The sequence below is a fragment of the Procambarus clarkii genome, chromosome 62 (genome assembly GCF_040958095.1).
Source record: "Procambarus clarkii isolate CNS0578487 chromosome 62, FALCON_Pclarkii_2.0, whole genome shotgun sequence".
NCBI classification, from domain to species: domain Eukaryota; kingdom Metazoa; phylum Arthropoda; class Malacostraca; order Decapoda; family Cambaridae; genus Procambarus; species Procambarus clarkii.
In genome coordinates this window covers 23,942,214-24,014,302 of record NC_091211.1, presented here as the reverse complement: position 1 = coordinate 24,014,302, position 72,089 = coordinate 23,942,214, and the positions used below count along the sequence as shown (strand labels likewise).

The 72,089-nt window shown below is 42.4% G+C and overlaps 2 protein-coding genes across 2 annotated transcripts; one reads left to right on the top strand and one right to left on the bottom strand.

Annotated features, from left to right (window-relative positions):
- The first annotated feature begins 44,411 nt into the window (after positions 1-44,411).
- LOC138354362 (antifreeze protein Maxi-like) lies at positions 44,412-49,083 on the top strand. Its single transcript, XM_069308527.1, has 3 exons — positions 44,412-44,418; positions 45,869-46,374; positions 49,030-49,083. Exons 1-3 carry the CDS (start codon positions 44,412-44,414, stop codon positions 49,081-49,083), a joined length of 567 nt encoding a protein of 188 aa, XP_069164628.1.
- A 1,989-nt stretch (positions 49,084-51,072) lies between these two features.
- Positions 51,073-69,829, bottom strand: LOC138354361 (autotransporter adhesin BpaC-like). Its single transcript, XM_069308526.1, has 7 exons — positions 69,788-69,829; positions 69,041-69,196; positions 68,311-68,431; positions 64,712-67,819; positions 63,980-64,076; positions 62,466-62,576; positions 51,073-51,313 (listed from the first exon to the last, which is right to left on the bottom strand). Exons 1-7 carry the CDS (start codon positions 69,827-69,829, stop codon positions 51,073-51,075), a joined length of 3,876 nt encoding a protein of 1,291 aa, XP_069164627.1.
- Between the last annotated feature and the right edge of the window lie 2,260 nt (positions 69,830-72,089).

Here is a 72,089-nt window from a genome sequence, read left to right as displayed (position 1 = left end):
ACTTCCTTCACTGATTCCGAAGATGATGACAGCCTTAACGAGATGCATCTCCTAGCGTCTGGCAATATTATACTGCAAAATGAAGTTTGGTGAATATGTTGTTCAACTTTCTTCCCAAGTGACGAAGAACATAATATATATATAGAATAGATTCGTGGTAGAATAATTGATCTAATTATTCCTGACAAACTCACACACACACACACACACACACACACACACACACACACACACACCACACACACACACACACACACACACACACACACACACACACACACACACACACACAAATTAGGTGTGTACATGCCTCTTTGTTGATATATATATATATATATATAATATCAACAACGAGACATGCTTCTTCACTAGGCGTTCGGACGTATTTGCTCAAGCGTCTCTCAATAACGTATCGGCAATTCCATTTGTATCTGCGAAGTTGATTGTCGTATGTCCAATTCTGTCCTCTAAGTTTGGAAGTAACGTGTGTGCAGTGCGTCGCCCCTGACTCCTCGCTGGTGCCCGGGAACACATTACGGTTACACAGTAACGACGTGCTTGGAGGCGGAATGGTGAGTCTCCAGGAGCAGAAGCACAAGTTTTCGGGAGAATAATAATCGACCAGAAAAAGGGAGAGCGAATTATCAACGAAAGCGCCAAGCAGTTACGACTATATGGCACTGATCGACTAGAAAAGTTATCGTTAAGTGTCCATAATAGTCAAATAAAGTTTACAGGACCACTAGAGTTTATCGATATTTCCAAACGCTTCCGCCAGCCTTCACGAACCATCCATATAGTCTCCCTGCAAAGGTACTCAGCTGTCACCTGAACGACCTCCACTGACACCTATGGACCTCCACTGACACCTAGTGACCTCTACTGACAACTAAGGACTTCCACTGACAGCTGAGGACTTCTGGTGGCAGTGGTTATCCATCAGTTCATTACGTCTAGCCTTGCTTGAATTAGATTATATAGTTACAATTGGAGTATAATTCCAAGTATATGTTAGGAGTACCAAGTATGCTAGCAACACCAGTTTTGCTAGGAATATCACATGTGCTACCACTGACAGATGAGCTACTAAGGCCAAGAGTGCCAGGTGTGCTTAAGTATGAAAGGAGAGTCAGCTGTGTCACCATAGTCAGTTGTATCAAGTGTACTAAAAGCATCAGGGGAGAGAGGACCATCAGATATGCCACAAAACACACAAAAAAAATATATGAAATCAAGACTTCTCAAATCAGCTTCAATCAACAAGTAATTTATATATGACCCTATCGATATGGTGCGCTGGATAGCCGACTGGAAAAAGAAAAAAATACCAAATTTAAAAAGATGGAAAAAAAAGAAAACGGGAATCATTTTTCGCGAGCAATGGGCTAGTCGTAAAAGGAAGATTGGCGAGAAGAACTTGGCCAAATGCTTTAAAGATATCGTGAGCGATAGGGAAAGATTCCACAGACTTGTCGGGAACTGGAGCTGAAAGTTTTGATTGAGGGGGAAAGACGACTTCGCGAAAAGACCCGCAATGAACCTTTTCTGACGTGTCGTGGAGGACCTGACTCTTGAGGCTCCTTCCGGAGGCGTTGCTGGCCGCGTTATGAAGTGCAGGGAGGGTGGGAGGAAGCATACGTCACACAGAGCTTCAGAAAAGGATACGATAGAACCTATTAGGCTCTAGAACCTGTACACTAGCCGATTAAGAGTCGAGAGAGGGGTGTTAAGAGCCGTAGCTCAACTTAAGCAAGTACTGGCTAAGTAAAAATGAGAATGACAAAAACTGACACACTGACAAAGAGAAAGAGCCACAGATAGACATACAAAGAGAAAGAGAGACTAGCAGGCGGACAGACAAAGATCAAAGAGAAAAGTGGTTGCAAATAGGTGATAGAAACAGGGTAATTAGCAGGCTCAATTACCTGCCTCGTCTTCAGGTGTTGGTCTAGATGACTGTCCACTCAAGCAAGTGGTAAGTAGAGTTAATTGAAAGTAGAATAAGGGTAGAGTTAGGGGGAATCATCGAGGCGTAGAGCGGGTGGGGGGGAGAGTGAGAGGGAAAGAGTGAGGAAAGAGCCGGAGTAAGTAAGGTGATGAATGTTCAAAATGATGATAAAGTGCTGGGAACTGTGACTGAGGGGAGAATGTCAGGAAATTGATGATGGACAGGATAGATGAGTGAGTAAAGAGGGAGGAGGGACTGAGTGAGGGGGCGGGAGTGCAAGCGGAAAAAGAAGGATTGGTGAGAGAGTCTTTGGAAATTGTACGAAATAAATATTAGAATGATAGAGTGCGAAAAAAAAGAATATAAGAGAGTGCGAGAGAGAGGATATAAAGAGAGAAAGAGCGAGGTAGTGAAGCAAGGAAAAAGGGAGGGAACGCGAGGGAATATTTTTAAGTGAAGATGGGTTAGGGAAAAATTAAGGAACGTGGAACGGAAAGTAACGGGAGCTGAGCATGTGAGGGAAGAGGAGAGAAGGATGGGAAATGGAAGATAAATATATGAGAGTGGTAAGTGAGAGAGAAGAGTAGAAAGAGAGAGAGAAGGCAAGAGCTAGAAGCGATGGTGAAGGAGGGTCATAATGAAAGTGAGTGATAGGAGACGTGAAACTGACAGGGAAGAGACGTAAGAGGGGAAAATGAAGAGAGGGGGGGAGGAGTAAAAAGAGATTAGAGAAGGGAGAGAGGATACGAAATGAAAGAGTTGTTGAATGAAAGTGGGAGTTCAAGGGCGACAAAAGCGACAGGTCATAGAGAAAGGAGAGAAAGAAAAGAGAGAGAGAGACAGGGAGAGAGAGAGAGAGAGGAGAAGGGCCGGAAACAGTGACAGTGAGAAAGGGGAAAACGTCCAAAAGGGAATTAAAACTCAACGCCCTCATAACACCTTTAATTGCATAACATTTGGAAAAATGTTCCATTGTTGCCAAAACTGCATAAGCTGCTGATTCTCAGTGAAGCGTTGATGCCATCCTGGTGATATAATCTGGCCATAGTGCATGGTGATGTATCTGGCCATAGTGCATGATGATGTATCTGGCCATAGTACATCATGATGTGTCTGGCCATAGTACATCATGATGTATCCTGGCCATAGTACATCATGATGTGTCGGCCATAGTACATCATGATGTGTCTTATCATAGGGTCCAGTAACTGATAAAATGTCTCGCGCGAGATAATGACACCTTTAATAATAGAAAAAATTAAGAGACAAAATTACTGACTTTAGGTGTTGGAGAGCTAGTCTGGGTGCTGCAGTGACTGACACTGATAAACTGAAGATAAGAAAATATTTTGTCTATAATAATAATAATTATAATAATAATAATAATAATAGTAAGAATGAAAAATAATTGTATATAATATTCAAAGAATTTATTAGATAACATTGAGAATGATTACAGTATAAGTTTTATGTATAAGTTTTTATATATGTTACAAAGTCATTATTAACTCAATGTTTCGGGTGTGAAAGCGTTACCGCCAGGCAAGAATTTTTGTCATCAAAGAGCTAGCAGTTATGCACGCAATAGCTTCTCCTAAAAACAATGCTGCTCTTGCTTTATCCAATAACTCTCAGGCTATAAGCAAGGGCGGTTAGTTCGTCGGTCACTAACTGTCGTTACGTCAGACGTAACCGGCGATTTATTACGTCAGATTGCAGTCTGTTATAATGACCGACACACATGCAGTCATTACTTCAGACGTAGACAGTCGGTCATCAGGTCCGATACAGCGCGCTGTTGTTGTTGTTGTTGAAGATTCAGCTACTCGGAACAAAGTTTCCAAGTCGCAAGGGCTATGGTGAGCCCGTCGTGGCCCTCACAGCACGCTATAGCCCTTACGTCAAACGTAGACAGCCTGTCATAACGTCAGCCCCAGACAGACAGACAGCCGGTCTCCAGCCGAGCCGGACAGCCATTCCCCGCAGTAAATCTCACCCGGTGACCACAAACCCTCAGGCTTCAACTCACGGTATGAATACGACCTCCTTGAGCGCCATCACCTTCCCCTATCTAGCCACGATTTACATGTCCACCGAGACTTCAGCCACGATAAAAAACATAATGAGATCTTCCTGGCAAAAAATGCCTTTATATGACGCTAATCTGCTGCAAATCTTGACGAAGGTGGTGCTTCTGGGTTACGGACGCTCTGGCACGTCTTTACATCACATATTACTTGAGGTAAAGTGTATATTTTAACAGTGAAATTGATAGTGAAACTACTACAAGAGAGAAACATGTATACTAAACAAGAGCCACGAGAAGCACTAGCTTATATAATAAACGGGAAACATGGTATATATATATATATATATATATATATATATATATTATATATATATATATATATATATATATATATATATTATATATATATATATATATATATATTGGTGTATACTGGCAGCATGTTTTCATTTATAAATGTTTCATTGAATATGACTGTATATTCCGTGTTGATTATTTTTCTTGTTTAGGGCTTCTATCCATCTGACAAGCCCTCTTGAATAATGTTTAATTAGAAGAGGATTTCTCAAAACTTCATATTTGTTTGAGTTTGACTGAAATAAAAGTAAACTGTAGAATGTATTACACTTAAATGTTGTTAATATCAATTTTACACAACGTTTCGAACCTACAGGTTCATTCTCAGTAATGGGACAGGAGAGGGGGTGTTCGATTTATAGCACTTTATTAAGTGGTATTAATTATACAATTATCCGAATTCAGTAATACAAAAGTCAACTTCCTGGTGGTCCCATCACTGCATATTGGTACTTTCGACCAAATAGTTACTATAAGCATTTTTATTTTAAGAGGATGGGGCTGATATATATCAATAGTGACTATTTTTCAGCAATACCAACACTTCGCAATCGTACTCAGTCATGTAATCCCAGAACAGCTACAAAACAATTCATTCTAACATAACACATTATGAGACACCTGACACCCAAAATGCCAGGAGTGTGAAGGGGAGGGAAAGCGTTGCTGAGGGAGATGACAGAGGGAAATGACAGGCGGAGGGAGGAGAGAGAGAGTGGGCTGACAGAGACCCGAAGGGGAGAACAGAAGCCCGAAGAAGAAGAAGTAGAAAAAGAAGCAAGCCTGAAGCGCATCAGTTCACCATTCTTTAACACCGGAGAGATGTCGGTGCTCGTATTGTTAAGATCAAACACAATGCTCTCACGGTCCCTCACATGACCGAACTTCGCGAGCAAAAACAAAATGTGTATTATAACATAAGTATATACTTAACCTATACCGTTGATAGGTTAAGTAATAATTGTAAATAAGAAGCAATAAGATGCTTATCTTAACATACTAAGAAGGTTAGGTGAGGTCGGTGTTTTCTATGAAGCTTTTCAAGGTAAACAAAAATATTCACAATCAATTAGTATGTCACATATGCACTTATTAAATAAGCCAATATTGACAGTAAGTAAGAGCGAGAACGGGTTGCGTAAGACTCTCAGCCCGGAGCAGTTTCTCTGGTAATAACATGGAACATTTTCTCATAGATAAAGTTTCGATAAATCAGATCAATAATTACACAACACTACAAATCCATAATGACAAACAAATTGCGAGAAAAAAAATTGTACTCTATTATAAATCCATAACTGTCCAGTGTAAAATATTGATCACTTATCAAAATGTTAATCAAAGCATCTGATTTCCCTCACGCTAATAAACACGACAATCACCTCATTAATGCTCAGTAATGTAATTGGTCGCTGTAGGCGCACATATAATGACTGGCGCAGATTTTTCGTGAATTATATTTGAGGATGAAAGAGAGAGAGACAGACGGGATGCAAAGCAGGGAATGACGGCTTGAGAGGCCTCCCAGAGCGGCCGTGGTCCACAGAGGTAATGTGATTCCGAGTCTGAATCCGTTTAGGCTACTGAACCCGTCTGGACTACTCCGGAATATAATGGTATTAGAGCGAGACAGATTGCAAGAGGTTACGGAACAGGAAGAGGACAGAAGCTGAGGAGGAATAGAAGGATGAGGAATAGGGAGAGAGGAGGAAGAAGAGCGTCATTGGATGGAAGAAAACCGGAAGGAGAATTCGGAAGAGAGGAATGAGAAGGTGATAGGGAATACGAAAATACACCAGTGTGATGGGGAAGAGATGTGGTTATGAATGATTATTATAACTGAGGCGTCTGAGAACCCAACGGATATAATTCTGGCATTATGGCATTCTTTGATAGATAAAAGCCACAGTGAAACTCTCACTAGAGTGTGAGACAGGCTCCGCGCGCTCAGAATATATAATTTTCCTTTTGTTTCGCGGACGCGAACTAATTTCACGGTCGGTCAGTCAATGCGACAATATGTGATGACTGGCCATTCGCCGTCCACATCCCCCACGGTGAGACAGATGCAAAAGATCCCAATATTTCTCGCGAGATTTCCATTATTATCCGCTGGTTTTGCTTTGTAATGAGTGGTTTCGTCAGAGGTGTCGCTCGATCCCAGCAGCCTTTTGGTCAGTATGTCCTCATCAACAAAAGCTAAATGCTCATAAATCCAGCCGCTAAACCCCCTGTTTATGAATGAAAACTGGTTTGCACACGACTCACAATTAATAACGTTCGAACATTCCTTAAACCAGAGCTTCGTTGATGACCTCTGTTCGAATCTCAACTCTATAAATGCCTCACCCTCGTACTTCATATATATAAATAATTACCAATAGAACTTATACACCTAACCTGCCCTAACCCTGTTTAACGGCTTTGCGTCTCATTTAAGACGTGCAACTGAGAAATAAACTTAACAGTATACTTACTAAGATTATTATAAACTTATAACCAAAATGAATTACAGAAAGGACATAATCCAGCGACGCGACTTTTATGTAAATATGTAAATCAAATATTTTCCAGTAAGAATCCTGCTTGAATTCAAGCACACAGTCAGCGAATATTGATAGAAGAAATAGTCAATATTCCCCAATTAACTCGTAATTACTTTACATTGAACTCAACTAACCCGGTGTTAATTTTTAACTGCCACCATTTTACTTCCTTGGTACCATAATTATAAAATAACTAGCAAATAAAATACATCTATTTACCGGATCCCCATTCATGATGGGAGCCCATTAACTACCCTCAGAGGATCGTAATTATCTCCTCTAAACGTCGTTATTCATTACAGAGTCTGAATTAATTGGAGAAATTAATCTAGTTATGATTACCTACATTATCTGATAATAACCCTGTCAGGGGTCAGTGACTAACAGGTTAATCGCTCAGTAATTGGTATTTCGTGGATGTCATCGTTAGAACAGTATATAGTCCAGGATAGTGGTAAATATTTGTATAATCCAGGATGATAGTTTAACAGTGTATAACCCCAGGATGATGATGTAGTAACAGAATATAATCCAGGATGATGATTTAGTAACAGTGTATAATCCAGAATGATGATTTAGTAACAGTGTATAATCCAGAATGATGATGAAGTAAAAGTGTATAATCCAAGATGATGAAGATGTAGTAACAGTGTATAATCCAGAATGATGATGAAGTAACAGTGTATAATCCAGAATGATAGCGTAGGCTCAGGCTGGAAGATCCTTAGGACTATACAGCAATGTTAATAAGAAACTAATCTCCTTTTGGCTTTCATTAGAAAGCCATGTCGACCATGTCGTAGCTCAGTCCATGAAGGCAGCGTCTGGGAAGATCTCGAACGAAGGTTCGAATCCTCGTCACGGCCCTTTTTTATTTTTTCATTAGAAAGGAATCGACCTTTCTCTTGCCCTAATATTAATGAGTGACGTTCCCATTTGTTATGCAAAAGTTCATATATAAACCAAATCAGTAACAAATACAGCTAATGAGCACCGGTAATCATGAATAAGGGCGTTAGTTGTAACAACGCAATCACAGCTTTTATCCACGAGAACGTAAGACAAAAAACAAACTTGTTTTTACTTTAAGTTAATCAAGAGCTTGCGTGTTATTCAGTAATGCATTGGCTAAAGAGAAGCAAGATCTTCTGGATTTAGTTCCACCTTGAGCAGTAGCAGTGACCTTTAGAACTGGCTACTTTTGGTAATATCTAATACTTTCTAATATCTAAAATATCTAATATCTAAAACAGATTCGTAGGTTCCTTCAGTATTTCGTTGATAAATCATTTTGCTTCGTGTTATTGACATTAATTTAGATTTTTCCCATTGAGAAATTTTGAAAACTGTTTAACAATTATCACTTAAGCTGGTTGACGAGGGGTTGATTCGCCTTGTTACTCTGTCTGCAGCTTCACCCAGCTGGTCCAGAGTCACACCACCTGCAGCTTCACCCAGCTGGTCCAAGAGTCACACCACCTGCAGCTTCACCCAGCTGGTCCAAGAGTCACGCCACCTGCAGCTTCACCCAGCTGGTCCAGAGTCACGCCACCTGCAGCTTCACCCAGCTCGTCCAGAGTCACACGACCTGTAGCTTCAACCAACTGGTCCAGAGTCACACCACCTGCAGCTTCACACAGCTGGTCCAGAGTCACACCACCTGCAGCTTCACCCAGCTGGTCCAGAGTTACACCACCTGCAGCTTCACACAGCTGGTCCAGAGTCACACCACCTGCAGCTTCACCCAGCTGGTCCAGAGTCACACCACCTGCAGCTTCACCCAGCTGGTCCAGAGTCACACCACCTGCAGCTTCACCCAGCTGGTCCAAGAGTCACACCACCTGCAGCTTCACCCAGCTGGTCCAGAGTCACACCACCTGCAGCTTCACCCAGCTGGTCCAGAGTCACACCACCTGCAGCTTCACCCAGCTGGTCCAAGAGTCACACCACCTGCAGCTTCACCCAGCTGGTCCAGGAAATCAAAGTTGCCAGATGATCGAGAATCTTATAGAGCCTCTTGACGAGGCATAATCTGCTTAATTCCCACTTAATTAAATCTCATTTTTATAACAGTGGAGCATGGAAAACCTTCCTATTGCGTGCCTCATATTCCGTCTCCGGCTTCATGGAGAGACAGAAACAAGAAATATAAAATGAACACGCTCAAATGAAATAAACTAATAAGCAAGTAAAATAGCAAACCGTAAAACAGGAACAAGAAAATGAAGTGAGAATAATTATTAAAATACCTTCATTGCATTAGGTAATCTTAGGGGGTAAACTGAACAGGTTGAGACGTTAATTGAAACACAGGAAAATATGTCCATAGGTACACTCGTACGCACACGCACTCATGTGCATTCCACTAACCATAGACACAAGAACACACAGCAACTCGTTGCGCATTTATTACGACTTTTAGCATTTCTACACACACAGTTTGGAGCATAAGAAGGCGTCTTCTGACTCCTGTTAGTAGGTTCAGAACTTTATCCTCTTCACAGTTCATAGTAAACTTAACGCTACATGTTTTCCCCAATTGGTTTACAACCAGGTCCTGCATTGTTACTGAGTGAACAGTGGTGAGTAATTAATTATTGAATGGTGCCCAGTTAATCCTTCCACGGCCAGGGCTCGAACACGAACAAAATTGCTCACAAGGCACAGGGCTATTACTTCTTCACCAGTGGCGTTGCGAACCATAAACTAACGCTTAAATGAAGAGGACGCAGCTACGAGTAAGGGACAAAGGTAACTCAGTCTCGCAACTTTATAAATGAGAAGGAACAGACGAGATATGACCACCGTCTACAAAATACTAAGACAATAAACAAAGTGAACAAGCACAGTTTAAAGGAATATTTTCGTACTTTATACAGGCGGTCAATAAGATTTTAATGTACAGAAGGTAAAGCTTGCAGAAGTCACCTTCATCTGCAGATTCAACAATGCATTGTGAGCACAAATTTAATTATAAAGTAATAGGCACCAGAGGGCTTTTTTAGGAGGGTGAATAGAGAGCTAGAGTTTACACCTCCGGAGCCACAGTCAGGTAGGCACTACTAGGTGGTGGTTACACACACACACTCAATATATCCACCAACAAGTAATTTACTCTTGAGTCATTTATCTTCAGAGTTATCCGTCTTTCCTTGTGTGTGTGTGCGTGGGTGTGTGTGTACTCACCTAGTTGTACTCACCTAGTTGTGCTTGCGGGGGTTGAGCTCTGGCTCTTTGGTCCCGTCTCTCAACCGTCAATCAACTGGTGTACAGATTCCTGAGCCTACTGGGCTCTATCATATCTACACTTGAAACTGTGTATGGAGTCAGCCTCCACCACATTGCTTCCTAATGCATTCCATTTGTCAACCACTCTGACACTAAAAACGTTCTTTCTAATATCTCTGTGGCTCATTTGGGCACTCAGTTTCCACCTGTGTGTTTGTGTGTGTGTGTGTGTGTGTGTGTGTGTGTGTGTGTGTGTGTGTGTGTGTGTGTGTGTGTGTGTGTGTGTGTGTGTGTGTGTGTGTGTGTGTGTGTGTGTGTGTGTGTGTGTGTGTGTGTGTGTGTGTGTGTGTGTGTGTGTGTGTGTGTGTGAAGTTACAGGATGAGAGCTAAGCTCGTGGTGTCCCGTCTTCCCAGTACTATTCGTTGTATAGCACTTTGAAACTACCGACGGGTTTGGCCTCCACCACCTCCTCACTTAACTTGTTCCAACCGTCTGCCACTCTGTTTGCAGAAGAAAACTTTCTAATGTTTTTTCCACCCCTGTGTTTCCTTAGCGTGAAAACCGTGCCCTCTTGTTCGTGATGTTCCTGGTTTCAGGAATTCCTCCTTGTCAGTTTGGTCAATTCCTGTTAGAATTTTTAATTGTGTTACGTGTGTGTGTGTGTGTGTGTGTGTTGTGTGTGTGTGTGTGTGTGTGTGTGTGTGTGTGTGTGTGTGTGTGTGTGTGTGTGTGTGTGTGTTTGTTTGTGTTTGTGTCTGTGTGTGTTTATTCAATATTTCTATATTTCGGCCTGCAGGATCGAGCTGTTAGCTTTTTAACCCCTCCCCTTCCCCTCTCTTTGAGCGTCGAATGTCTATCTATCTTCCTCTATCCTGTTCCTTATCCTTTTATCCTCTATTTTCCTCTATATATTTCTTTCTAACACACTAAAGCGCGCGTACACACACACACACACACACACACACACACACACACACACACACACACACACACACACACACACACACACACACACACTCAAAGCCCAATAGGCTCAGGAATATGTACACCAGTTGATTGACAGTTGAGAGGCGGGATCAAAGAGCCAGAGCTCACCCCCCGCAAACACAACTAGGTGAGTACACACAATGCCGGGAATTGAACCCTGGGCCCCTTAAGGCTACAACCTGCGAGCGCTGTCCACTCAGCCGCGAGACCCTTGTGAGCTCCATGACTGAACAGTCCCCGGCATCACTCGTGATAGAATTTGGGCACACTTTTTCATCAATTCCTGGTGCATACTTGGGCTCCGCTGAGACTGCAAATTTGATAGAAAACTGGAAATGCAGGTTCGACCCCTGGTCTTTTTATAGAGTTCTTAGTAACATATATATATATATATATATATATATATATATATATATATATATATATATATATATATATATATATATATATATATATATATATATTATTAAATATGACCGAAAAAGTAAGATTAATAATTCTAACACGAATTTTCTCAATCCTTCGTACATTATGCTTCACTGTTGGAGGTAAATCAAAAATCACTTCTCCAAAATTCATTTTTATTTCTAGTCTGACGCGACACGGGCGCGTTTCGTAAAACTTATTACATTTTCAAAGACTTCACAAATACACAACTGATTAGAACTTGCGTTTCCCTGATTTTATATCTACATTTGAGTGAGGTGGGAAGGGTGATGTGGCATTACATTTGAGTGAGGTGGGAAGGATGATGTGGCATTAACACAAGACAGAACACTAGAGGATATTAATAGGGTATTAAAAGTATCAACACAAGACAGAACACGAAAAAATGGGTATTGAATAGAAGTGTTTGTAGAAAGCCTATTGGTCCATATTTCTTGATGCTTCTATATTGGAGCGGAGTCTTGAGGTGGGTAGAATATAGTGGTGCAATAATTGGCTGTTGATTGCTGGTGTTGACTTCTTGATGTGTAGTGCCTCGCAAACGTCAAGCCGCCTGCTGTCGCTGTATCTATCGATGATTTCTGTGTTGTTTACTAGGATTTCTCTGGCGATGGTTTGGTTATGGGAAGAGATTATATGTTCCTTAATGGAGCCCTGTTGTTTATGCATCGTTAAACGCCTAGAAAGAGATGTTGTTGTCTTGCCTATATACTGGGTTTTTTGGAGCTTACAGTCCCCAAGTGGGCATTTGAAGGCATAGACGACGTTAGTCTCTTTTAAAGCGTTCTGTTTCGTGTCTGGAGAGTTTCTCATGAGTAGGCTGGCCGTTTTTCTGGTTTTATAGTAAATCGTCAGTTGTATCCTCTGATTTTTGTCTGTAGGGATAACGTTTCTATTAACAATATCTTTCAGGACCCTTTCCTCTGTTTTATGAGCTGTGGAAAAGAAGTTCCTGTAAAATAGTCTAATAGGGGGTATAGGTGTTGTGTTAGTTGTCTCTTCGGAGGTTGCATGGCTTTTCACTTTCCTTCTTATGATAAGAAGGAAAGTGAAAAGCCATGCAACCTCCGAAGAGACAACTAACACAACACCTATACCCCCTATTAGACTATTTTACAGGAACTTCTTTTCCACAGCTCATAAAACAGAGGAAAGGGTCCTGAAAGATATTGTTAATAGAAACGTTATCCCTACAGACAAAAATCAGAGGATACAACTGACGATTTACTATAAAACCAGAAAAACGGCCAGCCTACTCATGAGAAACTCTCCAGACACGAAACAGAACGCTTTAAAAGAGACTAACGTCGTCTATGCCTTCAAATGCCCACTTGGGGACTGTAAGCTCCAAAAAACCCAGTATATAGGCAAGACAACAACATCTCTTTCTAGGCGTTTAACGATGCATAAACAACAGGGCTCCATTAAGGAACATATAATCTCTTCCCATAACCAAACCATCGCCAGAGAAATCCTAGTAAACAACACAGAAATCATCGATAGATACAGCGACAGCAGGCGGCTTGACGTTTGCGAGGCACTACACATCAAGAAGTCAACACCAGCAATCAACAGCCAATTATTGCACCACTATATTCTACCCACCTCAAGACTCCGCTCCAATATAGAAGCATCAAGAAATATGGACCAATAGGCTTTCTACAAACACTTCTATTCAATACCCATTTTTTCGTGTTCTGTCTTGTGTTGATACTTTTAATACCCTATTAATATCCTCTAGTGTTCTGTCTTGTGTTAATGCCACATCATCCTTCCCACCTCACTCAAATGTAATGCCACATCACCCTTCCCACCTCACTCAAATGTAGATATAAAATCAGGGAAACGCAAGTTCTAATCAGTTGTGTATTTGTGAAGTCTTTGAAAATGTAATAAGTTTTACGAAACGCGCCCGTGTCGCGTCAGACTAGAAATAAAAATGAATTTTGGAGAAGTGATTTTTGATTTACCTCCAACAGTGAAGCATAATGTACGAAGGATTGAGAAAATTCGTGTTAGAATTATTAATCTTACTTTTTCGGTCATATTTAATAATATATGTCTACAGGAAAGACTGCTACCAAAATATACTAATATATATATATATATATATATATATATATATATATATATATATATATATATATATATATATATATATATATATATATAGAGGTGGTACCCCTTCTAGGTTTAAAAAAAAAAAATATATATATATATATATATATATATATATATATATATATATATATATATATATATATATATATATATATATATATATATATATATGTTTCATTGAATATGACCGCATATTCTGTATTTATTATTTTCTGGTTTAGGGCTTCTATCCCTCTAACTATTTTCTTAGCATCAGGGCTTATTTGAAATAGGAGTTCTCCAAAACTCATTTTCGTACTTTTAAGGTGAAGAAAAGAAGTGATTTACTATAGAGTGTATTACACTTATTTGTATAATTTGCACGACGTTTCGAACCTCCATGGTTCATTCTCAAGTGAGCAGATCTTACAATACTAGTTGATTTTATACCCGCATTTTATACCTGACCTAATGCGGGTATAAAATCAACTAGTATTGTAAGATCTGTTCACTTGAGAATGAACCATGGAGGTTCGAAACGTCGTGCAAATTATACAAATAAGTGTAATACACTCTATAGTAAATCACTTCTTTTCTTCACCTTAAAAGTACGAAAATGAGTTTTGGAGAACTCCTATTTCAAATAAGCCCTGATGCTAAGAAAATAGTTAGAGGGATAGAAGCCCTAAACCAGAAAATAATAAATACAGAATATGCGGTCATATTCAATGAAACATGTTTGAAAGAAAACCTGCTGCCAGTATACACCAATATATATATATATATATATATATATGTCGTACATAATAGCCAGAACGCACTTCTCAGCCTACTATTCAAGGCCCGATTTGCCTAATAAGCCAAGTTTTCCTGAATTTATATATTTTACTAATTTTTTTCTTATGAAATGATAAAGCTATCCATTCCATTATGTATGAGTTTATTTTTTTCAAATTTGAGTTAAAACTAACGTAGATATATGACCGAACCTAACCAACCCTACCTAACCTAACCTAACCTATCTTAACCTTACCTAAACTAACACAACTAAGTCAATAATGTATGTTCTTAATATAATATAATAATAATAATTCAAATAAACTAATTGGAAACAATTTATTGAAAATAAAGGAACTCACTCGGCCTATTAGGCAAATCGAGCCTTGTATAGTAGGCCGAGAAGTGCTTTCTGGCTACTAGGTACGACATTATATATATATATATATATATATATATATATATATATATATATATATATATATATATATATATATATATATATATATATATATATATATATATATATGGCACTATAGCTGGCACCGTAGACCACCTCTTGGCAGATATCAGGAAAATAAGGGAGCAAGAAGTAATCCTGGGTCTCGTCCTGAACCCTTCCAAGTGTGAAGTAGTCTCCTCCAACCCAGACATCGTAGCTAGAATAAGGTCTGCCTTGCCTGGAGCCCATGTCATTAGGGCCGAGAACAGCACCCTCCTTGGAGCTCCCCTCGGATCTAACGCCATTGAGGAGATCCTCGACAAGAAAATCGCAGACCTTAGGAGGATGGAAGACAGAATAGGTGACATCGATGCCCACGATGCTTTTTATCTCCTCACCAAATGCCTATCCCTTCCGAGGCTAACCTACTTTCTGAGGTGCGCCCCATCTTACAACAACCCAAAGCTTGACGAGTATGACCTCCTACTGAAGACCATGCTGGAAAAAGTTGTTAACCTCTCCCTCAACGAATGCCAGTGGAAACAAGCCACTCTTCCTGTCAGGCTCGGTGGCTTGGGTGTCCGCACCGCCACCCAAATTGCTGTCCCAGCCTTCCTGTCTTCCTCCTCAGCATCAGATGACCTGGTTAAGGAAATTCTACCTGACACCCTGAGTGATGTAGCGGGGATACAGGACCCCCACTACACGGAATGCGACACGAAATGGGGTGCCATGACAGACCCAGCACTCAGACCAGCCATGCCGAAAGCCAAGAAACAATCCAGTTGAGACAGCCCCATTGTAGACAAAGAAGCCACAGCTTTGCTGGAGGCAGCAACAACCCCCAGTGATCGTGCACGCCTCACAGCTGTGCAGGCTCCCCATGCAGGGGACTTCCTTCTGGCAGTCCCTATGTCTGCGACAGGCACACGTCTTGATCCGCAGGAGCTCCGTATTGCAGTCGCTCTCCGCCTTGCTGCCCCTATCCACACTGTTCACAGGTGTATTTGCGGCGAGGCAGATGCTGACGAATATGGATTGCATGGCCTGCACTGTGGAAAATCGGGTGGTTGGCACACTAGACACGACGAAGTCAACGACATCATTAAAAGAAGCCTTGCCTCTGCTCAGTGTCCAGCGGAGAGAGAGCCCCGCAACCTACTGAACCGTGACTCTGTTAGCTTTGCCGGCCGACCAGACGGAATCACACTGCGTCCGTGGAAGGGTGGCAGGCAGTTAGCATGGGACTATACTTGCGTATCCACCCTGGCAACGACATACATCACCCTCTCTGCCGGCACGGCGGGAGCCGCAGCGACACACAGAGAAAAACAAAAGTCAGTCAAGTACAGGCAATTAGATCAAAGGTACAATTTCGTTCCAATAGGGTCTGAGACCCTAGGCCCATGGGGTGAGAGTGCAAGAAGGTTTCTTAAGGATCTTGGTTCCAAGCTCATTGACACCACAAGAGACCCTAGAGCAGCAAGTTTTCTCTTTCAGCGCCTCAGTGTCGCGATCCAGAGGGGAAATGCCCGCTGCATCCTCGGTTCCTGCCCGGCGTCGGAGGAGTTCGAGGAAATCTACAGCCTCTAGGAAGCGAACTTTTTCTTGTGTCCTCTTAATGTTCATTTTTTGTATAAAATCAGATATGTAACTGTATAACCTTGCATAATAAAGTGTACATCATAATAAATAAAAAAAAGGGGGTGGTAGGAGAAGTGAACACTCTTTCGTATTCAGAGTTAAATGTCAAGTTTTTCCCTGAGTGCTCTGTGTTCCCTTCTCTGAGGCTGTGGGTCCCTATAATTGCACCAGTGGTGGTACCCCCCTATATATATTAAAAAAAAAAATATATATATATATATATATATATATATATATATATATATATATATATATATTATTTCTGGTCTGATCACAATCAGACCAGAAATAGACTTTAAATTGTGTGTTTTTCTCTTGATGTTCTTGGTCGGAAGCCAAAAATTCCGCTTCTGGTTCAAGAAGACTGTACAAAGCACAAATATAGCTTTCATGATTACAAGGAAGGAGTTTGCTAAATAATAAGCTTTCTGTAAACAAATCAATAATTGCCGACAAGGGTGCCATAAGCCTATCTCGGGAACAATTAGAATGATAATTATAGTTGTGGTCAAGGAATATTGGTCCATTCTGTCTGCAAATATCTGACTAATTTTAATGAAAAACAGAAGAAACAAATTCAAAATTAACCTTTTTAATATATTCTACAAAATTAGAATATGTTTGCATGCATGTTTCAGACCCATGACCACACACCTGTAAATACTCATGTGTGTATTCACCTAGTTGTATTCATCTAGTTGTATTCACCTAGTTGTATTCACCTAGTTGTGCTTGTGGGGGTTGAGCTCTGGCTCTATGGTCCCGCCTCTCAACTGTCAATCCACAACAGATATCTAGTTATCAAATGCTTATTTACTTCTAGTTGAACAAAGGCATCAGAAGAAAAAACATTGCCAAAATCATCCCGTCCAGCCGTAGGCATCAAGGCCGCAATCCTCGATTGCTAATCATTGACGTAGTCCACTGCGCCTCAGAGGACCTTCAACTGGCACGTTGCATTTAAAAACGTTCCCCCTTACTATTCAGTTCTTTCTCTTGATTTGCCACAACGTACAAAAAAAACTGAGCAACCCACCTAACCTATCCTACCCATGGATAGAAAATGTGAATGCTTGTGCGCCGCTATACTTTTCATAGTACAATATATTTTGTACGTTGGGGACCATAACGTGCAAAATAGGACGTATTAGTTGAGAGGACTAATTGAGACGTATTAGTTGAGAGGACTAATTGAAACGTATTAGTTGAGAGGGGAGGGACTGAAACACACGAAACGTAATATTATTTATAAAATGCATTCGTCTAATTCGCAGCTTCGTGTGGCTTGTTTTGTTCGTGCGGAGTGAGTGTATTCGTAGATACCTCTCTCTCTCTCTCTCTCTCTCTCTCTCTCTCTCTCTCTCTCTCTCTCTCTCTCTCTCTCTCTCTCCCTCCCATTCTCTTTCCTTCTATCCCATTCTCGCAACTCACTGGCATTCTCCCTCCCTCCCTCTCTCCCGTTCTCTCTCCATTCATTCCTCCTTGTTCTCTCTCCCAGCGGGCAAAATATGTTCGAGTAAATTTGAATCAACGTTATCGGCGTTCAGTTAACTTTATCGGCGTTCAGTCAACGTTATCGGCGTCCAGACAACTTAATCGGCGTTTAGTCAACGTTATCAGCGTTCAGTCAACGTTATCGGCGTCCAGACAACTTAATCGGCGTTTAGTCAACGTTATCAGCGTTCAGTCAACGTTATCGGCGTCCAGACAACTTAATCGGTGTTTAGTCAACGTTATCAGCGTTCAGTCAACGTTATCGGCGTTTAGCCAACGTTATTGGCAATTAATCAAAGTCACGGCGATGAATCAAGGTTGAATTAACGTTGTTGACGTTGAACCGACGGTAATAACAGCCGATAAACACGTTTGAAAACAATGTCTGGACAATCAAGCCCCATTTCCGACTTTACAGGAGGCATTAGTCGTTTAGAGGAGCCAGTCTAGTTAAATACCGCCATTGGGAGTCGACCCTAACCACCCTATAACACGCTAAACAATCAAATTTAACTATGGAGGCGATGAGTCACAATAACGTGGCTGAAGTATGTTGACCAGACCACACACTAGAAGTTGAAGGGACGAAGACGTTTCGGTCCGTCCTGGACCATTCTCAAGTCGATTGTCACAATCCTATATCTCATCCATTCTCACAATCGACTTGAGAATGGTCCAGGACGGACCGAAACGTCGTCGTCCCTTCAACTTCTACTGTGTGGTCTGGTCAACAAATTTAACTATGGGAAGTGGCGTGAGGCTACCTACAGCCGTCTGGCCTCCACACAGCCAAACAGACAAGCTGTCTCGTTATCTTGAGGTTATCTTGAGATGATTTCGGGGCTTTTTAGTGTCCCCGCGGCCCGGTACTCGACCAGGCCTCCACCCCCAGGAAGCAACCCGTGACAGCTGACTAACACCCAGATACCTATTTTACTGCTAGGTAACAGGGGCATAGGGTGAAAGAAACTTTGCCCATTGTTTCTTGCCGGCGCCTGGGATCGAACCCAGGACCACAGGATCACAAGTCCAGCGTGCTGTCCGCTCGGCCAACCGGCTCCTCGTGGCAATAGATATGATAGAGAAACGTAGGTTTGGGTGTAAGTACATTATACTACCGACGGTTAAATAGACGGGGGTCCAAGAGCTAAAGAAGCTCGATCCAGCAGGTACAAATAGTGAGTTTTCAATTTATAAATTCCCTGTAAGTGACGTGGCATACCAGTGTGTTTATCCGCATTGTGGCGCGCTAGTTTCCACCAACAGATGGCGTGTATGTAGCCAAGAGACTTGGCGTTTTACCCTCGAAGGGAACGCCGGAGCGCCTCCGACACAAGCGCCGTCGCGACCCCAACGTCCAACAACACTGTGTGTCGTTGTCTGGTTCGGTAGCGACGCTCTGTAGTTGTGGCTTGTGCGGGAATGTTATCCAAGTCGTCACGCAACGAGTAAGTGGTATCGAGTGTTCTTGTGCGGAAAGTTAAGAGGGAAAGTGTAATAGTGCTTTTTCTAGGAATTTAAGTGGACTCTAACGAGCGAGTGAACTAGTTCGCGCCTGACTGGCTGACCCTTTGAGTGGGGGGGGGGGGGAGGTGGAATGAGAAACGTAGCTGCCAGACGCAGGAGGAAATACTAATTACTACCTCTAGTAAGCTACAGGAAACCTCATCAGAGATAATCAGCCATTAGGAATTCACTCATTGCTGTGTATGGTAAGTGGCGACGAATTTACCCACTGGTGTGTAAGGTAAGTGACGACGAATTTACCCACTGGTGTGTAAGGTAAGTGGCGACGAATTTACCCACTGGTGTGTAAGGTAGGTAGAAGAAGCAAACAGCAACAAAGACGACGGTTATGGGGAATGGAGCTCAAAACATGGCTCATGAAGGGAAAGCGAGCTCCAAACATTTTCACACACACACGTTATGGTGTGTGTATGTGAAGGGTTAGGATGTGAAAAGCGGGGAGAGAGAGAGAGAGAACATCCTATGGGTGCAGAGAATCCAAAAAACTTGAACGAAAAATTAAAACAAAAAAAAAGAGGCGAATTCTTGGGAAAATTTTCCGATGAAAAAACAGGTAAACGAAATGGCAACTTGACAAGAATCGTGAACAAATTGGAGAGGCAAATTGTTGGACCAAATTGGAGGGAGGGAAGAGTTAATTTAGTAAAAAGACATATATATATATATATATATATATATATATATATATATATATATATATATAATATATATATATATATATATATATATGTCGTACCTAGTAGCCAGAACGCACTTCTCAGCCTACTATGCAAGGCTCGATTTGCCTAATAAGCCAAGTTTTCCTGAGTTAATATATTTTCTCTATTTTTTTTCTTATGAAACGATAAAGCTACCCATTTCATTATGTATGAGGTCAATTTTTTTTTTATTGGAGTTAAAATTAACGTAGATATATGACCGAACCTAACCAACCCTACCTAACCTAACCTAACCTATCTTTATAGGTTAGATTGGGTTAGGTAGCCGAAAAAGTTAGGTTAGGTTAGGTTAGGTAGGTTAGGTAGTCGAAAAACAATTAATTCATGAAAACTTGCCTTATTAGGCAAAAAGGACCTTGCATAGTAGGCCGAGAAGTGCGTTCTGGCTACTAGGTACGACATATATATATATATATATATATATATATATATATATATATATATATATATATATATATATATATATATATATATTGAATAGAAGTTTCTTGGTATCACAGTGAACTTAGGTGACCTCATAAGATATTTGTACAAAAACACTCACACACGAAACAAAAAATATTTGACATACACTTTCTAGTAGATGGATTTCATGAGACACACACACACACACACACACACAGACATATGCACACACATACAGACATACACACATACATAAAGACACACACACACACACACACACACACACACTGCTAATCATAATTTTTGGGTAAATCCGACAATACCAGTCATTCGGACACTCCGAAGTGATTTAAATATCATCGCTCACATTGTACTGAGATTTAATACCTTTTTCTGTTTACCGTGAAACCAGATACTGCGCTTTGTCCACATTTGATAACTTTATAAACATTCAGCTTATAAACTCCCGAACAACATCGACGAAGCCCTTGCAAACCAGACTAAAACCCAAATGTTTATTCTTTTCTTTAAAGTGTCCTTTGGGAAGAGAACATCTGGGGAAATGTTTGTTGTCCAGATATTTCCGTGGACATCATATGTTGGGGTAATGGCCTCCACCTCAGGGCTGGTATTGTGTAACCAACCGGAATGGGACGGGGTGAGGTGAAGGGCGATGGGAAGCGAGATTGTGCTTGGTAAGGGGGTGGGGGGAAGCGGGATGCCGAGGTTTTAAGAAGAAGGTGGTAAACGGAATGTTGTGAACGGGAGACATCTCTTGCCACGCAGGGTGCAGTCGCACCTCCACAGATCTCCAGTATCATCTACTGATACTGGTAATGGCTCAAAAGGGCCACCACTTACGGGCTATTCATGCCCGTGCCACCTCTTGGGTGGCTTAATCTTTATCAATCAATCAATCGGAATGTTGTGATATGATGGGAAGAACGTAGTAAACTGGATGCTGAGGGAAGTTGATAGGAAGAGGGGGATTTAGGGGGGAGAGTAGAGAAAGCTTATCTTCGATGCATCAGTAGTGTTGAACACACTAGAAAGTCACGCACGCGAATCCTGCAGAGACCGGCCATACAGTGATTCGGTAGAGGCCGGAAAAATATAGGTCCGGTAGAGACCCGGCATATACAGATCTGGCAAATGAAAACGGAGACTCATATTCGCAGAACAACGTACATTCAATCAGATTCCACAGCGAAAAAGAAAACTGTGAATGTGTGTGTGTGTGTACTCACCTATTTGTGCTTGCGGAGGTTGAGCTTTGGCTCTTTGGTCCCGCCTCTCAATTGTCAATCAACTGGTGTACAGATTCCTGAGCCTACTGGGCTCTATCATATCTACATTTGAAACTGTGTATGGAGTCAGCCTCCACTACATCACTGCCTAATGCATTCCATCCGTTAACTACTCTGACACTGTAAAAGGACTTTCTAACGTCCCTGTGGCTCATGTGGGTACTCAGTTTCCACCTGTGTCCCCTTGTTCGCGTCCCTCCAGTGTTGAATAGTTTATCCTTGTTTACCCGGTCGATTCAGAATCTATCTGAAATATTCTGGAAAATAGGTAAATTATAAAATACTTAAAATCCTGGTCACAAGAGCAAAGTTTGTTGTGGAAAAATAGTTATTTTTCTAGATTTTGGAGAAATTAGCAATTAGTAAACAGCACTTCACAAGAACAAAAGCATATAAAATTGTTATGCAGTTTTAATCGTTCTCTCCAGGATCTTGCATGGAAGAATTTTTAGTTATATCAGTCTGTACTTCAGCGCTTCTCATATTTCTTGTTTCTTATATATAGTGGCACCAAATACGCCGCTTTCCAACTCTCTGGTAGCTCCCCCCTTACATTCGAGGACCTAAACACAATATTAAGCGTTACAAATGCTTCAGCTGCCTCTTTTTAGTATCAATAGTAAGATCTTGTCTGGGGCCTGCGTGGATATGTGTGTGTGTACTATTTGACTGATTTCGCTTCAGCTCCTGCGCCCGCCTCTAATTCGTAGTAATGTGAGGAGGGGACTGTAATCTCTGGGGGCCCACTGGGATTAGATGTGCCTCAAGAAGTGTCGCTCCCTGCTCGATAATGACACGTTCTTGGCTAGATAATAAAAAATACATATTCTAATTAGTCTGTTAGCTGCACCGGAGCTGTGGAAGTGGTGGTGGCGGATGGGGAGGGCTTGAAAAGGAGAGGCTAGGTCGGGGGAATAAAAAAAGAGAGGGACTTCAGTCTTTACGTGCAGAGAGAGAGCGAGAGAGAGAGAGAGAGAGATTGTAACTTAATGTGACTCTCAAATTATTCTCGTGCAAATTGGCCTTTGTTCATTATATAGGATATATTTTTTACCGTGAACGTAAACGGTACAAACGCTCCTGGATTTCCATAAAGACAACAACGACCATTCCCACCGGCAAACGACCAGTCGCTCATGCTACCATCGGGCAGTTATGACCAAATAAACATCATAAAATATTCACAGTAAATGAACACCAATATTGGAATTTGGCGTGAGGTGAAAATCTCATTTTGCATTTGTATTAAAGAGACTTCAACATTGGAACAATCAAGCGATGTTAAGACTTCACTTGGTTTATATTAGTTGATGATTACATCATTATTATTTGTGTAAAGAAACACTGGGGTGTAAACACTGGTGAGTTTACGTCACTGGTGAGTTTACGCCACTGGTGAGTTTACGTCACTGGTGGGTTTACGTCACTGGTGAGTTTACGTCACTGGTGAGTTTACGTCACTGGTGAGTTTACGTCACTGGTGAGTTTACGTCACTGGTGAGTTTACGTCACTGGTGAGTTTACGTCACTGGTGAGTTTACGTCACTGGTGAGTTTACGTCACTGGTGAGTTTACGTCACTGATGAGTTTACGTCACTGGTGGGTTTACGTCACTGGTTGGTTTATGTCACTGGTGGGTTTACGTCACTGGTGAGTTTACGTCACTGGTGGATTTACGTCACTGGTGGGTGGACAAAAGGTTGAGCTGTATACAAAAATAGGGTGAAGAGCGAATCGCTGCCGTTCACGTTCGGGATATTGGTGTTTTCTCTTCATGAATGTACATGAAACCTGGGCATTGATCCTCAGATTACTGTGTTGCTGGGAACTGTGGGAGTGAGGGAGCTGGGAGGTGGAGAGAGCTGGGAGGTGGAGAGAGCTGGGAGGTGGAGAGAGCTGGGAGAGGGAGGGAGTGTGAGGGGGGGGAGAGAAGGGAACTAGTAGGGGAAAACGCCAAGCCATTACGACTATATAGCAATGGAAAGGGATTAGAATAAGGATTTGAGATGGGACGGGGGTAAGGAATGGTGCCCAACCACTTGGAGAGTAGGGGGATTGAACACCGATCTGCAGGAAGCGATACCGTTGCTCTGCCGTCCAGCCTAAGTGGTTGTGCAGGGAAGGGTGGGAAAAAAAGGTCGAAAGTTCCATTAAGGTGAAGTAAAATTAGTATGAACCACAAGTCACGTATTAAATGGTAGTGCGAACTCTATACCACTGAGGAAGGTCTCTGATTAACCGTCGGCACTTCAGGAAGGCATCTTGTAATGCCATAAAATACTTTCATATATAACTTACATACAGATCTGAGTCAGGAATATGGCCGAGGAAAATATCGCGACAGCTGGGCGATCGGAAGGTAATGAAAGGCCACACCTGGTCAAGGGGTCATGTTTGAGGTCAATATTTAATGGTCAACTCTGATGATCTGCCACCTACTAATCCCATAATCGTGGAAGGTCACATGTACGAGCGGAGTTTCGGAAGGTATGTTTTATCTGCCCATATACTGGACATGTTATCGCTAGCCACACTCAAGTTCGAAGTCAGAGGAGCCTAGCTTCAGAAAAAATACTCGAGCAGTTAAGAGATGCAGGACATTCAGATTCACAGTAAACTTGCCCGACTAAATTTACATCAATTAAAAAAATATAAATGGTATCCCTGCGTATATACATGCTTGTATCCCTATATATGTATGTACACGGAACGCTCATACGTAAGGCTCTTCCGGAACGCGTCCGAGGATAGAGGCGTGCTCCTGGCCTTGGCCAAATTCGCCGACCCTGCCTAGAGAACGCGCCCCAATAATGTGGGCTGAAAAAAAAAACGAAATAGCTACTCCCGACTCCATTGAAATTTTGCCGCAGTATGACGCCTAGACTGGGATTCTTCCCACCTTCCCTCCCACTCTCTCTCTCTCTCTCTCTCTCTCTCTCTCTCTCTCTCTCTCTCTCTCTCTCTCTCTCTCTCTCTCTCTCTCTCTCTCTCTCTCTCTCTCTCTCTCTCTCTCTCTCTCTCTTATATTAACAATGCACCGGTACGTTAGCTCAGCACCCGCCCGTTGTCTTAGCACTGGGACGTTGGCTGAACGCCATGGCATTAGCTTAGGACTCGAGCGTTAGCAAGGTCCCCGGAAACTGGGCTTGGCTCCCAGGCATTAGCGTGACACCGGGACGTTTGCGTGGCAACAGACTTCAGGGGTTGAAGGTTTCTTTCTTCAGTGGTTGAGGGGGTTTGTTTCCTTCGAGTGTCTCAGGGTTTCTTTCCCTGTGCGCCTGTGAGTTTCTTGTCTTCTGTCTTTGATGGTGTCTTTCCTTCAGTGGTTGAGGGGGTTTCCTTCCTTCGAGTGTCTCAGGGTTTCGTTCCCTGTGCGCCTGTGAGTTTCTTGTCTTCTGTCTTTGATGGTGTCTTTCCTTCAGTGGTTGAGGGGGTTTCCTTCCTTCGAGTGTCTCAGGGTTTCTTTCCCTGTGCGCCTGTGAGTTTCTTGTCTTCTGTCTTTGATGGTGTCTTTCCTTCAGTGGTTGAGGGGGTTTCCTTCCCTCTGCAGTTGGGGATTTCTTTTTGTACTTGAGGGTTTCTTTTCTCCTGGGGAAAGAAACCCCTTAAGATCTTAGTGTGCTAAACATAGGGCTGTTAAGGAGTAGAGCTCGTAGCCTGTCGATGTAGAGCTAGGTTGAGTAAGGTCCTATAGACCACATGCTATATTAACTCTATGCGGGAGAATTCCCGGGCGAATTCTCGGGCAACAAACAGGCATCAGAAGACTGCTTCACCTTTGCTCTGTAAAAAAAGTAAAAACAAAACGCAACTGAAGCGGACGCAGGAAATCTGGCTACAGCGATAAATGTAGCAAATGTAATTTTGATTTAAGGGCACTGTACTGGGGGGAAAGACTAAGGGACTTGTAAGAAAAGAGTGTTATTGAAAGTATCAGTGATCTTCACCATACCAGGAGTTTCCACTGTACCTGTCAGACCGAAGTCAGTAAACACCATACCAGGAGCCTCCAGTCAGTTACCACTAATATACCAGGAGCCTTCAGTATACCTGTCACACTATAGTCAGTAACTATCACCACACCAAGAGCCTCCAGTGAACCTGTCACACCATAGTCAGTAACCACTATACCAGGAGCCTCCAGTCAGTTACCCTACCTATACCAGAAGCCTTCAGTATACCTGACACACTATAGTCAGTAACTATCACCACACCAAGAGCCTCCAGTGAACCTGTCACACCATAGTCAGTAACCACTATACCAGGAGCCTCCAGTCAGTTACCCTGCCTATACCAGATCCTTCAGTTTACCTGCTACATTACAGTCAGTGACCTCCACTATATCAATAGCCTCCAGTAATGCTGCCCATATTAGTGGTAACCACGACAGAGACAAGCAGCGGTACCGTTCCTCGTCCTGCCACAGTCTCGTTCTTATAGGCCCAATTTAAACTCCAAATTGGCACAGGAGAGTTCATGACGGAGGAAAAAGGAGTTGGATTGCTCTCACGCAAAGTTAAATTGCGGATTCTTGTCCAGAAACGCGATAAGAATTACCAGGTAGTGTCCCCATTCCTTGTGAGGGAGAGAGACCTCTGTACCTTGTGAGGTACAGTGAGAGAGAGAGAGAGAGAGACCCCTCAGTACCTTGTGAGGGAGAGAGAGAGAGAGTCCCTCTGTTCCTTATGAGGGAGAGAGAGACCCTATGTTCCTTGTGAAGGAGAGAGAGAGTGTCACTCTGTACCTTAGAGAGAGAGAAAGAGAGAGAGAGAGAGAGAGAGAGAGAGAGAGAGAGAGAGAGAGAGAGAGAGAGAGAGAGAGAGAGAGAGAGAGAGAGAGACTCTATATCTTATGAGAGAGAGAAAGAGAGAGAGCGACCCCCTGAATCTTCTGAGAGAGAGACACTCTGTCCCTCGAAAATGTCCTCCTTGCCTCGTGCATTCCATTCCATTCCATGGAATTAGATGGAATGGAATGCACTCCTCTTCACACTAAAGGGATGGAACTCCCGCATCGAAATCAGCGTTCCGTTGTTCATATCTGAACTTGCAAGAATTGTTTATAGATTTTATTTGTGTTTAACGACGAAGATGGTCTATTAAAGCTGGTAGAAGCGCTGCTTTTATTGAATCTGTTTCATCAATATCACAAGTTGTCAAACTCGGTCTTTCTCGTCCCATTTCCTTCTTTATTCCCAGAGGAATAAAAGAGGCAATACAGGAGATAAAGATAGAGAAGATCAAGGAGAATGTCAACATTCCTTTACACACAGAGGTGAATCCGATGAGAGATCGAACCCGCCCCCCCCCCTCTCTCTCTCTCTCTCTCTCTCTCTCTCTCTCTCTCTCTCTCTCTCTCTCTCTCTCTCTCTCTCTCTCTCTCTCTCTCTCTCTCGTGTAAGTTTGATTAAAGTTTCTGGTGTGCTCATCATTGTGTTGTTGGGCAGACGTTTCCCGGAGTGGGAGGAATTCACGGCGTGATGAGTTTTGTGTACTGAGCAGATGCGCCTGTGCTAGAGCATTGGGAATATCTAGTTTGGGACTATTCCGGTAGGGAATCGTCTTGTTAGTGTGGCTGATTGGTGGAATAATTATCTGGTTGGCTTGCTGGCTATTTGGATGGCTCGTTGGGCTGTTTGGATGGCTGGTTAGATGATTGACTGGTTTCAAATGTAGATATGATAGGGCCTAATAGACTCAGGAACCTGTACACAATTTGATTGATAGTTCTGAGGTGGAACCAAAGAGCCGAAGCTCATCCCCCCGCAAGCACAGCTAAAGAAATACAACTAGGTAAGTACACACACAGACACAGAATCAAACAAACCTACACACACACACTGAAAGACAATACAGGGACCCAGACACACACACACACACACCCACACTACTAGACTAGTCCCAGAACTAAGAGGCATGAGTTATGAGGAAAGGCTGCGGGAAATGCACCTCACGACACTGGAAGACAGAAGAGTAAGGGGGGACATCATCACAACCTACAAAATCCTCAGGGGAATCGACCGGGTAAACAAGGATGAACTATTCAACACTGGTGGGACGCGAACAAGGGGACACAGGTGGAAGCTGAGTACCCAAATGAGCCACAGAGACGTTAGAAAGAACTTTTTCAGTGTCAGAGTAGTTAGTAAATGGAATGCATTAGGAAGTGATGTGGTGGAGGCTGACTCCATACACAGTTTCAAATGTAGATATGATAGAGCCCAATAGGCTCAGGAATCTGTACACCAGTTGATTGACGGTTGAGAGGCGGGACCAAAGAGCCAGAGCTCAACCCCCGCAAGCACAATTAGGTGAGTACAATTAGGTGAGTACACACACACACACACACACACACACACACACACACACACACACACACACACACACACACACACACACACACAAACGCTAAGACGTGGCATTCCATCCAGATTACCTCTTACTGGGGCTTGGCTCGGGGTCCTGGCACCATTATTCATGCAAGTGTTGGTACTAATTAGCAAGGTGGGAAGGACCCACTCGCTAACCATATTCAAATTTCGGTGCAAATGACTAAATGGTGGAGTCAGGAGGGGCACCTGTATTCCATCGTGGCCTCTCTGATGGCGAATCTATATTGCATATTTGTACTGAAATGTAAGCCACATATATAACAAAAAAATGTTGATGTATAGCGAGCGGTAAATAACAAGCTCTCGGCCATACATTAGAATGATCGAAACTTTCAACATTCAATGTTTTGGTTAGTTCTCTCACGGTTTTCTCATGGCTCTCTCACGGTCAAAGGAGGGAATGTAAAGGTCTCCCAAAACGGAATGACCAGAGTTAATTTAATTCCCCCCCAGGACGTAATGGGACTTGCTCAGAGGAGAAACACAGAGGCTTTAACACGCACAGAGGCTTTGTGTTAAGGTATAAATGGTTTAGGGAAGATTACCCTGTTGACGGCAGTTACATTTCCTGACAATTACTCTCACGTTCCTGTTGAGAAATGTAGGTGTGAGGGGGGGGGCCACTATGTGGAATCTTCGGGGTGCTCTTTAATAATCTTGCCCCTATCTTCTCTAACCCCTTCCCCCTCTTCCTCCACCTCTCATATAACCTCCTCCCGCCCCCCCCCCCCCCCAACTCATCCTCTTATCAGCACGCCTTGGCACTCACGGGTATTGAATGGTGAGGAAGAGGGGTCAGGCCAAGTATGGTGTAATGGTGAGAAACACCATTGGTGAGGGGGAAGGGGGGTGGATCAGGCCAAGTATGGTGTACTGGTGATAAATCAAATTGGGCGTCAGCCCTAGTACGCTTTTCTGGTTATAAATATTACCGGGATATCAACCCCAGTATTATGTATTGGTGAGAAACACTATTTGTGTTTAGGAGATCAACCCCAGTATTGTGTACTGGTGAGAAACACTACTGGGAGTCAGCCTCAGTAGTGTGTACTGGTGAGAAACACTACTGGGAGTCAGCCTCAGTAGTGTGTACTGGTGAGAAACACTACTAAGAGTCAGCCTCAGTAGTGTGTACTGGTGAGAAACAATACTGGCAGGTCATATCAGCCCAATAAGTGTGAGAAAATGTATCTGGACACATATTACGCTATAAATGACGTGATCGTGTACATAGAGATGACAACTGCTTATCATAAGTGATATAATCTCTTAAACGGAGAAGACAACTGCATGTCGTCATAGATGACATGATCTCGTACATAGAGAAAGCAACTGCATGTGATGTAGCATAGGGAGTTGTGGTGTAACATAGAGAGTCGAATGTGGAAAGATGTTCAATAAAACAGAGAAGCATGTTACTCCTCTTGGATGCTGGCTCCGACTGTGCCTCAGAGTGGCTTTGCCCCCGTTGATCTAGGTTGCCAAATATTGCATTTTACATCTGAAGTGCTGCCGAAATAGTAACTTTCATATCGTTTTTTTTATAATACATCGTTTATTATACATTTACAAAAAATTGTTTATAGTACTTATTTTTTTTCATGCAGGTTGTGTAATGTAGATATATTTTCTTTATTCTACACCAAAGTTGTTGAAATTGTAGATTTCCCTACTTGGACTGGTGTTGGGCTTTAGGCCTATCAACTATGGTTGGGTTAGAGAGTCCAAGCTTATTAATCTACCAGCAAAAATATACCTTTGTCTTGAACGTTTTCCTTGACTAAAATATATCCTAAATGTATATATACACCAGGAGATAGGGGTACACCAACCAGCTTATGTATGTATCTCTGTGTTGCCCCGCTCAGTATACGTAAAAGTATAATTAAGTATATTAGCATATCATACAAGAAGAGGTAAGTTTAAGATATCCGTTTTCAACAATTTTCTTAAGAATTACGCGTCTCTTTCGCAGACAGTATTTTCTTTCAATATCAGCAATTGTTTTGAAAGAAAATTGCAAAGATTCCGTTTTCTATTTATTTACAGGTATACTTTAGTGTTTTTTGTTATGTCAGACGATCACAAGGCGCGAGTTTCGGTGTAGCAAGGGGTGAGGATGGGCTTTACAGGCGTTAGATTACCTTAGGATAAGTTAGGATAGGCGTGGTTAGAATAGGTATGGTTACATTAGGATTGGTAAGGTTAGAATAAGCTAGATTTAAAGCATAGCATTAACGTAGCATAACTACTCTTCATTTATTTTAAATCCAGTCTGTATAGAAAGCCATTAATACATTTTCATGTTGATTATGAGAACGGATGGCAATCATCCCCCTCGTGAAGTGGCTCTCCTGGAGTTAATTGTTAGTGGGGACGGTTTCCCCTTATATTTAAACATATTTTTGTTAATGAATATATATGAACTAAATTATCTATACCCTGAATAGACGCTGTACCAAGACGTGGGAGTTCATGCCCTCGAGGGACTTGATTATTTTACATCTGTTGAACTTTCTTGTTCTCTTGAGTACCTTAATGCAAAAGTTTCGTGAAAAATACACAGAGCAGTCACTAGGTCTTATTAGAGCCAGTAAAAATACAGCGTTGCCACTAGATCTTGTTTCAACCAACACAAATACAGAGAGCAGCCACTAGGTCTGTTTACAATCACCAAAAATACAGAGAGCAGCCACTAGGTCTGTTTACAGTCAACAAAAATGCACAGGGCAGTACTAGGTCTTGTTACGACCTGCAAAATTATACGCATCTAATTTGTGTATTTTTTTAACTTTATGTAATAGACCCATGGTTATACAAGCAATTACAGCATTAAATAACCTAAGTCACATATCCGAAAGTAAAGTAAATTGCCTCTTTTCTTCACCTGCCCTGCTCCTCTCTTGCCTTATGATGGATAGAAAGCAACTTGGTAAGGGTCCAAGACAGACGGAAACGCTGAAATTTTTTACCTTTAACTATGTGTGAGTGTTTGGCTATATATTTTCATCTACGTTATTGTGATTCTTTGATTATGTGTCATTAAGGAACGGATTATGTTTAGGATCTGGCTCCTCGCGAGCACGGAATGTTTAACTCTATCGTGGAGGGTACAGAAATGTTTAAATTGTACAAGTGAACATTAGTTTGTTTTGAATGTTTATAAAACTTGTAGTTATGTTCAAGTTTATAAATCAAGACGTGTAAAAATGGTAGATAATTATTTTGTCCAGTTGTTATAGTAACTTAAATAAAAGGGGCAGAATTATTTCAATTCAATAAAAGCCTGTTTAGATTCATATCCTAGGCTTTAAACAAATATAAAAATTTATTATGTTGGCTACATCAAGAATATATATATATATATATATATATATATATATATATATATATATATATATATATATATATATATATATATATATATATATATATATATATATATATATATATATATATATATACACTGAGAGGTATACCCCACTTCTCAATGTATAAACACTAAGTTTACTTTAGTGCTGAATTGGGTTCAGGACTAAAGTATACTTGTTGGTGTATCATTAAGCTCTTGTGGCGGCCTTAATGAATAAATTACTGAAGAAAAACAGTTGCCCATTACCCTTGTTAGAATAATAAGCATTATTAAAAATATAATTGTATTAAGCAAAACACAATTTAATCTACTTTTATTGTGATTCAATGAATCACCACTAGAAGTGTCTCCCGTCAAACTTCTAGTTGGGATTGACGACCTTCTAGTTGGGATTGACGACCTTCTAGTTGGGATTGACGACCTTCTAGTTGGGATTGACGACCTTCTAGTTGGGATTGACGACCTTCCGTCGTCAATCTTCGCCTTAAAAACCTAAATCTCCTGTAACATCTCTTCTCGCCTTTGACTACCATCGTTTTGTGAAGGTTTGAAGATTACAGATGGCGTTTGGGTAATGTGTTTAACTCCTTCACACTAGACTGTTTCTTTTAATAAACTATCACAGTCAAGCCACATTTTTATTCCCCCGTATACAGTCCGGAGTGCACAACTCAGCGCGCCAACTAGTCATTTTGACCTCCAACTCCAATTGAATTGATTCGGTTTTCTGCCGGTAACCAATAACGAACGCTCACGTGTTATGGAGGACGTGCTCTGCCTGGTCGATGCCTTCACCTCGTCTCTAGACGGTTCAAATGCAGTTTATCAGTAAAGGATGTTAGTCTCGTAACTTCTTCCGGGGCGCTGGAGAGTTACATTGACTCCAATAACCTTCTATTGTGACAACACTGAAACACAGTATCCTCGTGATACGCACGGTCACGTGACCTTAACTATGTTAGACTATTGAGACTATGGCTCTCAAAACAGTAAGAACACACAAGGCTTGTGAGGAAATGTACTGTCCTCCTTGTTCCTGAAGCAACCGTTCAGTCCTCCAGTTTTACCGGTATGTTTTTTAACTCTAAGATGACGCGACTTGATAATGGTTCAGGACGGACCGAAACATCGCCGTTTTTCATTTTCAGATGTGTGGGATGGGTGTCAGATGTTTGAGATTGGGGTCAGATGTGTGGGGTTGGGGATCAGATGTGTGGGTTTGCTATCAGCTCTACAGCTACGTTATTGTGGCTCGTCTGCATCCTTAATTCCTAGACCATAGCTGAACCGATAAAACAATGACGACTACAATACTGTATTCATCGGTGTAGGAGACGGGGAAAAAACGAGAGAGTATATGTTAAAACACAAAATACAAAATAGTATTGTGTTTTGTGTTTGAACACAAAACCAATCAGAATGGGTTTTGTGTTAAGCTTAAGGCCCATTAACCTCCGGAGAAGGGCGGGGGGGAGGGGTATTAAGCCCACCACAATTGCCAACTATCCACCAAACAAGTATACCTTAATCTCATACTTCAGGACCAACCAGCAAGTATACTTTAGTCCCATACATAGTCCAGGACTAAAGTAAACTCAACGTATATACACCGAGAAGCAGAGTATCCCTCTAAGTGAGCACATCCGTTAATCAGAATTAAATACACCAAACAAATGAAAACCCCGACTGCAGTCCGTCTGTTGGTACGAGGAAAAAAATCGCAGAGCCTATACAAAATAATTGGATATGAAATTGGCTTTTAAACTGACAAAGTACCTCCCGGACAGCAAATGAATTGGCTCTCGAGTTTCCCTAAGAGGAAAATTTCTTTACAATTTCAACTTATTACCTCATCAAAATAAATTAGAAAAGTGAATAGCTCTTACGAGGAAAAAGTTGTTGTTTTTTCATGAGCGTTGAGCTCTTTCTGATGCGGGGCGTGTTGAGAGCGGAACTGTGGTGATATTATACACTTATATATGGCGGGTATTGGTGGTGGTGATCGTGGTTGTGTAGGGGAGGTTGTGCGGTGGTGGTGGTGGTCGAGTGCTGCGGGCGCTGTGTGTGTGTGTGTGTGTGTGTGTGTGTGTGTGTGTGTGTGTGTGTGTGTGTGTGTGTGTGTGTGTGTGTGTGTGTGTGTGTGTGTGTGGTTGTGTCGTGAGGTGATGGCTTTGAGGAAGAGGTGTGGAGGTGGTTGTGTGGTAGTTGGGGAGATGATTGTGTGTTTGGGTGGTGCGAGAAGTTTTGATATTTTGGTAGTGATTGTGGGATGATCTTAATGAACGTCTCACCTGATAACTTGAAGACAGTGATGATGATTGTTTTGTGAATGTGGAGTGTGTGTTCCTAACAGTGATAAGAGAAGAAATAGTCAATGACCAATGCCCGAGAATAGCTTCCAGCCCCTTAGACCAACAGACCTTCACAACTCTGAATATAGACCTTAAGTATGCACATCCGGACTGGATTTATCAGAAGCTGGAACTAGAAAATACCCACACGTTATGTGGCAGGACTTATGCCAGAAACGCGGGCGCTCAGGAGCAAGGAACAATTAAGTTAACATCAGCTTAACTTCATTCAGAAGAATTGACAAGGCAGAAGAGTACACATCATTGGTTAAGAACAAGGGGACGGAGATTGAAATTAAACACGCTCGAGAACGCGCGCGCACACACACACACACACACACACACACACACACACACACACACACACACACACACACACACAGCGGTGGAGGCTGACTCCTGTGGGAACCGACCTGTGAGATTTATATTTATTTAATTTATATGAATTTATATTTACGTTAATTTATATACTTCGATAGCAATTTGTATAATGATAAGTGGACTGTATTTCTGCAATAATCTCTTAATCTCACAAATCGATCCTCTACACATTAGGGGGGTTATTAAATTAATATATATGCAGCCAATCAAACTACAGTAATAGCTACATACATTGATGAGGTTCCTTATCTTATAGTACAGCAGGTTAGTCCACCAGGTATAACTAGGGTGTAGACACCAAATTATCCTCTTTGAGGTAGCTTCTATCACCCAGTAACTGGTGCACATAATCTTGCATCCTCGTCTTGACCTGTCAAAAGTGCGCTAGCTGTGAAGCCAGATACCTATATATGACAAGTATATCAGAGAAAACAGTACATGGAACATGAAGACCTGGCTTAATTACCTTTAGTTTGAGGCTTCCATGTGATCTAACCGGATAACCCTACCCAATGACATTAATGGCCACTAATGATAGATAATGGGTTTCGGATAGACACTTAACTTGAATTTGTAGACAGCGTGTTGATAATGGTACACTTTTAGTTTCCATAACACTACGTCCAAGTAAATTTAACAGGAGCCGAATTTGCTCCCGTGTGAGCCTCTGGTCTCAATAACAACAATGGCTGCCCTCCTCCCTCCACTCTGACGCCTGGCTTACATTGTCCAGATTTCAGAACGTGATAGAAGGGTCACATTTACTCTACTTTAATATTGATAATTAAGTTAATTTATATAAGATGTTTTTATGATGGTAAAGTCCAAAGACTTATGTATTTAAGAATAATTCCCAGCAGAATAGCTGGTGAATTATAATAGTATGTGGTGATGATATCCCGCTTTCTACAGACGGTAATTCCACTACAAGTTACGTTTTCTATGGGTAACTTGTTGGTAATACAGCTATTATCTGTATGATTATTAAATGGTGTCGGATTTTCCGACATAATTCCCCAGGGGCTGCTCACGGGTCGAAGTCCTAATTAGAACAGACGAACACCGATACTCCTCCTTCGAATTATTTGATTAATTTGATGTTAGTAGTTAGTAATCACACATTTGTGTGTCTGTTCGTACAGGACGGATGTCCCGTACTAGAGTTGCAAGGGTTAGAAGTCTAATGCGATTTCATTTCCCTGTCAACTCTTGAAAGGCTAATATTCAAGCCTTATTACATATTATTTAACCCAGAAGACTGGATGTGATCAAGTACTACAGTCAAGTATGATTCAGGGACTGCAGTGAGATCAGTGACATTAGATATAACTTGAAGTTTCTTCAGGTAACTGGTCACTGATATATAAACACTGAGGCCCATGGAATACATCTTGATTAAATAATAAATGTATCAAATCAGTCATCAGATTTATTGGGGTTTAATTTAGTTAATTGATTCAGAAGATTGAATAGCTCATCATTAAAGTAAAGTATGGTTCTGAGACTGCAGTGGGTTCAGTGACATTGGTCGCAGTGACTTGTAGCTGTTTTAGGCTACTGTTCACTGATTTGCCACTGAGGCCTCATGAACTCATCTTCAGCTTTAAATGATGATACTAACATCAACCTCTGTTACTATAGTCAGCTGTAATCTCCTTAGTATAATGCTACTGGAGAAATATAATCAGCTGACAAATTTAGATTTCTACTGGTATTGTTTATCTGCAGGCATAGGTCTCCTCAGGCTTGTTACTGGGCCTGAGATTAATTTACCTCCTGCAGAGTTTAACATGGTTATACCCTGATATTTAGTAGGGCTACCGATGAATCGATGGCAATAGTCTGTCCCTACAAGGAGACCGAAGTCGGTGAGGTGATCAGACTTAATATTATCTGCCAATTTTATTCCTCTATTTCTCAGGAATTTGGCTGTTGCTCTCAGACCTTGAACTTGTAGGTCTACTGGTATTTTGTCCACCACAATGGCTTGTACTCGACAGACGTACCTGCCTAAGCGTACTGATGGTTGTACCACCTGGTAGACTTGAGGTCCTGCATCTGTTACAAACCCTGAGATGTTGAATGACATCTGGGCTACAGGCCTTAATTGTAATTCATCTGCCAACTTTTTGGTGATATATGTTCTCTGGGATCCTTGGTCAAACAACCCACGGGTATGGACCTTGGCCCTCTTATTCAGGATGGTAATTTGGGCAGTAGGCAAAGTCGTATTACCTTTAGACTTTGCCGTATGGACACTCTTTGTTGGTTGCACCTTGCAGTACTGTACTGAGGTGGGAATGCTATCTTCCACCTTGGGGTTTGGAGACGTTGTTTTGGTGTCTCTGCACAATGCTGCATGGTGCTGACCTTTGTTACACCTATTACAGGTGTGTAATTGGGTATCACAGTCCTTGATGTTATGTTTCCTGAGGCACCTCGTGCAATGTTGCAAATCTTTGAGTCGCTCAACACGGGCGTCACTATCAGGATAATTAGAGCAGTGGTACATTGAATGTTTCTCATTGCAGAACAAACATGTTCCATAGCTTCCAGTACCCTTTGGTGTCACGTTCTTGGGTGACACAGTAACTATAGGCTTGGAGGGTCCCACTGCATATACGCCCACACTGCTACTGTTCCACTTTGGTGTTGAATTATATTGTCTAGATTGATTTGGAGTACCTTTGGTACTCTGTGGTTTACTATTATTGGTTTCTGAGGGTTTACTTGGTGGTTTTAATTTGTCATGTGTTCGTAATTGATGAACTACTGACTTTAAACCTTCAGATATTTCATTCATGGATAAGATACTTTTATTGTAATGAGCACTCATTTGTCTCAATATGTCCCTAGGTATTTTCTCCTGGACAATTATTTTCAAGACCCACTCAGCCCCGTTTGTATCTGCTGTCAGGCTGAGGGCATTGATCAATGATTCTACCTCCAGCTTGAAGACTTGGAGTGAATCAGCTGAAGCCTCCGGTGGGGGTAAATGCAACAGCTCATGAACTAAATGTGATGTTCTTACTTCTGGATCAGCATAATTATCCTTGAGGAGTTTTACTGCCAGATCATAGCCGTCATTAGTTAATCTCAGATGGGATACTACTGTTTTAGCCTCACCTGATAATTGGCCTTGCAAATAAGAGAATTTACTACTCTTTGGTAAAGATTGTTTTGAGTCTACAAGGTCAACGAATTTGTTCCAAAATTCGTCCCAATCTTCCTCATCTTTTCCTGAGAAAGTGGGTAAATTAATTGGAGGGAGTCGAGCTTCTGCTTGACTCGTATTAGATGCAACTGTTGTTGTTGTTGCTGTTGCCTTGTTCTGGGCAATTAATTTGACATAAGGCTGTAACGTGGCCTGAGTGTGATCTTCATAATTCGCAAGATCAACCATAATGTCGTCTATTTCTGTTTCTGATAAATTGGTGTTGGCAAGTTCAGCCACATATGTTGCTATTTGGCATTTGATTTGCTCAAATTTACCTGCAGCTGCTTGATAATAGCTTTCCAGGTCAGCATAATCAACTTGAGATTGTTGTGACAAATCTTCACATTTCTTGATCTGTCTTGTTAAGTGGCCTTTAAGACCTGCAAGGGTTCTTTTCATTCTCCCTGCATTATCCATACTGGCTAGTTGGTAAAGCCTTGTGGGGCTTGTACTTGGGCTGCTCATAATACTGAACAAGCTCTGATGGTAGCCTAGGGTAAATTCTGAACTCACTAGGCAATAATCCTACCTCTACTAGAGGTTAGCACTTAAAATTAATACACATTATATATATACAATCATACACACTAATGATTTGAGTGATAAACCAGTGTCACTGGAAGTACCTTTAGGTTAGCTCTTCTATATCACCCTAGGATGGAAGAGACACTAATTAATCACTCAAAGGTGTAATGATCATAAGTAAATTATTATATATACAACTCAACTCGAGTTGATAAAAATTACACCCAAAATAGGGTTTGCACCATTCATTAATGGTGTTAGGTTGATCAATATAGTACAACTGACTATTGTAATAATGGGACTAGGATGAACAATAATAGTTCAACTAGTCATATCCTACCCTGTTGTGGGTTGGCAATTAGTAAATATTATACTGTGATCACTAGTGCAATATATATTAAATAATTCTCTATCTTGGAGAAATAATATACACAATTATTGATAATAGCCTCTTAATTAGCCTCTATGAAACTTCTAATATTATCTAGAAGTATTAAATGTTATTAGTGACCTCGCGAAATAAAGTCCACAAAATTCGTGGATAATCTCTCGCGAAATGTAACACCACGAAATCCGTGAACAATCTCGCGAAGACACAGTCACTAATTTGGCTGGATTCTATATTAGCGCTGTCATTTCACGAAATAACACGCCACCAAATTTCTGTGGGTGTGCATGAAACCGCTGACTAAGGCTGATCTGGGCTGAGGGAGGCTCCTGAGCTCCCACGAGGCAACGCCGCTGTCTTGACTGGCTTTGTTTAAATAACACTGCACTAGTATATTTAATGAATCCACTGGTTTGGTTAACTGGTTCATCCGGTACTAAGATGACCAAATGTGGGTTCAAAGGATCAAATAATCCGTCATCCGGTTCCGAAGGTCCAAATAATGTGGGAACCGACCTGTGAGATTTATATTTATTTAATTTATATGAATTTATATTTACGTTAATTTATATACTTCGATAGCAATTTGTATAATGATAAGTGGACTGTATTTCTGCAATAATCTCTTAATCTCACAAATCGATCCTCTACACATTAGGGGGGTTATTAAATTAATATATATGCAGCCAATCAAACTACAGTAATAGCTACATACATTGATGAGGTTCCTTATCTTATAGTACAGCAGGTTAGTCCACCAGGTATAACTAGGGTGTAGACACCAAATTATCCTCTTTGAGGTAGCTTCTATCACCCAGTAACTGGTGCACATAATCTTGCATCCTCGTCTTGACCTGTCAAAAGTGCGCTAGCTGTGAAGCCAGATACCTATATATGACAAGTATATCAGAGAAAACAGTACATGGAACATGAAGACCTGGCTTAATTACCTTTAGTTTGAGGCTTCCATGTGATCTAACCGGATAACCCTACCCAATGACATTAATGGCCACTAATGATAGATAATGGGTTTCGGATAGACACTTAACTTGAATTTGTAGACAGCGTGTTGATAATGGTACACTTTTAGTTTCCATAACACTACGTCCAAGTAAATTTAACAGGAGCCGAATTTGCTCCCGTGTGAGCCTCTGGTCTCAATAACAACAATGGCTGCCCTCCTCCCTCCACTCTGACGCCTGGCTTACATTGTCCAGATTTCAGAACGTGATAGAAGGGTCACATTTACTCTACTTTAATATTGATAATTAAGTTAATTTATATAAGATGTTTTTATGATGGTAAAGTCCAAAGACTTATGTATTTAAGAATAATTCCCAGCAGAATAGCTGGTGAATTATAATAGTATGTGGTGATGATATCCCGCTTTCTACAGACGGTAATTCCACTACAAGTTACGTTTTCTATGGGTAACTTGTTGGTAATACAGCTATTATCTGTATGATTATTAAATGGTGTCGGATTTTCCGACAACTCCATAAACACTTTTAAATGTAGATATGATAGAGCCCAGTAGGCTCAGGAACCTGTACACCAGTTGATTGACAATTGAGAGGCGGGACCAAAGAGCCAAAGCTCAGCCCCCGCAAGCACAAATAGGTGAGTACAAATAGGTGAGTACACACACACACACACACACACACACACACACACACACACACATACACACACACACACACACACACACACACACACACACACACACACACACACACACACACACAGGAGCTAAGGCTCGTTCCTGCAGTTTCTGTTAGGTGAGCACTGTTAGATCAGCACACATATATTAATCAGAAAGCTCCACAAGGCAGCATTGTTGCTTGGGGGACGCACAGGTAAGCAAAGTGACACGCCAACGGACAGGTATTGTACCCGTGGCGGCGTCTCCATCTGGGACGCCCCTATCACTCGCATCAAAGATCCATTCACCAATGTGCTTGTCAGCATGGCACCTAAACAACGGTTTCTTTGACGCCTTCAGGACACCTTCTCTGATGTTTTAAAAGAGGGTTTCTCTGACGTCATATGAACGGCTTTCCCCAGACGTCTTAAGAACGGGTTTTCTAACGTTTTAAGTTTGGCTACTCTGACGTTGTTTGGACAACTGCTCTAACGTCTTAAGAACACAACTCAACTTCTCTAACGTCGTATGAAAGTGTTCCTCTGATGTCTTGCGAACAGCTCGCCTTTCAGACTCCTCGTCCATCAGTATTCACTGATTGGTGCCAAGAGAAAGAAGCAGAATCATTTCTTTATTTCTCGTTCCGTGTATTGGTCAGTGTTCACTACAAAAATAACTCCCAAGTTCCTGGTGGCAATCACACGGATTTACCAGAAAAATATTCAAGAGAACGAGAGAAAGGAACGAAGGCAAATATTGAGGTCAACTGTACTGCTTCTCTTCCATCTCCTAAATATGCTGTTATGATTTTGTGCGCTCTACGTAGGTGGGTATGAGGCCAACAGGATCGTAACGACATTTTTCTGAGAAGAACGAAATTGTCGCTCTCCTCGTAACAGTTTTCTCTTCACCAACAGCTCTCCTCGCCTGACAGTTTCCTGAGAATATAGGATCTCAGAATATAGGAACACACAGCGTAAATACATAATCATTGTTTCAAAGTTGTAACAACGTAAAAACGATAAAAATTTCTCCGAAAACTTGGATGCATCTTTTAGGTTGTTAGTTCTTTGTTCCACTTGTTCTTATTGGTCTTTATGTGGCTCATTTACGTCTCGAATTCCTGTGCTTATTTCCTTGTTCTGTAATTTCATATTATCAGCGTCTTATGTTCTGTAGATTCCATAAATCACTTATAGCTTGGCAGACTTCATCTCTCACTTTGACGGATTTTTCCAGTTTTCATAATACTATTTTCTCGACCGATTACCTTGCATTCCGAAAAAATACATAACGTCAAATGACCGTTAAGTGATTTCTTCAAAACCAGTACAACGGTGGTTTTAAGAACTCTTTATTCTAATATGTTTTCAAGTGAAGCAAAATATTTTAATACTATCAAGAAACTGGAGTAGGAGAAATGTATTCTAATTAATACCTATTTCTAGTGTGTTATTCAGCCATGCAGGAAATTATATATAGTTATAATATTTCTCCAATAGTGAGTGTCTCCCCTGGTGAGTCTCAGCTCATGCCACTTAACTTTGAAAGTACAGGACAATGAGTATTTTATTTTGTTTTTCAAATTGATAGCATTCAACTGAATGCATTATTACTGACATCACCAAACTTACCACCACCATCAACACTTGCCTCTAGAGATTCTACTTAGATAGGGGTCGTTACCTCCATCCCCTCCACCAACACCCCCCCCTCTCCAACACCACCACCAACAACATTCTCTCCCCCCTCCCCCATCCCCAACCCCCACCACTCCTTCATCCCTGTCAGTTCTAGGGGGGAGTGTCACAGACTTTACCACCACAGCTTACACGCAACTTACTGTGTGTAAGCTGTGGTGGCCACGATAACCCTCCCACGGTTGTTACACTTTTAACCTAACACCACAGCAATCCTCTGAGCTCTGCTACTGTTCTATAATTCTGACTTACATTAATGTCTATTAAAGGCTCGCTATCATGACTAATAACGATAACACTATCTATCAGTGAACATCTATAATAATGAGCACATGGATCTATAATAGTGAACATCAGAAAGGCATGCGTATGTAACAGTGAACATCACACAAGCTCTGATATTGGAAATAAACAGTTGAACAAAAGTACTCATAATTGTAAAAAAAAAAAGTCTGCTCAGTCTTTCAGCTTTTCTCTCTGTGAGTTCTCTCCTACTCTTGGGCCAATTATTTTTCGGCGAATTCAGTTGTGATTGATGTTTCAGATTAAGAAAACTTTTACTCTTAGTCTTTGAGGATTTCTCGTCAATCCCTAGATAAATATTAATGCATATTTTGCTCGTGTTTATTTTTTCTATATAATTCTCTGGGAAGTTGTAGCTTAGTCACCATCAGTTATTCTCACTGTGCTGATTTTTTGACAGCAAATTTAATTCTCTAGATGTTTTTTTAGTTTTGGTTTCTATTGGAACTAATGTGGCTTTGCCTTTTATTGTGTTGAAATGTAAAGAGTTTTTAGCACCGATCTGTATTTTGATCATTCTAATTATTTTGGTTTTTAATGACCTAATGGTATTGTTTGTTTTATAAATAGCTTAAATAGGTACTGGAATATCTTTGTGTGTGTGTGTGTGTGTGTGTGTGTGTGTGTCTGGGTGGGCGCATGCATGCCTGTATGGATTATTTAAAAGTAATGTATATATTCCTGATGGAGTTTAAACACTGGCAGGACCCAGTGCGTGCTAAAGTGAAGAGTGAACACTAACCCAGATGACCACTTTAGCTACCAGTCACTTATCACATGCCCTCAGCCATACCTTCATGATACTTGATTTGTTCTTAATTTTTTCAGAAAATTTTCTTAAATTTATGTGAGTATATATATATATATATATATATATATATATATATATATATATATATATATATATATATATATATATATATATATATATATATAATATGCGGAAGTACCCACTAGGAAAAGGAAACAAAAATTCCGAACTTTTTCGTGTTTCATCACATTATCAAAGAAATACAGAGGACATAAGGAGCTTGTACCGAACTATACCTGACTAAAAGATCCATAATCTAAAATATCCATTAATGGAAGTGACATAATGGTGAGATGATTAAGTAAATATTAACGGGGTAGTCCCTCATTTTTAGAATAACTACCTATTAACGTGTTGTTTACTTAATTATATAACACAAATCTTATTAACTATAAAGTTATCTAATTTATATAATCCTGGCCACATTTTATTAGATAATTAACAAAGAGGTGAGTATGCTTCCGCTGAATGGTTGACATTGTCATTCTTCCTCAAGGTTGTATGCTCTTGTTTGTGTCGTTTAGGAGTTTATATATTTCCACGTGATTGATCTGTGTCGTGAATGTATTATAGTTCCACGTGATTGATCTGTGCCACGAAGGAGTTAGAACACTTCCATGTGACTGATCTGTGTCGTGAAGGAGTTAGTACACTTCGATGTGAGCAATCTGTAGTGGAAAATCCTCAGACATCGTTTGCACCGAGACGTACCTGATGCACACGGGCCTGGGAGAGATCATATCGACGTATTCATTAGGCGTCCCTGGTCCGGGGAACCAACCGAAGAGCTCGTAAGCACCGAGTCCTTGTGGAGACACCACGGCGGATGTTCCCACTCTCACCTCGATGTCAGTGATTTGTGCAGCGTTGACATTCGGTTGTATAACGAGCATAATGTGGTTAATGACAACAGCTTTCCCTAGATCTAAAACAAACCACCGGTCGCTGCTTTTGTTTGCACTGTAGAAGCAATCATCCATATGTAAATTATAGATACCATCAATCATGTTCTCCTTTACCTTCAGAGCATCAGCACGATTTTGTAAACCAGCCGTGATCGTGGCTGTTGCAGCGTAGTCCAGCGGACGTCGGGTGTAGCAGTTGAGAATGTCGGTGCTGTTCTCCACGTATGTAGGCATGACAAACATGTTGGAGAAGATACAGAAGGCGCTGGAGGGATCATTACACCACAGATTACACCAGTCGTGCATGGTGCAGTTGTTGGAGCAACGTAAGATCTGGGTAGGGCCGGCTGATGGCACGCCTGTCTCTAAAATTTTATATGGTGCCATCTTGGACAGCTTGCTCTGTGACAACATGACGTGTCGCCACAGACGAAGCTCGTTACCGTCCACAAACATCCCGGGGACGATGAAGAGTAAGACAACGAGCGATGTGCTCCACACACGGCCCATTAATACAGCTCGTAACATGGACTGATGGGGTGGCTGTCTGAAGTCCAGCTACCTGGGAGTAAATATTTAGCAAAGGAACAGCGCTTTGGCAGCCACAGAATTAGGAGAATCGGTGGTTGTGATGCTACAGCAAGTGTCCTCTAACAGCCGGCGTACAACGACCCTTGGCACAGGACCTGCATCAACTGGGCTCTGTCAGGCTCTACTGTTGCGTGTGATGCCAGAGTGTGCCACTCGACTGATGAATCGATATTTTTACTTAAAAGTTTAGCATTTGATGTAGTGAGTAGTGAACTGACTGCAAGCCATGACTCATAAGAACCAGATAAGAGAGAGAGGCAAGGAGAAGCAGGAAATTAGATTGAAAAATTTAGACACACAGAATGCTGGGCATCCCACCTAATGGGTGTGTGTGTATATATATTATATATATATATATATATATATATATATATATATATATATATATATATATATATATATATATATATATATATATATATATATATATAAACTCTCTCCCTCTCTCCCTCTCTCTCTCTCTCTCTCTCTATATATATATATATATATATATATATATATATATATATATATATATATATATATATATATATACATACAGGCATCAGAGGAAAGATTCTCTGCCCATTTGTTTTCCCTCTGTTGGGACTCAAAGTCGTGTTCGTGGACTGCAACTCTCGAACGCTGTCCGCTCTGCCGTGAGGACCTGTGTTCGTGTTTATGCCATAAAAGTAATGCACTTACTCCTTGTATTGGTACTTACTTACCAATAACATTCTCTCCCCCACCTCCAACCACCACCCCTTCATCCCTGTCAGTTCTAGGGGGGAGTGTCACAGACTTTACCATCACAGCTTACACGCAGCTTACTGTGTGTAAGCTGTGGTGGCCACGACAACCCTCCCGCGGCTGCTACACTTTTAACCTAACACCACAGCAATCCTCTGAGCCCTGCTACTGTTCTATAATTCTGACTTACATTAATATCTATTAAAGGCTCGCTGTCATGAATAATAACGATAACACTATCTATCAATACTCATTTGGTAAATAATATATGTGTTTACTCTAATGAACATCTATAATAATGGACATCAGAAAGGCATGCGTATGTAACAGTGAACATCACACAAGCTCTGATATTGAAAATAAATAGTTAATTGAACAAAAGTACTCATAATTGTAAAAAGAAATACTCACAGTTTGATAAAATGCATATTATTTTTAAAAAATGCTCGTAATTGAAAAAACAAATACTCTAGAGACAATTTTCTAAGCATATAGTAGCAGCATCAGCAGCATTCAGACCAAGCCCTCATCAGCCAGCAGGAGAATCAGGAACACAATAATCATACGAAGCAGCATCAGCATCAATATAAACATCGACATCAGTGTCATCATCAGCATCCGCAGAAATCGAAACATCAGCACACGCAGGAACGTCCGTATCAGCATCAACAGCAGAATCGGCAGCATCAACAGCAGAATCGGCAGCATCAACAGCGGAATCGGCAGCATCAACAGCGGAATCGGCAGCATCAACAGCGGAATCGGCAGCATCAACAGCAGAATCGGCAGCATCAACAGCGGAATCGGCAGCATCAACAGCGGAATCGGCAGCATCAACAGCGGAATCGGCAGCACCAACAGCAGAATCAGTAGCATCAACCGCAGAATCGGCAGCATCAACAGCAGAATCGGCAGCATCAACAGCGGAATCGGCAGCATCAACAGCGGAATCGGCAGCATCAACAGCGAAATCGGCAGCATCAACAGCGAAATTAGCAGAAGCAACAAATCAGATCAGCAGCAGGAGAAGGCCCCAACTCCGTCATCAACATGTCCCCCCCACAAGGTCCCGCAGGTCCTACAACAGCTGGCATTCCTCCCCGAACAAGGTAAACGAAAACAACTTAAGTATTTCTAAGTCTTCTAATTAAATTCAAGAACTCTTAAGAGTGAGTCAATTCGTTTTTTGGGGTATTTTTGTGTCGGTGTTTGTATCATCACAGTCTCCTGAGATTCTGAGTGAAGTTTGAGCTGAGCGAAGCTGACTTTCTTTAAGCTTCTTATGGAGACTGTGTTTGCCCTCCCGACGTGCAGTACGGCTGATTTGCAGTCTCAGGACTCTGCCTCTGTAAGACGCCGTTTTCCTGGCTTTGGTAGCTCTTGTCGATTTTTGTGAAGAAGAAAACAATATGTATATATATATGCACTATATATAAAATATAGCAATGCACGAAACCAACCGTCCTCCCTGTGAGCTTGAACACAACACCTGAGGCAACAGGGATTTAAAAAAGTTTCGTGTTGCAGTATTGACACGGCAGGTTTAACAGAGTGACCATATTTAACAGAGGTTGTGTTTTTGTAAACATTTCCAAGAGGACTTGGAGTTGTGAGGGAGTGTGGGTTGTTGGGACTTTTTGTTTAATCACTAACATACGTTTGAAATTTACTTTCTGCTCAGTCTTTCAGCTTTTCTCTCTGTGAGTTCTCTCCAACTCTTGGGCCAATTATTTCTCAGCAAATTCAGTTGTGATTGATGTTTCAGATTACGAAAACTTTTGCTCTTAGTCTTTAAGGATTTCTCGTCAATCCCTAGATAAATATTAATGCATATTTTGTTCGTGTTTATTTTTTCTATATAATTCTCTGGGAAGTTGTAGCTTAGTCACCATCAGTTATTCTCACTGTGCTGATTTCCTGACAACAAATTTAATTCTCTAGATTATTTTTTGGTTTTGGTTTCAATTGGAACTAATGTGGCTTTGCCTTTTATTGTGTTGAAATGTAAAGAGTTTTTAGCACCGATCTCTATTTTCATCATTCTAATTATTTTGGTTTTTAATGACCTAATGGTATTGTTTGTTTTATAAATAGCTTAAATAGGTACTGGAATATCTTTGTGTGTGTGTGTGTGTGTGTGTGTGTGTGTGTCTGGGTGGGCGCATGCATGCCTGTATGGATTATTTAAAAGTAATGTATGTATTCCTGATGGAGTTTAAACACTCTGCCAGGACCCAGTGCGTGCTAAAGTGAAGAGTGAACATTAACCCAGATGACCACTTTAGCTACCAGTCACTTAACACAGGCCTTCAGCCATACCTTCATGATATTTGATTTGTTTTTCATTTTTTCAGAAAATTTTCTTGTATTCATATATATATATATATATATATATATATATATATATATATATATATATATATATATATATATATATATATATATATATATATATATATATATATGTCGTACCTAGTAGCCAGAACGCACTTCTCGGCCTACTATGCAAGGTCCGATTTGCCTAATAGGCCGATTGATTTTTCATTATTTAAAAAAATCCAATTGTTTTATTTGAAATATTATTTTTGTACTTTATTCAAAACTCAAATTATTGACTTAGCTATGTTAGTTTAGGTTAGGTTAAGATAGGTTAGGTTAGGTAGGTTCGGTTAGGTTCAGTCATATATCTACATTAGTTTTAACTCAAATTAAAAATAATTTACTCACACACAATAACTCACACAAATAATTAATCACTAGAAAGAAGACGAGAGAGATATCAAATAATATACACCTGGAAGATACTGGAGGGTCAAGTACCAAATCTACACAGTAAAATAACAACGTACTGGAGTGAACGACTTGGAAGAAAATGTAGAATAGAACCAATGAAGAGCAGAGGTGCCATAGGCACAATCAGAGAACACTGTATAAACATCAGAGGTCCGCGGTTGTTCAACGTCCTCCCAGCAAGCATAAGAAATATTGCCGGAACAACCATTGACATTTTCAAGAGGAAACTAGATTTATTCCTCCAAGGAGTGCCGGACCAACCGGGCTGTGGTGGGTATGTGGGCCTGCGGGCCGCTCCAAGCAACAGCCTGGTGGACCAAACTCTCACAAGTCGAGCCTGGCCTCGGGCCGGGCTTGGGGAGTAGAAGAACTCCCAGAACCCCATCAACCAGGTATCAACCAGGTATCAACACATAGTGAAATGGATAGCTTTATCATTTCATAAGAAAACAATTTGAAAAATATATAAATTCAGGAAATCAGGATCCCCGACCGTCCAAGTGATTGGGCACCATTCCTTCCCCCCCTCCCCCCCCGTCCCATCCCAAATCCTTTTCCTGACCCTTTCCCAGTGCTATATAGTCGTAATAGTACTGTCGTATCCACTAGGAAAAGAAAACGAAAATTCCGAACTTTTTCGTGTTTCACCACATTATCAAAGAAAGACAGAAGACATAAAGGTTTGATAATATATACCCAACTATATCTGACTAAAAGATCCATAAGCTAAAATATCCATTAATGGAAGTGACATAATGGTGAGATGATTAAGTAAATATTAACGGGGTAGTCCCTCATTTTTAGAATAAACTGCACATTCACTTATTGTTTACTTAATTTTATATATATCACAAATCTTACTAATTATAAAGTTATCTAATTTATATAATCCTGGACACATTTTATTAGATAATTAACAAAGAGGCCAGTATGATTACACTCAATGAGTTACATTGTCATTCTTCCTCAAGGTTGTATGCTCTTGTTTGTGTCGTTTAGGAGTTTGTATAGTTCCACGTGATTGATCTGTGCCACGAAGGAGTTAGTACACTTCCACGTGATTGATCTGTGTCGTGAAGGAGTTAGTACACTTCGATGTGAGCAATCTGTAGTGGAAAAGCCTCAGACATCGTTTGCACCGAGACGTACCTGATGCACACGGGCCTGGGAGAAATCATATAGACGTATTCATTAGGCGTCCCTGGTCCGGGGAACCAACCGAAGAGCTCGTAAGCACCGAGTCCTTGTGGAGACACCACGGCGGATGTTCCCACTCTCACCTCGATGTCAGTGGTTTGTGCAGCCTTGACATTCGGTTGTATAACGAGCATAATGTGGTTAATGACAACAGCTTTCCCTAGATCTAAAACAAACCACCGCTCGTTGGTCTTGTTTACAGTGGCGAAGCAATCATCCATATGTAAATTATAGATACCATCAACCATGTGCTCCTTTACCCTTGAAGGATTAGCAACATTTTGTAAACCAGCCGTGATCGTGGCTGTTGCAGCGTAGTCCAGTGGACGTCGGGTGTAGCAGTTGAGAATGTCGGTGCTGTTCTCCAGGTATGTAGGCATGACAAACATGTTGGAGAAGATACAGAAGGCGCTGGAGGGATCACTACACCACAGATTACACCAGTCGTGCATGGTGCAGTTGTTGGAGCAACGTAAGATCTGGGTAGGGCCGGCTGATGGCACGCCTGTCACTAAAATCTTATATACGTCCATGTTGGACAGCTTGCTCTGTGACAACGTGACGTGTCGCCACAGACGAAGCTCGTTACCGTCCACAAACATCCCGGGGACGATGAAGAGTAAGACAACGAGCGATGTGCTCCACACACGCCCCATTAATACAGCTCGTAACATGGACTGATGGGGTGGCTGTCTGAAGTCCAGCTACCTGGGAGTAAATATTTAGCGAAGGAACAGAGCTTTGGCAGCCACAGAATTAGGAGATTCGGTGGTTGTGATGCTACAGCAAGTGTCCTCTAACAGCCGGCTTACAACGACCCTTGGCACAGGACCTGCAGCAACTGTGCTCTGTCAGGCTCTGCTCTTGCGTGTGGTGCCAGAGTGCGCCACTCGACTGATGAATCGATATTTTGACTTATTAAATGTAATATTTGATCAGTTAAAGTGAATAGTCAACTGACTGCCAGCCTATGAGTCTTAAGAACCAGAGTGAGGCAAACAGAATCAGGAAATTAGACTGAAAAATTTAGACAGAATGCTGGGCATCCCACCTAGTGTGTGTGTGTGACGCATATTATATATATATATATATATATATATATATATATATATATATATATATATATATATATATATAAATATATAATATATACAGACATCAGATGAAAGATTCTCTGCTTATTTGTTTTTTCCTCTGCTGGGACTCAAAACTCACACTCGGGTCCGTGGACTGCGACTCCCGAACGCTGTCCGCTCGGCTGTGAGGGCCTGATCTGTGTGCATGTGTAGACCATAAAAGTACTGTACTTACTCTTGATGGAATTCAAGCTCTTTGGCAGGACCAGTGTGTGCTTAAGTGCAGAGTGGACATTCACCCGTAAAGAGCATTGTACCTGTAAATCAATCAAAATTGGCTATTAGCAATACCTACTAATTTCGGCTTTTTAACATCTTTTTCTTATTTCAATAAGTGCGTTAATTTCTTGCTATTGCTGTAGTAGATTCAATAAAAATTCCGCATTAGTAGTGCAAAATTGTTCCCTAAAATTCCGCATTAGTTCAAGGTTTGTTAAATCTGTAAATGTGTATTTTAAATTTGTTTCTAAATCTCACCACGCTATGGCATTTGCTCTCGTCTTATCAGCACTCCCTCAATCACTCATAAACACACCACACTCTCTCTCAAACACTCCTCACAACAATCTAACTCACACAACACCCCCACTCACACCTCACACTTAGCACACACTAATACTCCACTTTCAGTGTAATATATTCCCTCCGTCGCTATCAACGAGCGTTCTCTGGTCTCCAATGTCATTCGCTGGCAGGACGAGAAGCAACCTCCAGCATCACCCTGGGAGACGAGAGATGCTGCATGAGTGATCCTGCCCATGAGATGATGTACAAGAGATGCTGCACGATGGCGGCTGTACTAGAGATATTACACAACAGATAAAGCGAGATAAGCTGCACGAGAGCCGTTACTCGAGGTGATAAATGAGGCATACCGCACGATAAATGCTGTAGGAGAGATGATACATGAGAGATAATGCACCTGTGATGCAACAAGAGATATAAACTCTCCAGAACAAGAGGTATGATAAGTGTCAACTGTCGTCGGGCCGACCACATGCCCGTCACAGACACTCAAAATTCGATGTAATGTATAACTTTTAACATTGGATATTCTTACCAGGTCATCACGCCCCCTTGTTAAGTATTTAAATATATTCATGAACTCCGCCCACTTCCGTAAAGTGTGTCAACCTGGAGGTGTTCTCAGGGCGGCGGTTGTCAAGGAGAAGAGAAGTAAGGAAGTAGAGGGTTGAGAGGGAAAGGGGGAGAGAGAGAAGGGAACGTTGTTTAAGGAAAAAGGTAGAGGACGAATGGGTACATAAGGGGGAAAGAGTTAAAGGGGATGAAGAGAGAGAGGGAAGAAACAAGGGAGAGGAGAGTAACTGTGGTCGTTTACGGTGTTAACAAAGTAAGACTTGAAGCTTATGTTGACTCTCCATAGTGCAGCAGCCGTAGTAGTCGCAAGTCTGATGTATCATACATTTGGGAAATAACAATTTTAATTTACTTCTCGTCGACGTCTAATTTGTCCTAAACATTATCCTAAATGTTTAATGTATAAACATTAACATTATGAACATACAGTTTTCTATCTTATAATGTTAGAGATTCTCAGCAGCACAGTGGGATGCCTCTTGTCTCTGCCTCTCACACCTCTACTGTATTAATCAGAGTTGCCGACGACCTCAGGGTGCCTCTTCTAAGCTCAACACGAGCACTGTTGCCTGAGGTAATCCTGGCCTGAGAGCGACCACTTAGATGGGATTATGTCTGACAGGTGGATTAATGTTGTATACAAGGGTAGCTTCTTTTGGGTAAATTCCCCCATAAGCTTAGTTATTCATGTTTTATTTAGAGGACACCTTTGTATATTGTAATTCTGTAATTGATATATTATTTAAATGTTCTACTTTTATTTGGATAATATTTAATGTAGGCCTTAATTTAAACTCTAGAGCAGTCCGTATTTATCATATCTATCAGTTGGCATGTTTGTTTCCTCTAAGAATATGCATGTGGCAACTTGCATGTACTCTTACGATCTATTGGGTGAATATCTTCATATTTCATACCATAGTTTGTGCACAATGAAATCTTCTTCTGGCATAATATTTTCTGTGCACAGAGTAATGCTGACCCAGAAAATCAGCTCTGAACATATTCAGCTGCAAACAGAATCAGGGATGGTCTTGCTTCTGGCAGCATTGGCGTTCGATTCCCCCCGATGATCCAAGTGCTCCACTATGGTTTCCATATCCCAGCTTCTATCCTTTCTTCATGTACTTTCCAAGGACTATGTAGTTATACTGGCTTAGCGCCTTCTTCTTGTAATTACATTACATTCTTTCAAATTTGGAGTATCTCTCATAAGAGTACTATCAGCAGGACATTCCAGGGAGTGAAGGGGTTCTCCTCCAACCCGTCCTCTTAATAGAGTGTGGCATTTTGGCCAAAAATCATCGTAGTACAAAATGGTAGCGGTTCGCGAAATAGACATACTGTCCCTTTTCTGTTTTGGGTTTAGGATAGTGGAAATAGTACGACAGTTTCTTGACTTTGGGAAACTTAAGGAAGACGGGCTGTGATCCTCTGCAGTCTTCGAATTTGCGACCAAGTCAAGATTTCTAAACATCTCGATAGTATTTTATGAATCCATCTTAACTATGATTAAAAGTGGACCATAGCAAAATTTCAACCCCCAAAAGTACCAGAGCTGGGAGTCTCTCTGGTCACCGTTGCATGCCCTGAGTTCTCAGGTCCCTCGATAATCTTGGAGAAATATGTCCGCTTGACAAACTTGATGGCGGCTTTATGTACATGCGGACTAGCTAAGTGTCCGATGTATCAAGTAAATGTTCCGCATCACTCAACACCCGGATGGCCTTCCGGTAGCGCTGTTCACAATGGCCAGGAAAGTGAGATAAATTGAAAAGGATTATCATCACTCCGGCTGTCTTCCGTCTCTAAGGTGTGAAGATACGGAGATATGTCTTCCGGGGGCAGACGCAGCCGCCAGCATCTCTCAGCTCATCATTACCTGCGGCCATCTACCTGCTGGGAAGTGTAGCTCCAAGTGGCGCCTCTCAGCCCTGAAGACGAAGCGTCATCCCGTCAGGTTTTGCCGTTCATCTCAGTGTCACCAGGATAACTTTCTTATCGTTCACCTCACAGTCACCAAGATAACTTTCCTCTTCGTCAAATTATCTGGTAATAGTTTGGGGGCTTAGGCCTCCCTCGCCAGCCATTCAATTAGCGGTGTGAATTTAATCCTGTTTCCTGCACTGATGGTCTGCCAGCAGCAGACGCAGGAACAAACGTTGTGGCATAGTAAAGCAGCCTGATGCATTCGTCCCGCGACGCTTCTTTAATGGTGTTGATGATTCAGTTGTAGAGTCCTAAGTGGTGTCAGGTGTTGACGGTTCAGCTGTGGAGGTCCGTAAGTGGTGTCAGGTATTGATATATCACTCCATTGTGATCTTTTTTTTATCTGAAAGAGGGGCGTAGGGGGAGAATACAATTACCCACAGGCCAGAGTGTAGGTGGGCCTAATATATATATATATATATATATATATATATATATATATATATATATATATATATATATATATATATATATATATTAATGTGTGTGTGTGTATGTATGTAAACATGTATGCATAAATATATGTATTTTGAATTAATGTCTATTTGTGCATATGGGTATGAATATTTATACATATGTATACATATACTTACCAGAAGAACTGCCACGCCAGTACATAATGAAGGGGAGTGCTCACCCAAACCAAACAATGAGACAAGGGGCCGAGGGAACGTTGGTCTTCAAACTGCAAATAAGAAATATTAAAGGGCTAGAAACAAAAATATGCGAAGAACAGAAGGAGTAAGAAGGGTGGAAATGGTGAGGGAAGAGATGGTTGAATACTGATACTGCGATCAGGTGTATATTGCATGGAAATGTGTTTGATAGACAAGAGGAAAGGAACTGCTGGAGAAGGAAGGTACGTTGGAAATGGGCAATAAAGTTGGGAAGTGAAACAGAGGATGTAAGACATAAAGGATACGATGTGTTAGAATATGCGTGGTGAGTGGGTGGTTATATATTACAATATAAGGGATATAAGAAGGGATGAAAAAAACGGAGAGAGTGTGCAAGAGAGAGACAGGGAGTGAGAGAAGGATGTAGAGAGTGAGAAAGGGTTTAGAGGGTGAGAGTGGGACGTATATAGAGTGAAAGAGAGATGTAGGGAGGGAGATACAGGGTGAGAGAAGGAGGTAGAGGATAAGAAACAAAAACCCAGTCCCGAATAATCAATTGACAAAGTCAGGAGCATGCAAACCTTCACTTAGTACTCCATATATGACGTGAGAAAACTAATAGCCATAGTTGTTCCCTTTTCTCAGTCTCGCCATCCTCAACCCCTTTGATACTTCTCTTCTGCGTCAACCTTATTCTACTCTCCTTTGTCTTTCTTCTCTTCTTTGATCTTCTCCTCTCCTTTGAACAACTACTCCTCTCCTTTGACCTTTTACTCCTTTTAAGACATTAACGTTTCCTTTGACTACCTCCTCCTCCTCCTCCTCTCCTCCGAGCTGGAACCTTGTCCACTAAGTGTGGCACTGTTACCCCATGGCACCCTCAGCTGAGTGCCAATTGGATACCTGTTCTGCGTCTGTGTCCATCATAATGACGGATACATTATAAACATGTTGTGTATTAAATAAAATTGAAAACTAATACAAAAATTAAAAGTAGGTTTCATTATTTAGTCCAGTGTACGCATCCTGAAAATTAATTACATCCTGTTCATTGGTTTCATGGATGTGACGTTCGGGCACACTCTCACTCACACACACACACACACACACACACACACACACACACACACACACACACACACACACACACACACACACACACACACACACACGCCTGTTTAATTCCCAGGTATCTATTTACTGTTAGGTGAACAAAGATGTCAGATGAAAGAAATCACCTAAGTTTGTGTTTGTGTGAGTGCGAGCGTGCGTGTGTGTTAGTCATTCCCAACAATTTTATTTTTCTCAAGCCGTGACTTTTTCCATTTAATGTTTAACAGTTTTTTTTAATTCAGAATCTTGCCGTGTGGGGGCACTGGTACCAACGTTTACACTGCAGTTAAAACAATTACCATAATGAAAATGAAAGAGATTATCGCATGGGTTTGCCTTTCATCCATTAACTCACAATAAGGAGAGATTATACTAATGTTTCTGAGAACAATAACTACAAAAATACTTAAAATTGGTGGTGTTCAAAGAGAGTAATATAAATGTTGGCTTGCTAGGTCAGGAGGAGTTTTTTCGCGGTGCTTCGATAATCTCCGGGTACCTGGTGTCGTTCATTGGTGTGCATATTAAATTGATGAAAGCATAATTAATAATTGGAATCTGAGCGGCTGTATACGGCTGTATGTATGTATGCTGTATGTCTCTCTCTCTCTCTCTCTCTCTCTCTCTCTCTCTCTCTCTCTCTCTCTCTCTCTCTCTCTCTCTCTCTCTCTCTCTCTCTCTCTCTCTCTCTCTCTTTACCTCGGCACATGTAATTGAATCGAGTTTGCTCTTCACCGCCATGTTTACACTAGAACAAGGTCGACCAGTCATTTTACATGGAGATCCCCCTTTTAGTTCTGGGTGCAACTGGGGTGAATAGTAAACAAATGGTGATCAGTTATCCCTCTCCACACAGGGCTCGATCCCGTGTCGTTCCGGCTTGTGATACGAGCTGTTGATAGTGCAAACCCCTACACCGGAGCCTGCTGCTAATTCCTGTGCAAGATCCATGTAAATCATCTCCTCTTCAACTTGAAATGACACTCGTAACCCTTCATCCTTCTCATTAAACGAACAAAAAGGTACTTACCTTATTGTTCCATTACCAAAACTCTTAAAAACTTAATTAATTCTCGCCTTATATATCACAAGCTTTCGTAGGAATCATAATTTTTTTCGTCTTCACAGAAGACGATGGTTAAATTTAATGTAATTAAATTAAGAGCGATAATGAATCTACGTGGTTGTGACACCCAGCAGCATCTACGTGGTTGTAACATCCACCAACATCTACGTAGTTGTAACACCCACCAAAATCTACGTGGTTGTAACACCCAGCAACATCTACGTGGTTGTAACATCCACCAACATCTACGTGGTTGTAACACCCACCAACATCTACGTGGTTGTAACACCCACCAACATCTACGGGGTTGTAACACCAACATCTACGAGGTTGTAACACCAACATCTACGAGGTTGTAACACCAACATCTACGAGGTTGTAACACCAACCAACATCTACGTGGTTGTAACACCAACATCTACGTGGTTGTAACACCCACCAACATCTACGAGGTTGTAACACCCACCAACATCTATGTGGTTGTAACACCAACCAACATCTACGTGGTTGTAACACCAACATCTACGTGGTTGTAACACCCACCAACATCTACGAGGTTGTAACACCCACCAACATCTACGTGGTTGTAACACCAACCAACATCTACGTGGTTGTAACACCAACATCTACGAGGTTGTAACACCAACATCTACGAGGTTGTAACACCCACCAACATCTACGTGGTTGTAACACCCACCAACATCTACGTGGTTGTAACACCAACATCTACGAGGTTGTAACACCAACATCTACGTGGTTGTAACACCCACCAACATCTACGTGGTTGTAACACCAACATCTACGAGGTTGTAACACCAACATCTACGTGGTTGTAACAGCCACCGTCATCTCCTCCACATACGTCAGCAGAAAAACATAAGTAAAGAGCTAATCCATCAAAGAGCAGAGCATTTGATGCCGTGTATTATTTGTATTAATTACGTAGATTTTTGCCTGTAAACAATACACAACGATTGTTTGTCAAAATTCTAACAAAAGACGGCGAACAAAAGGTCTAGGGCAGATGTTAAGCGTATAAAATAAATGCGGAAGTCTTGTTTTTCGTATTAATGGTGAATTTTGACTATAAAAGAGTTAGCAACATTAATAGTGATGTGAATCACACACACACACACACACACACACACACACACACACACACACACACACACACACACACACACACACACACACACACACACACACACACATACACACATACACACACACACACACACACTCACACACTCACACTCACAAGGTAAGTACACAAGTATACACAAGGCATGTACACTAGGCAGAATGAGTTTCTTTCACCTTCACCTAATGCGCCTATTCACCTAGCAGTAAATGGGTACCTAGGAGATACAGCTGCAAAAGGCTGCATTCTGTGGATGTGTGTGTGTGTTCGAAATATATGTAGCGATGCATACTGAAAGGCTGGTCTTAGGTAGGTTTTATACAATGTTCTGATGGTCTTTCTCATCAGGTGTCAACAGCTAGTCTGAGATTCCTAGAGGATTCACATATTGGTTTTATTTCCTTATTCTTCTTCACAGGTCACCCGGTGTTTCCTATTGGGCTACAGATCTCCGCCTCCACCTCACATGTTATCACTCCTTCGACGAGTGCCTGGTGTCTCCCTCCTTACATCCCCGTGAGCCATATGTCTTGGCCAGCAGTGCCACTCGCCTTCCTCCACATGATTCTTGTCTCTTCTCATTGCCTGTTATTCTTTGTGGAATATGCCATTTGTTATTCTAATAATTGACTTTGTTTTCACTATTGCTACTATGTCACACTCTGTCTCTAATATTCCCTCTCTCATCTCAACTGGTTTGCCAGTCACATCATCTGCATTAGTGCACCGGATATTTAGGGTATGTCCTCAGTCCTGATTAGCCTTGTTGTCTGAAAAGCGCAATGTAATGTAAGGGGTGGCGAGAGGTGTCAAGGCCCCATTAAACGTGATATAACTCTAAATTATCATATTTCAACTTTCGTGAAAAAACGTTAAACCCTATTCATCAAATAACATACCAAAGACGTCATTAATTTGATATTGGCCAGCCATTATTCCATTATATAAGAATGAGAAAGGGAGTTTAGGAGAGGACGGGGCATGGAGGCTATAAATTAATGTATCATACGTTGTGAAAGCTAAAAGACCAACAGGGTGAAATTTAATTTTTTGGGGAGAATCCTTTGATGTTCGACACAGGCTGAGGATCAAAGTCAGAAGCCTGCTGAGAGCGCCTCTATCAGCTTAAGCAGCTTCGTTAGCCGGATGTTATTTCATTAACAAGACGGTGTTAAAATCAAAATACAAATAGATCTCACGCGCACTGAAAGTTTGCTACACAGCAAAATGTTTTCGAATGTATTTAAGGATATATATAAAATATGACTCAACACTCATTGCGCGTAAATCACGAAACTTTTAAGGTTGAATATTTTTCCCCATCGTTTATTTCAATGCTATATGATTAACAGCTTGAAGGTTTCTAAAGGTAAAATGTATACCACAGTAATAACGAGGCCTGAAGCCCTGGAGAAACGCAAATATTCCTCCAACCTCTGGGAATAGGATTGCAATCTCTACAGGACTCCTCAACATCCGTGTCCTAAGAGGATCACAGAGCTTATGCCATGAAAATGGTGCACATATGGCATCTTTTGCTGCCATCTTGAGGGCTCGGTGATCTCCGAGTTTACCCAAAATTTTGCGCCATTTAAGAGTAAGGGGCACTAGAAGAAGGTAGTGGGTGATGATGAATGATAGTGTAAGGGTGAAGGGCCAGGGATATGTAGGGGAGGGGTTCTGTGAAGATATGTAAAGGTAGGAAGTGAAGGGCTCTATAAGAATATGGAAGGAAACGTAAGGCACTGGTGGGAGTGATAAAATGATGATAGGAACTGAAAGAAGAGAAGGGCATTGAAAGAATTGCGAAAAGGGTAAGGAAATGAATGGAGTGAGATCCGAGTGATTGACATTAGACGGTCCTGTGCTTGCGCACTTTATCCTAACTTTCCTTATACAGTTTCACACGACCGCTTTATAGCAGCGACGAATGCATTTTCATTCGTCTCTCACCTCCAAAATACTTGAGAAGTAACACATACTCGTGTAAGTGAAATGTTGGTTTGTCACCCCGCAGATTTTATCGATCCATGGGTCATCCTCCCAGACTTTGCCAGTGCAGACTATTTATCACATGCCTCTCTATTACTAACCATCCTGTGTGATGGGAATTTAGGTTTTCACGTAGCTAGCATTTTTGACACGCTGTACTCCCTTTCATATAGTCTAGGGTAGCTGCACAAATGCAGATGTACCTAAATGTGTTAATAACAAAAATTAAATGCATTACCTGAGGCAGGTGGCTACAGGTGACGTATCTCCCAATCCTGAGAACTCCATGATTAAACTCTGTGAACATGAATTGAGTCATTATCTCACACACTACAATATTGAATGTCCAATCACTGAACCCTTCAGACCTGGCGATATGTGGTACCTGGAGCATGGTAATTATTTCATCCATCCCCTTGCTCTTTAGAATATCCTAATAATGCACCAACAAATTTATCAATATCGGCTCCTGTTTAATTAGCCATCCTGTGAGTTGGAGCATCAAGTAACAAATAGCTAGCTCCTGGCATGGATTATGTAGCCTTTCATGTAGTCTAGGGTGGATGTATGAATACAGTTGTACTTAAGTTTGTTATTTAAAAAAAATTGCAGCTGTACTTACATGTTTTAATAACACTTATTTCTCTAAACATTTATATTTGCTTGGAGAGAAATAACAGACACCCAAAGGGCTTAAGAGCTTCAGAAAAAAATACTTATTTTGATCTGACAAAATGTATTTAAGAAACATAACGTCTAGCGGAAAATGTCACATAGTAATTACACGGATCAAGTGAATTTGCTTGCATCAACGACGACAATTGCCTGAAAGTGACAACTCCCCTCAATCCCGTAGCACCATGACCTGTTAACTCTGGGAATGGCAGGGAATTATCAGGGGGGAAAGGTCCAAGCCATTACGACTATATACCACTTGGAAGGGGTCAGGATAAAGATTTGGGAGGGGGGGGAAAGGGAGGAATGGTGCTCAACCACTTGGAGTTAAGCAGGAACTTGGTGACACTGTGCAACATTACATCACTGGACGTCTCATCATTTAGACTTGCTAGTTTAAGGTATTTAGAAAATTGCACTATTACTTTATTTCTCCTCGTGTTCTTAAGAACACCTTCATATCCCGTGGCTAACTGAATGTCCATGTAATGGCACATTCGTGCGAGACGGGGATCTTAGTAGCATACATCTATAGATTAATATAAAACTAAGCCATTTATATATTCCTTGATATAAACTCCGATAGAGGTCTGTAGCGATTCTGATGCGTAAATCGATTATCGGAACTGAAGATCTGGGTGATATCTGTGTGTTGGTTTCTGTCTTTATGTTGGTTTCTGGGTGATATCATTATGTTGGTTTATGTCCTAGTGTTGGTTTCCGCGTGATATCATTGTGTTGGTTTCTGTGTGATATCCTTCTGTTGGTTTATGTCCTTGAGTTGGTTTATGCGTGATATATTTGTGTGGATTTCTGGGTGATATCGTAGTGTTGGTTTCTGGATAATATCCTTGTGTGAGTTCCTGAGTGATATCCTTGTGATGATTTACTGGCTGCTTTCTTGTGTTGATTGGAAAGATTTAGACATATGGTAAAGCTGACTGGTGAAGCTTCCGTTTCTTTAGCTTGTCCTCCCCACCAGTCCTCATCACTCTGCCTCATCTTGTAAAAACGTTTCCTCACCAACTTTGCTCGTACTCACAGTTCTGGATGATTTTTGTCACCCTCAATCCGGGAATCAGTCTCTTTCTCTCTCTCTCTCTCTCTCTCTCTCTCTCTCTCTCTCTCTCTCTCTCTCTCTCTCTCTCTCTCTCTCTCTCTCTCTCTCTCTCTCTCTCTCTGCTGTAGGCCACTGTTCACGCAAATAGAATACATTCCGCTTCACGAGAACAAAATTGAGGGTTATTTGAAAATATACGCCATATCATCTTGCTATATTGCTATATTTATGCATCATTTATAACAGTTTGTCTAATTTAATACTTTTCTCACTGTAAAATTATATGATAATAGATAACATCTGTGTTATGTGTGTGTGTGTTGTGAAGGAAAGCCAGTTTCACTGTTAAAACTGCACTCTATAACACACTTGAAACATGGCTCATAGTTGTAGGCTATAATGAATTATATATTTCTATAAGCTGGAAGATAAGTCATTTAAATATACAAACTCCTAACAATGCAGCTACTTGCAGTGTTGATTAACGATTGGCAAGGATGAATGTTATCGAGCTCTCAACGTTATTCAACGAGACATAGGGATGGTTGCTAGCGACGATCAACGAGACGGAGGGATGGTAGCAAGCATCTAGGCTTGGCGTGTAATTGTTTATATATGTACTACTAATCTCGGTGCAGCAACTCAGCGTATATCATATAGCTGTCGGTTGGTGATCCCTGTTATCCTGAGTGACTCGGCGCTCTTTCCTATAGCTTCCTGCCTGCTACAGAGGCTCTGATGTGTTGTGGCTCTACAGTGTTGTGGCGCAGACGCGAGGCAGCCCCTAAGCTGCTGTGCGTGTGGCGGAAGCTTGCGCTAAGGTGTTGCTAGATGGGTTCAGCGCAGGTGGGTGGTAGAGCTGAGGCTGGTGACTAATGTAAGAATCAGATGGGTGGTAGAGCTGCATCTGGAGGGTAGCCACAGCTGGTAGTAGACCTGCAGGTGACGGTTGTAGGTGTGCTGGCTGGTGTGGTGCTGGCTGATGTGAGGCTGTCGTGGCTGTGGGCTGGGTTCAAGCATCTTAACCCAGCTTGATGGTAGCCGGCCTCTCACAGGCGAACCTAAACGTAACAAACAAGACTATTATATCTGTCGCCACCGTCGTTAATGTATAACCCAATGTTGACTAACTCAACACAGCAAAACAGTCATTCAGAACACTCAGTTGGAGTATTGAAACAGATTCGATATCAACATCTTCATTAGTCTCCCCCTTTACCTGCATGGTCTGGTCGGTCCTACCTCAAACCCGTACTCTGTATTCCCACACTGTACTCTGTATTCCCACACTGTATTCCTTCACCCTTGCCTTCCCCCACTCACCTCCTGTAGGAGTTGCAGCTCTCATCGTTCCAGGTATATGACTTGTCCTTGTTGTACTCGACGCAGTTCTCCGCCGAAATGAAGCCATTATTTGGTTCACCTTTGCCGAAGCTAAACGCAGGAAGCAAAGTGAAAGAAAATGTAATGTGAGACTAGATACGAATTATTACAACACATATAAAATTGATGACACTTTAATAATTTCAAAATCATGAAAAAGAATTCCAATAATAGACATAAAAATAACAATTACTGAATTGTTTTATAGATTCCTTGGGGAGAGGTGCCATATATTTAACATAAATGTTAATAATAAATACAAATCATTCTCGTTGTCCTATGTCGACCTGGTGACCCTTGCCAGGATGCACCTCTGCAACAGTTGCCTAACTCATGGTTACCCATTTACAGCTTGGTAAACATAGGCACTAGGTGAAAGGAAACTTGCTCAACCATTTCTCTCCCGCCCGGGAATTGTAGATCCCTACGGTTAGGGATCGAACCTGGGATCCCTAATTGTGAATCGAGAACGTAGGCCACTGTTTCGCAAGTCCCTTATTGTACACTAATACAAATTTTTAGTAGAAAGAGATAGAAGAGAGTATATTCACCGACAGGTGTACCAGTCTTTTTGCTTTACATACTATATACTGAGAGTTTACTTAAGTCCTGGACTATATTCCGAACTAGAGTATACTTTACTGGTTGTCAGTAAACTGTTGTGGTGCAATAATAATCCTCCTCTGATAAGCTCAACACCAAACTACTCGTTCAAAAGCCTGTGTTTTAATATAAAAATATTCAAATGATTCGATCGATTGGAGCGATTCAGTCTTCATATATCGCTCTACAAGTGACAGAAAGGCACCTAGACACGGTGACTGCCAGACAAAAGCTCACTGAACGAGAAAGAACATTTACAAAAACAAAGAGACGGTGAAAACATGTGAATTGAAAGTGAGGAAAGTATGGAGAATCCAACCAAAAGTGTTCGTGTGAACGGTTCTGGTTACAGCAAGAACAGTGTAAAAGTCCTTCCGAACGGCGCTGGCTACACCAAGAACAGCAGAAAGTCCTTAAGAGCGGCGTTGGTTACAACAGGACCAGCAAGAGTATGGCAGGAACAGCAGGAGTAATAATAGTAGCTATCAGGACTTTTTAACTCTTGGAAATTATATGAGGACAAGGAGCTGGGATATAAGTACAATAAACTCGGATATAAAGACAAGGAGCTCGGATATGAGGACAAGTATCTGGGATCTGAGGAGAAAAAGCTGGGATGTGAGAACAAGGAGCTGAGATATGAGGATAAGTAGGTATGATATTAGGAAAAAAATAGGGCGAACGGTGTCCAACCACTTGAGATATTTGGAATCGAACAACGACCTTCCACGCAGCGAGGCCTTCGCGCTTCAGTTCCAGTGAGATGTGATGGGAAAGACAACAAATTGGGCAATTTTGGTGAGAGGTTCTGAGAAAAAAGAGCAGTTGGCAGCAACGCTGAAACGACTTACTAGGTATATTTAGGAGAGGTGAGATCCACGTCCCATACGAAATACCCTTCTGCTTTGATGTCGTTCAGACCAATCCAGGTGTTTTCTATAATTTGACCTGCAAAGTGGATTAAGATTAATGAGTCGCCCTTCGAAAAGGAGAGGGGTTTAAGAGGTCGTTCTTTGAGGTGGAGGGGTTTAAGATGTCGCTCTTTGAGGTGGAGGGGTTTAAGATGTCGCTCTTTGAGGTGGAGGGGGTTAATAGATTACCCTGTAGGAGAAGTTTAGATAGTTGTCCCGTTATGGGGACAGTGGTTAAGAAGTTCCATTTGAGAGTATGCGGTTAATAAGTCGACTGTCGGGGGATGGGGATGGACTAGCGAGTGGACTAGCGAGTGGACTAATAGGGGCCATGGTGAGTCGGTTTACGAGGGGGAGGAAGATGAGGAGGTTGGGAGACCCAAGAGAATGGGTGGGATTACTTAGTCAATACGTTCGTGGAGAGAAGGTGGTCATTAAGTTGACCTCCAGGTACAGTTCAGAACCTGTGATATGATGATCGAGGGGGCCATGGCCTCGGCATCCCATCTTAGCAAGGGAGTCGATCACTTAATATGCATTCACTGAACTGTCTTCTCACCTCTCTTTACACGCCTCATTATACACTCATACCTGCTCGTCTCTTTTACTCATTGTCTCTCTCACACACCACATTTACTGCCCTCGTCAGGAGAGAACTTGAGCAACACTCACTCCTGATGTAGTCGTCCTCAGCCCTGCTGTCGATCTTGGCGAAGGAGCCACCGACGCTGGCGCAGTATCTTTGCCCATCGTACCAGGTGCCTGTCCTGACTTGGGTGATGTTATAGCAAGACGTGTTGAAGAGTTGCCATCCGCTGGGGCAGCTGATGACCATGGTAGTGGTTGGTAGTCGTGTGGTGGTAGTGGTAGTGGTGGTGGTTGTTGGTGTGGTGGTTGTGGTTGGTTTGGTGGTGGTGGTGGTGGTTGTAGTTGGTGTGGTAGTGGTTGTAGTTGGTGTGGTGGTGGTTGTAGTTGGTGTGGTGGTGGTGGTTGTTGGTGTGGTGGTGGTGGTAGTTGGTGTGGTGGTGGTGGTAGTTGGTGTGGTGGTGGTGGTAGTTGGTGTGGTAGTGGTCGTAGTTGGTGTTGTGGTGGTGGTCGTTGTCGTTGATGTGGTGGTGGTTGGTATTGTGGTGGTTGTGGTTGGTGTAGTGGTGGTGGTAGTGGTTGATGTGGTGGTTGTTGGTGTGGAAGTGGTTGTTTCAGGTGTAGAAGTGGTTGTTTCAGGTGTGGAAGTGGTAGTAGATGTGATGGTACTAGCAGGTGTGGTAGCAGTGCTGGCAGTTGTGGTAGAAGGTATTATAGTCGACTCAGGTGTGGTACTGAAGACAACAGGCACGATGATGGTGGTAGAAGAGGAAGTATCAGCAACGACGGGGGTGGTAGTAGTGGTGGTAGCTGGTGTCGTGGCTGTGGTGGTCGAAGAGACCACGTTCTGGGCAGCAGTGGTGCCTCTGTCGGCATTATTGCCACAGTCTGCATTAGTTGCTGGAGTTGGTGACGTTTCGGTGGACACTGGTGAAGATGTGGTCTCAGCGCCTGGAACGGTGGTCTCAGCACCTGGAACTGTAGTCTCAGCGCCTGGAACTGTAGTCTCAGCGCCTGGAACGGTGGTCTCAGGGCCTGGAACTGTAGTCTCAGCGCCTGGAACGGTGGTCTCAGCACCTGGAACTGTAGTCTCAGCGCCTGGAACTGTAGTTTCAGGGCCTGGAACTGTAGTCTCAGCGCCTGGAACTGTAGTCTCAGCGCCTGGAACGGTGGTCTCAGCACCTGGAACTGTAGTCTCAGCGCCTGGAACTGAAGTCTCAGGGCCTGGAACTGTAGTCTCAGCGCCTGGAACTGTAGTCTCAGGGCCTGGAACTGTAGTTTCAGGGCCTGGAACTGTAGTCTCAGCGCCTGGAACTGTAGTCTCAGCGCCTGGAACGGTGGTCTCAGCACCTGGAACTGTAGTCTCAGCGCCTGGAACTGAAGTCTCAGGGCCTGGAACGGTGGTCTCAGCGCTTGGAACAGTAGTCTCAGCGCCTGGAACTGTAGTCTCAGCGCCTGGAACGGTGGTTTCAGCGCCTGGAACTGTAGTCTCAGCGCCTGGAACGGTGGTTTCAGCGCCTGGAACTGTAGTCTCAGCGCCTGGAACTGTAGTCTCAGCGCCTGGAACGGTGGTCTCAGCGCCTGGAACGGTGGTTTCAGCGCCTGGAACTGTAGTCTCAGCGCCTGGAACGGTGGTTTCAGCGCCTGGAACTGTAGTCTCAGCGCCTGGAACTGTAGTCTCAGCGCCTGGAACGGTGGTCTCAGCGCCTGGAACGGTGGTTTCAGCGCCTGGAACTGTAGTCTCAGCGCCTGGAACTGTAGTCTCAGCGCCTGGAACTGTAGTCTCAGCGCCTGGAACGGTGGTTTCAGCGCCTGGAACGGTGGTCTCAGCGCCTGGAACTGTGGTCTCAGCGCCTGGAACGGTGGTTTCAGCGCCTGGAACGGTGGTTTCAGCGCCTGGAACTGTAGTCTCAGCGCCTGGAACTGTAGTCTCAGCGCCTGGAACGGTGGTCTCAGCGCCTGGAGCGGTGGTCTCAGCACCTGGAACTGTAGTCTCAGCGCCTGGAACTGTAGTCTCAGCGCCTGGAACGGTGGTCTCAGCTCCTGGAACGGTGGTCTCAGCGCTAGGAACTGTAGTCTCAGCGCCTGGAACTGTAGTCTCAGTGCCTGGAACTGTAGTCTCAGTGCCTGGAACGGTGGTTTCAGCGCCTGGAACTGTAGTCTCAGCGCCTGGAACGGTGGTCTCAGCGCCTGGAACGGTGGTTTCAGCGCCTGGAATGGTGGTCTCAGCGCCTGGAACTGTAGTCTCAGCGCCTGGAACGGTGGTTTCAGCGCCTGGACCGGTGGTCTCAGCGCCTGGAACGGTGGTCTCAGCGCCTGGAACTGTAGTCTCAGCGCCTGGAACGGTGGTCTCGGCGCCTGGAACTGTGGTCTCAGAACCTGGAACGGTGGTTTCAGCGCCTGGAACGGTGGTCTCAGCGTTTGGAACGGTGGTCTCAGCGCCTGGAACTGTGGTCTCAGCGCCTGGAACAGTGGTCTCAGCGCCTGGAACGGTGGTCTCAGCGCCTGGAACTGTAGTCTCAGCGCCTGGAACGGTGGTCTCGGCGCCTGGAACGGTGGTCTCAGCGCCTGGAACGGTGGTTTCAGCGCCTGGAACTGTGGTCTCGGCACCTGGAACGGTGGTCTCAGCGCCTGGAACGGTGGTCTCAGCGCCTGGAACGGTGGTCTCAGCGCCTGGAACGGTGGTCTCAGCGCCTGGAACGGTGGTCTCAGCGCCTGGAACGGTGGTCTCAGCGCCTGGAACGGTAGTCTCAGCGCCTGGAACGGTGGTTTCAGCGCCTGGAACGGTGGTCTCAGCGCCTGGAACGGTGGTCTCAGCACCTGGAACGGTGGTCTCAGCGCCTGGAACGGTGGTCTCAGCGCCTGGAACGGTGGTCTCAGCGCCTGGAACGGTGGTCTCAGCGCCTGGAACGGTGGTTTCAGCGCCTGGAACGGTGGTCTCAGCGCCTGGAACGGTGGTCTCAGCACCTGGAACGGTGGTCTCAGAGCCTGGAACGGTGGTCTCGGCGCCTGGAACTGTGGTTTCAGAGCCTGGAACGGTGGTTTCAGCGCCTGGAACGGTAGTTTCAGATCCTGGAACGGTGGTTTCAGAGCCTGGCACGGTAGTTTCAGATCCTGGGACGGTAGTTTCAGGTACTGTTGTGGTAGCTTCGCTGCAAGCCTCACTCTGCAGGCGTGATAGAAGAAGCTGCATATCTGCGGGTGAGAAACTCGAGTAAGAACAGAAGCCCTTAGGTCAGGTCACGTCAGTAGCTGACGCTGCTCCGTGTCAGCCATCTGGTGGCAACTGGGATGGCTGACACTTCTTCCTGCATGTTCTCAGATAACAACTAGTGATGCTGACACTGTTACAAGTCATCCTACAAGTGATAACTAGGGCTCCATATACTTTATGTTTCCCATTAAGTGACAAATTGTGATGCTGACATATTTACAAACTTGCATGTGGAAGATAAAATCAGATATATGCTACTGGTACTGGAAAAGAGGACACGTATCCTGAACAGGAAGAGAGAACTCACACACCTAGTACGATTAGAAAGAACACACACACACATCTAGCACATAGTGAGAGAATACGCTCTTAGTTCAGGTAGAGAGGACACACTCAACAAGCACACACACACACACACACACACACACACACACACACACACACACCTGGCACAAGTAGAAAGGACACATACCTGGTTGGTCTTGTACGAGAGAGCAGGACATGGAACCATTCAGCTGGTAGTCAATGGCAACCATAAGACCCATCTGGGACAGATGCTGCTCCCGCTTATACTGTCGTCCCGATACGACCGTCTGCCGATGGGGGAAAGGAGTTCACTTGAGAGACCTGTAGCACTCACCCCACATGTTTCCACCCCTCCCTATTCTCTCATTCAACCCACTCCTTCCTCTCTTCAACGCCACCCTATTCTCTCTCCAACGCCCCCCCCCCCCAACTCCTCCCTTCAACGTCAACGGAATAGATTAAGTCACACGTGAGAGAAGCTAGGGGCGGGTCCCACGATTGTGGACCTGCCTAAGAAGGAGAAGAAACACCTTACCACCTGAAGGTGTCATTTCAGAGTGTCGCTTAATTCGCCAGTTCCCTGAACACCTGTATTGCTGTTCACTAAACGGAACTTTACCTACATCAGTGTTCACCTAACAGAAATTTACCTGCATCGGTGTTCTCTTAGTAAATCTCTCTTGCATTAGGTGTTCACTTAGCAGATTCCACAGTGTATTGAGCCTGGAATGGCTCCGATAAGTGAATGTTCACTTATCGGAGCATCATCTGCATTGTGAGTTCACTAAGTGGAGTCATACCGGATTTGTGCATTCACTAAGTGGCGTCTCACTTGCATTTTTGATCCACTAAGTGGCGTTTCACCTGCATTGCTTATTCACTAAGTTAAGACTCACCTGCATTGGGTGTTCGCAGGGAGAACATGTAACCTGAGGTAGGGCGGAGGAGAAGTCGAGAGTAACGGAGTCCCCACACTGGATCACGCTGTCGACTCTTGTGTTCAGCTTTCGGCCAGCCACGGCAGAATCAACCACCACGCCACAGTGCATCACCTGTAACAATGTAAGAACAGGATAAAGCTTGATTATCTCTCGTACCAGAGCAGGATAAAGCTTGATTTCGTGTTGAAGTTAAATCCTGTCACCTCTGGATGGTTAATACGGCCACCATAATGGCTGACTGACCATGCAGCAAGTATACTGTAGACTAGAACGTAGTCCAGGACTAAAAGTAAACTCTCTTTGCATTTACACCGATAAATGGAGTATACTTCTCGGTGTATATATCCCTTTATGCGGAGAAAACGCCTAGTCAATATGACTACATATCACTTGGAAAGAGGTCGAGTGTCGACTCTGGAAGTGGACGAATCTGTCGCTATACTGATGAGTCCAAGAGGATATACTCCACACGTATCAAGTAATGACACTATCTCCTCCAATTGGTCACAATAACAAGACATAGAGCTAAGATACTGATAAAGAGTAGTGATAAAGATACTGATTATCTATTTTATATAGATAAAATGCGAAGCAAAGTAAAGGTTAGTCAAATTCAGAGATAAGGATGATTCAAGTCGAAAAATTAGGTTCGAACTGGTTGCCGGAAACTAGTGTCGAGAAGTTATGTTCAGAGATACCTACCATGGCCAGGGGCACCAGGACAGCCAGCTGATGAACCCACATGTTGCCTGAGTCTCAGCAAGTGTGAGGTTCATCACCACCTCCCGGCCTTTATATAGTCCTCAAACATCCCACCCCCTTAACACCACGTATTTGCTTCTCCATGTGTCCATTCCCTCCCTCCTCCTGCTTCACATTTCATCAACCTTCACTGCATCAACCATCAGCCCACAGGTTTCATGCAGATTGCTGTATTTTGGATCTATTTTCATATGATTAATATTAATAAATTGAAATAATAAAATGATACATAGTTTTGATTGGAAAAACCGTAGTGCAACTCTGAGTGGAAGACCTTCCACACCCTTTACCACCATCCTAACCCTTCATCATCTTTCATACCCTTCACCACCTTCCTAACCCTTCACCACAACCCATATCTTTCACCACTCTCTCTATCCTTCTCTACCTTCCTTCTCTTTAATCCCCCTTTCCTCTTCTTTAATATCTTGCATACTCTTCACCATATTCAACATCTTCCTTGGCTTTCAAGACCTTCCCTACCCGTCACCACTATCCCCTACTCTTCACTGTCATTCCTCTTCTTAACCACATTTCTTTTCATTCACTGTCTTCCCTCTCACCTTACTCTACTCCCCCTCACCTTACTCTACTCCCCCCTCACCTTACTCTACTCCCCTCACCTTACTCTATTCCCCCATCACCTTACTCTACTCCCCCCTCACCTTACTCTACTCCCCCTCACCTTACTCTACTCCCCCCTCACCTTACTCTACTCAGTGACCAGTTCAACCAAACAATTTTGTGACATTTAAACTTTTGGCGCGCAGGTCGACCAGTCATCATTCCACCAAAATAGAATTATGATGAACAATGCATTCATTCATAACGTTAATATATGGGGACATAATCCCATGTGGCTCCCACACTATTGTCAACACACCCAGAAACCCGAATGGTGACTGGGTCTCATTAATAACATTTCTTCACTTTCTAAGGCAATATTTTCGTGAGTATTTTTTCCTGACATCAGTGCATAATGGACTTTTCCATGGTGAAAGAAAAACAAATTTGAAATATTGTTTACCAGGTCGACCCAGGGTGGCAACAAACGTCATATGGGGGTGGGGGTCACTATGGGACCAACATTATCTTTTAATGGCAGCAATGGGGATTTCCTCGACCCGCTCATGTTGGTCACCTGCCCCTCAGCAATCGCCATGCAAAGTTGGATGAGACTATCCCCAAGCGTTTGACCTCCAACCTTGAACAGATGAACATTTTCCTTATGTACATAAGGATCATTGTTTCTTGTCAGATGAACTTATCTTATACATTTCCTTCCTTTTGGGAATAAGTTATTTCACCTACGATATTTTTGCGTTGGACTTAAGTCCTGTCCCCTGGACTGTTAAGACTCCCATAATAGCTAACCAAACAGCAAGTATACTTTAGTCCTGAGTATGGTCCTGAAGACCAATGTAAACTCTAAGTGTATATATACTTAAAAGCAGGATTCACTTCTCGTGTGCGTATATACTAGAGTACCCGGCGTTGCCCGGGTTGACCCCCGAAAGGTTGAACTATTTAAATGAATCTAGCTCAAAAAAAGAAATCTGCCATCAGAACTTGGTTCCCCACTTTCATCTCTATATATTTTATGAGGGGTCACTAATGAAGTAGACCCTCCATAAAGAGAGGCAATAGGGCCGACCCGCCTATGACAATCCCTTAATATCCCCCAATCACCCCCCGCAAAGTTTAATAATGCTAGTCCCAAACATCTTACCTCAAACCATGAGAGAGAGAGAGAGAGAGAGAGAGAGAGAGAGAGAGAGAGAGAGAGAGAGAGAGAGAGAGAGAGAGAGAGAGAGATAAAGGCACTAAATTTTATGAATATAGATACGTATCCCAAACTTGAGTCACCTCTGTTGACGATCTTGAGAAATAAGCGAGACGTTAGCGTGCCATTGAACCTGCCAACCTTCCGAGATGACACAGTTTCTGAGCGAGTAATTACCATGATTAACCAGGTGGTTTAATCACAAAGATCTTCCCCCGGGCTCCCGTGCACGACAGCTCCTGCCCGCCTCCCTTAATTCCGTCTAGCTGACGCAGCGTGCGCCGTCATCATCGCTATATTTACAGTTGCTACTTCTTCTATAGCTACTACTACTACTCACCTACTACTACTACTACTACTACTACTACTACTACTACTACTAATACACCTAGTCCTGAGACTCTTACTAAAACTATTACAACTACCACTATTTAACAATGCACTCGTTATCAGAGCAGA

Excerpts from the sequence above, each read along its gene's own strand:
- LOC138354361 (XM_069308526.1), bottom strand. The coding sequence starts at position 69,829 with ATGTGGGTTCATCAGCTGGCTGTCCTGGTGCCCCTGGCCATG. Across the intron at positions 62,577-63,979 it reads ACCTCTCCTAAATATACCTA|CTTCGGCAAAGGTGAACCAA; the intron begins GTAAGTCGTTTC and ends TCCTGCGTTTAG. Across the intron at positions 51,314-62,465 it reads AGCTGCAACTCCTACAGGAG|GTGCATTATCTCTCATGTAT; the intron begins GTGAGTGGGGGA and ends GTTGCATCACAG.
- LOC138354362 (XM_069308527.1), top strand. Across the intron at positions 46,375-49,029 it reads GGCATTCCTCCCCGAACAAG|GTTGTATGCTCTTGTTTGTG; the intron begins GTAAACGAAAAC and ends TTCTTCCTCAAG.